Consider the following 72,089-nt stretch of genomic DNA (forward strand, 5'->3'; position numbering starts at 1 on the left):
GGATCAATTTCCTGCAGGTGGGGAATTTTATGAGGTTCATTCAAGGTGCACACCTAGAACTCGTGCCCTGGCTGACTCTCTCTCCCCAGCTCCTGTCCATGTCTGCTGGGGGTCAGTCTCACTAGGCTGTTCCTCTAGGCATTCACCAGGTCTCCAGCTTCCTGTTGCTCCCTTGTTTCCAGTCTGTGTAGAGAGGAGTCAGTTAGGCTGGGGGTGGGGGATGGGGGAATAAAAAGACTGATCCGGAATAAACTGAAAAGTTTACTCTGTGCAGCACTGAAATAAAAAAGCTCATTCAGAAAGTTAATGATTTATTTTATAGTTTCATTATCAGGGTCACATTACTCAATAGCATTTCAAACATGTCATTTGTACAAACTATGGTAATTAAAATTTATAACATACTTCATCAGCAGCATATGAATCTTTTAGCCGGCACTCTGCTGTCATATAAACAGTGTAATTTCAGCTGCAATTCACCCTTTATTGGCTCTCATTTGTGATTTAACAGCCATCAATGACTGTGCTATAAAGAATAAATTAACCATCCGTAAACCTTACGATGACAGGGACAGTCAAATAGACTTAAACGCCTTCCGTCCAGCTTTTGGAGCCAAAAGAGAGCAGGTAAAGGCCAGGTAGACACCAGTCTCTCTGCTCAGAGGACTTTAATGCTCCCCTGCTCTTCTCACTGGAATGTCTCCCCACTGTTCCTGAGGTCCCTAGAACTCTAGGTCACTCTCAGCAGTATCAGCCTCTCTGCTCCTAGAGTTTGGCCGCAGAGGGACAAACAATCTTCATAGACTCACTTGGGATGTCTGAGCTCAGGGAGGGATATTTGACAAACAGTATTTGCCAGCGATTATCAAGTAGGAGGGTCTGGAAATGTCTGGGGGCACTTTCAGTTGATTTAAAAACAAGGTGGGGGATCTACTGGCCTCCAGTATTTGGGACCAGAGATGCTAACTCCTGTAATGAGAGGCATCTGTCCTCTCCCAAAGGCCTCTAGGGCCCCACTGAGCAACACTGGCAGTCTCACAGTCTCCTGCAATGAGGAAGGAGAGGCAGGGCCTTGCTGTGCAGTGGACTGAAGCCAGAAGGAGAACCTAGGACGAGCAAGCTGAGGAGTGGTTGGCTCACAGGGAGTGACCGTTGGGATGGTTTGGGAACTCTTGCTTCCCTGAGGGGACTTCTTGGAGAACGTGCTCAGGGCGCCTGCTGGGCCCCATGCTGACACTGTACACAGCTCATAAATGAAGTGGATTGGATTTGTTACTGAGATGTCTCCAAGGAGCCTGGGTCATGCAGGCCAGTAAAATTGGCCTCATAAATTCCTCCTGACATGCAGGATTACTCCAGCCCGCTGAGGTCACCTTCCTGCCCTGATTTATCGCCAGCCGATGGGTTAATAATACTGTTTACAGAGTGTTCCCTTCTTGTTCCTCCTCTTGCCCTCCCCTTCTTGGAGCACATACTGATCCAAATCTCCTGCTGGAAGAAAGTGGTGGCTGGAATAGAAGAGGAGGAGGAATATTTGGGTGGGGTGTTGAATTCTATGCCATTTTAAAGCAATATTTTACACACACACACACACACACATACACACACATTTCTCTTTCTGAGAAATTACTTGCAGTCATTCCTGTCCAGGGACTTTGTGGAGTTTTAGCTGAAGAAAGGTGGTTTGGGACCAGTAGTGATTTTCCCACCATCACACCTGTGCTTGTGACATTAGATAAATGACTGTTCTCCTCTGGCCAAGTTGTGGACTGTTCTCACACATGTATGTACTTATCAATACTAGTCTCCGCTTAGAAATTTGATCAGCCTTAGAGCTGATATGGAAAAGATGGTGGAGATCAGGGCTGTGCTTCCTGTCTAATGACCAGAGGGTGTAGGTGGTAGAAATGTGGGAAAAATCTTACGTGGATTTTTAATGTCCCTCCAAAACCTGAAACTATCTGTGCCCACTTTCTACCATTTACTAGCTTCTGAGTGTTACATTCTGTGTTCACTTGCTGTGATTTGAATGATCAAAAAATGTAATGGAGGATGATGTGTGCTTTGATGGTAGATGTGATGTTGTGACATATATCTGAAGAGTGTGAACCTGTACCTCCAAATAAAATATTTTTATATACTATGTTGTAAACTGTTGATAATCAATAAAAAATGATACAATTAAAAAGTTAGGTAAAGGTTGCTTTTAAGATGTTTTCCTACAAACCACAAGTAAGTTGGAAATGGAATGAGTCTGAGTCACTATCTTCCTTTAGCAATATTTCTGGGATTAATCTTCTAGAGAGAACTTTTGTGAGGTGTACTCAAGACCAAGTACTCACCATGACACGATTAATAAACAAATGAAATCAGGGGCCCTGAAGCATCAGAAATCAGCACTTCAAAGAATGACTTTTATCAAGAGTGACTGTCAGTGAGAAGACAGTGACAGAGTTCTAGGTAGGACATGCTATTAATAAATTAGCAAATAATTATTGAGCAATTTGTGAGTTTCAAGTCTTGAGTCTTGTCCCTCAAGGCACTTAGAGTCTACTGAATAATCAAAATGAGTGACTACTCACCTGATTTTGGTGGTTATGGAGATAATTGGGGTGGGAGAGCAGATTTCAATTGGGGAAGTTTTGGACATGGTTTCAGGGCTGGGTATTTGATTATTCAATCATCAAACACTTCTGAAGTTCTACTTCTCATGAGGTACCTGCTCCAGGCTGTTTGAAAACTTTTCTAAGCTGTTGCTTCATAACCCTTTTCCATTCAAATGACCTTCTTCTTCTCTCTCTCTCTCCCCACCCCCAATCTCTTCCCTTAGCCAGGATCTGCTCATGGGACCTGAGAGCTTTCAGAAGATAGAATTGCTTTTAGAGAACATGGGCCTGTTTCCATTATTTGAAGGTAGAGGAAAGCTGAGTCCATGCAGTCATGAAGGATGCAGCTGTTATTGGCCAAAACCAGTCACGGAGAGAGCAAAATCTTGTTGCACCAGAGCCTGTTGCTTTGCTTCCTGGGAGCTCTACCTGCCTGTGTTCAAAGGGCTTTGAGTAGTTGTCTCTGGACACTTGCAGGGAACAGAGGATAAAGGAAGCAGGGAATGGAGAGACTGGGGCTTTACCATGTGGAGAGAGAGAGTCAGATGGGTGGTGTTTGGTGGTACCAGAGCACAGGGACCAGGGAATTGGTCCACTTTCCTCCTCTCTTACAGTAAGGCTACACAAAAGAGCCAAGAGAACAAATGAATCCTCACATGGTGTGATTGGTCCTTTCACAAATGCTGTCTGGTTTCTTGTCATAGTATCTGATGAGTGAGAATTTTTAGCTTTTTTTTTTTAAAAAAAAATATATATCAGTGGGGAGATCCCTTTAGAGAACTGAAGCTGTGTGCACATGACTGAGGGGTACTCAGAATCCCTAAACTGTTAAGGGGTGCATGATCTAAAAAGGAGTCTGACTAACCACATGCACAAAAGCAAAGAAAGCACACTGTTATATGAAAGGTTTTTAAGAGAATTGGTATGCATTGAGAAAGAGAGAGAAGAAAGAATTCCAAGTTATTGTTTCCCAGTAAGATTGCAAAGTTAACTTTCCTTTGTATGCAAACAGTTTGGCCCAAAGCAGGGCAGCTGAAGCCAAAGAGCTCAATGCAAGTCTAAGATAACTTCTGGTGGGAAACAACAAGAAAAAGGCTTAAGCAAGTTCCAGAAAGTTAGGACAGAAGGAAAGACCCAAAATTCAAAATGCATCACATAATTCACCACAAGGTCAAGACAATGGCTGCCATTGTCTCTGCCAAGAACCAGGAGCAGCCTCCCCAAGTGTCTTTCATCCTTGTGTCTCAGCAAAGTGTCTTCTCCCCTTGTCTCCCATCCTTACTTTGTTCCACTGTCAATACCTCCACTTCATTCTTTCCCAGAGACCTCCCCATTCAGGAAGTCTGGTTAATGGACTGCTGGGAGTGGTAGTCCAAGGTGCTTGAGATCTGGGCCTAGAGATGTGGAGGGTGTTCATTCAGGACACCATTCACTCATTCAGGATTTGCTCATCACCGTTCTTCTGACAAAGCAATGGGTCAAGGTCACATACAAGTAAGTGATTTGGACCAAGACCTACTCACTCTAAAGCCCCTACTTTTCAAAATCCTTTCGGGTAGCTTCTTTTGAAGAAGGTGACTCTATAACTTGGACCTGGGTGTCTTCCCATTCCACTCTGCTGCTTCCCTCTTGACCCCTTGGATGTCCATTACACATAAGCACTTGTCTTCCCAGAACATTCACTCATGCTGAGGAATTAAAAGGTGTGGGGCTTCCGGGGGTTACGGAGAAGAGCAAAGACTTCCAAGGTGGAGATAGATACATACTTGCAATATATTTGAACTGGAAACAAAGATGGGTATGTTCCTGGCATCAGGCTGCCTAAATCCAGCATCATTTCTGGGCACCATGGTATGGTGACTGAGGAGGAACTACCTCCCGGAAGCTTTGTCAAGAGGGCTGCGGCTGGCTGTGCAGTTCTACAGCCTGGCCTGTTATGCCCATTGATATTTCCAGCCCATTTTCTCTCCTCTGTGTTTGCCCATGTAGCACAATGTTTCTCTCATACCTATAGGCCCATTGCAATCTTTGCACCGACAGGGATAGTTATAAAGTGTATTTTATTAAAATCAAAGACAAATGCAAGACCCAGGGAAAGGGCTTGTTTGGGTCTTGCTGCAGAGGGCGCCCCAGGGTGGCCAGAGCTCACTCTTCCATCTGTGAACAACACAGCCCTGGAGGAGGAGGGGAGACCGAGGGAGGTGGCCAGCAGGCCAGGTACGTGTCAAAAGTGGCAGCCTTGCCCCTGAGGTCCTGCCCCTCTGATGTGGGCACCATCTGCCCTCTTCTGCAGGACCACCTGGAGGTGATGTAAACCTTCCCCGGAAAGCAAGCAGTCTTACTTCAAGAAAGGCAGGAATTATTGGTCTCAGTTCCAGATCCCCGCCTGCCTCTCACTAACACCCCATGACCTCCCACCTTGCTCCCTTGAAGCCTTTCCACTTGTCAGGTGAGGGTTGGCATGTTATGGCCCAGAAAGGACTCTGAACTGAAAGCAGTATCATGACATAGAAGAGCCTTATTGTTTTCGGAGATGGGGTATCCTATGGCTCTTGGTCTGAATCTGAGAAAATCTTAAAGTTACACATCAGGTAATGATTCAGTGTTAGGGGCTAAACTGTCTTCCTCCCAAATGCATACATTGAGGTCCTAACCTCCAGTGCCTCAAACTGTCACTGTATTTGTGAATTGGTGTTTGATGGGTGGGCCCTAGTCCCATATAATGGCATCCTTTAAAGAAAGAGATGAGAACACACAGTGGGAAGACTTGGGGGATGAGAGTCATCTGCAAGCCCAGGAGAAAGGCTTTAGAAGAGACAGCCCTGGGCCTCCCCGGTGGCGCAGCGGTTGAGCGCTGGGTTGTGAACCTGCCCGCAGCCTCTGTGGCGCCGGTTCGATCCCCGGCTGCTCCCTGGCCACCGGAGGAGGGTCCCACAATCTGCGCAGACCTTTCCTGCCGCCCGCTGCTCCCCTCAGCAGTGTACTTCGGTCCTTCTGCCTGCTCTGCTCCCCGCTCTGGCTCTGGTGAATTCTCTCACCCTCCCGCGCTTCTGACTGTACCCAGTGCTTGTATAAACAAAACAAACAAACAAATAAATAAATAAATGAACATGCCTCTATAAAATTAAAAAAAAAAAAAGTCAAATAGAAGAGACAGCCCGGCCAGCACTTCGGTTTTGGGCTTCTAAACTCCAGATCTATAAGAAAATGATTTTTTTTCCACTGGCTATCTAAGCTACCCAGTCTGTGGCTCTTTGTAGTACGACAGCCTAGCAAAGTCATAAATATAACAAAGAGATTTAACATTCACCTTATTTAGAGACACTTTGAGGGATTTCAGAGAAGTGCGAAAACGAACTGACCAAACAGATGATCCCACCCGGCTGTGGCCACTGACAGGCCTATGGTGTGCACATCACCTGGGGACAAGTTTGGGGAAGACTCATGGATTTTGTTACGTTTTCTGAGTACTGTGGGAGGGAGCCTCATTTACGATCTTTTATTCAACCTTCCCATTAAGCTGTAATCCCATTATAGTTTCCAGTTGATGAGGAAAGTGTACCCCAGAGCTCAGGAGACTTGATTGCAGCCACACCACTGATTTCGGCAGGACCAGGCATTCGGGCCATTGTGTGGCTTCAAGGCTTTGCTTGGGGCCAGCCCAGCAAACAGAACTGCAGACAGGCACCCAGCTGCAAAGGTGACCTGCTGGAAGAGCAATTTGAAAAAAATAAAGAAGGTAGGCACAAGGAAGAATTTCAAAGCCTTTCCCTAATCAGGACAAATGGCCGCGAGCCCGACGTTTGCACAGGGAGCCTGCTACATCCCAAAACGCAGCTCTTGCCACAAGCCAATGCCTCACTGGTTCTGAAATTTATGCTGGAATTTAGACAGAGAACACAAATCATCGTAATCTCCCGATGAAAGATCACTGTCTCTGCAAATGCATTACCTGCTTGGAAAGCGACATGTTAAAAAATACTGATAATATATGGGCACAGAGAGAGCGATTTCCATGCCTGGGCTCCTCCAGCTAAAATACGCACACCTGCACAAGAGGCGGCAGATGACAAAGTGAGTCACCCGGGCCCAGGAGCAGCTTCTGTGTCAGCTCTGAAACTCCGAACAAAAGATACTGCTAACTATCTAGCAGCACCCCCTTCCCTAACATAGGGGGTCTTGGATGGAGGGTGGGGGCATTTGATCTCCTCCTTTTGACCCCTGCTTTGGAATGCCCTTGGGGTTTCCAGCAGGAGGGAAGGAAGGGGAGGAGGACTTAAGCCAACTGAGCGAGACTTACTGCTGCAAGATGCTCAAAATATGAGGTAGAGAAACCATCCATTATTGTCTTTCCCTTTCATGCACTTGGACTTGCAACCCTTCCCAAGGCGCTCCTCTAGCTGCCCTCTGCACGCCCCTTTCACACAGAGGTAAGAGCGGGGGTTCTTTGTCTGTAGGAGCACAGACTTTGCGGTAAAGTCATCTCCTCACCTCTGTCTTTCCTCCGAGGGTCGATGCATACAACAGGTTGGGGGAGAGAGTGGGCCTGGAGCCAGACAGACCAGCTTTCTCTGGCTTCATGACTAATTGGCAGTATGACCTTGGGCAGGTTTCTTTGTTTTCAGCTTTAGCCCTTACAGGTCCCGACCCTCCCACTCCCAGCCCCCGGTCACTCAGTGTGACGGCTCAAGGTTACATCTCTGTCTGCTCCGCATGCGCCTCTCTTCTACTGCAGTGCATTTTGAGTGCCAAGGCCAGTTTCCTACATGCCTCTGCTCGGGAGAGAAGCAATTCGGAGTCTAATGGGCCTGTGGCACAGGTGCATCCCTCTTGCTGTTATGATTACTGGATAAACAAAGCAAAAAGAACCCAAACCCAAGTACATTGTCCTAAAGGGGGAAATAATGCTTCAAAATGGCCAGAGTGTTTACCCACCTAATGAAAGGGAAACAGTGACATTGCGCTGAGCCTCGCCCCAGGTCCCGGCAGCGTGGGCACCTCTGTCAGCCCCGCAGCAGCTCCCAGGGTCAGCCCTCTTTTCCAGAGGGTGTTCTTTAGAAAAGGAAGGACCTCTTCTCTGTCATTTCTCTTTTTGTCTTGACAGAAATGAGTAAGAACCCAAGAGTCCAGTTTGTAAGTGTCTGTGTTGATGGTAGGGCGGGCATTGCTGTCAGAGACAGGCCTGTTTGCAGGACCCGGTTGGGGCTTTCTAGGGTGAGAGTTTGGAACGTGGGCTGCTGCGGGGTGAGTGGTGGGGTGATCTTCTCAAGTACAGCTCTGCCCCAGTGAAGCTGTGCTGCCTGCCCCTCTTCCTTTCTTGCTTCTCATTCACCATCATTCTCCAAAACAGTTTTGGCTCCAAAAGACGAAAGCATTTGGAGCATAAAACTAAATATCCTTTGTGTGATGGTCTCCTTGCCATGAGATAAGAAGATACAGAGTTAAGGAATATGGGTCTTGCTCTCTTAGTTATTCAAATGGGTACCTGGGTGAGAAGTCATTGCCAACCTCTCTGGATTAGTGTTTATGTTTTTCGGAGGTGGTCCCTTTAGGTCTGATCTTTTCCTTCTGTGGAATGAAACAGGCACGTGGATGCTACATTTCTTCCTTGGGTCTGCTGTTGCTTATAGGAAATAGAGAAAGAGAAGGAAACAATGAAGACAGCAAATGAAGGGTGTGGGGGAAGGGCAGGGTTAAAGGTGTGAGCAGGTTCAGATAACACATATGCAAATTTAGCATTTATTTGTTCATCTAAAAAGTATTCCTTCGGGGTGCATTATGTGTCAGGCATAATAGAGAAATATTTGTAAAAACAGATAACATCCCTTGCTCCTGGGGAGCCCACATCAAGGGTCACAAAAATCCATGTAATGTTTACAGCTGTAGAAATGCCAGAAATGTTGAAGGCATATAATATATAGTAGCATTTGATCAAATCAGGGCAATCACAAGGCTTTCCTGAGGAAGTGATAGTTGAGAGGGGATCTGAGACTGAATAGGCAGTTACCAGGTAGAGTGAAGAAGGAAGAGCATCTTACTTGGCCAGGGTCTTGTGTGTAAGGGCTGAGACTTGAGATCATATTTGTAACAGATATAAACTACAAGTGTTAGAATGAAGAGTATGTGAAGGATTCTTACAGCTCATTTAAAAGAGCACAAAAAATCATAAAAATGGCTAAAAGACATGACAAGGTTTTTCACAAGGAAGGAAATGTATTTGGCTAATAGAGTGATCAGCCACTGCAGATACCAGTTTTTACATCACTTGATTGGCAGTGATTATAAGACTGACGATACCAAGTGTTGCACAGGATCTGGAGTCACAGGATTTCTTTCACATCTCTGCTGCAAGAGTGAACCAGTGCAATTATTTTGACAATCAGCTTGGGATTACTTCTTAAAGTCAAACACTTATATACCCTGGAATATCCAGCAATGGGCATGTACAAGAGTGTTCGTAGCGGTGTGATTCATTGAGTAAACATAATGTGATAGGTGATCAACAGGAAATTGGATAAATAAATTGTGATTGTGTCCACACCATGGAATATTAATCAAAGCAGATAAACCACCACAGCATGAAATGGTGTGGATGAACCATGGTAATATAATATTACATAGAAGAGACAAATTTCAAGATAATACATGTAGTATAACTTTATTATTATGCAATAAAAAACCTAACCTTTATTTTTAGGAAAAAATTATATTTATATATAACATGTAGGTAATATAAAGCTCTCTCTGTCAACAACGAGGAACACAAAATTTTGGACGATGGTAACTTAGGGTTGGTAATTGGGAGGAAGAGACATGTGATGACCAATTGGTTAGCTGTAAATTATTGAGATACTTGATTTTGTTTTGGTCAAAAATGGGATTGTGAATGCTTATTACATTATAAAAAACTACTCAATGAGATAAATGAATTAAATGAATAAATAAATAAGCCAACGTCACATTTGTCCGGTAATTGTAGTGCATCATTAAATAAAGCTTATGATTGATGTAATTCTGTTTCTCTGACATTAGAACAGTGCCATTCATTTGGAGATGGGATTGTTTATTCCAGAGACTAAAAGAAAGTCACATGCAGAGAGGGATGCAGAGAGAGACGAGGTGTGTGATATAAGATGGGATTGGCTGGATCTCAGACATCTTATTAATGACTACGGATTTAATAACATGGTATGATGACATGATGATACTTCTCAAAAGACTCATTCTGACTGTACTGTGGATATTTTATTAGTGGTGGTAAGGTGGGGAAGACTGGTTGGGAGGCTGTATCTGTACTCTAGATGAGAGATGATGGTAGCTTGGATTAAGATGAGATGATGAGAGGAGTAGATGAATGTGAAGAATAGTAATAAAATTTATATTGTGGGCTTGACTAGGAGGTATAAGGGAGAGAAAAGTGTGAATGATGACACTGTTTTATTTGTTAAGTAGATGGGTGGTGGATTATTTACTGAGAACAGTTAGGAAGAAAGTGAGCTTGGCTTTGAAATGTTGAGTTTGGGATCCTTTTAAGACAACCGGAAGGCCAGTCAGGTAAACATCTCCATAATGCATGGGATCTGAGTTAGTTTAGGATGTGCAAGGAAGTTGTAGATGTTGCTGAGATAGCTTAGAAAGAAACAGTAAAGTGAAAAGAAAAGAACCATTATAAAAACTAAACCAAACTGAACAACCTCAGTAATTAACTAAATAAAACAAGCCACACACATCCCATGATAAGAGTATGTTATGAATCAAGCATTATGATTAACCCAAGTTAAAAAAAAATAACAGTCTGGCATTCGGAGGGATGTTGACCTTTCCAGAAGGGAAAGAGAGCCAGCATGCCTGGGATGGAAAGGGGTGTGGGTGCTGGGAAGTGATGCGGGCTGGAAAGGGAGATGGGGCGAAGTCATTCCCAGCCCATGGAGCACATTCAGGATTTGGTCTTTATTTTGGAAATATTAAGAGCCTTATAGCTTGAAAAATTTTAATTAAAAATTTTAATAGTTTATTTTTACTCGTTCAACTTTATTAAGGTATAATGTAATTACATGCAATAAAATGTACCCATTTTAAGTGTATACTTTGATGAGGTTTGACAACTCCACAAACCCCTGAAAGCATCATCAAGATATAGAAATTTTCATCACCTCCAAATATCTCTTGCTCCATCTGGAGTCAACAAATGCCCATCCCCTTTACTTCTCCTAAGTAACCTCTGATCTACTTTCTGCTACTAAAGACTAATTTTGCTCATTCTAGAATTCATATAAATGGAATGGTGGAGTATGTACTCTTTTGTGTATGTGTTTTTTCATGTATCAAAATGTTTTTTAGATTCATCCACATTATTGCTGTATTCCATTGTCTGGATATGCCAGACTGAGCAAACCATTCCCCTATTTATGAACATTTTAATTTTCTCCAGCTTTTGTCATTTTGCAAAGAGTTGCTATAATATTCATGTGCAAGTCCTTGAGTGGACAAAGGTTTTCATTTATCTTGGATAAATACTTTGGACTGAAATTTCTGGGTGCTGGGTGAATGCAAACTTCATGAGATACTGCAAAAAGTTTGCGAAGCTGGTAGCATCATTTCATCCTGACCAGCAATACACGAGATTCCCAGCTGCCACAAACCTTTGTCAATTCTTGATATTGTCAACTTTTTAACTTTAGCTTTCCTACTTGGTGTGCGTGCTAACTTTCGGTGGTTTTAATTCATATTGCTCTGATCACCAATAATGTTGTATCTTCTATGAAGTGTCTGCTCAACCATTCAGTACATTATTTCATTGAAGTTTTTCTTTTTTACTGAGTTACAGTAAAAAACCCCTATACTTTTCATATTCAAATATATTTCTGTGTCAAAAATTAATTGACCATATATGGGTGGATCCACTTCTGTGCTCTCTATTCTGTGGCATTCATTTATACGTGTATCAATATTATAGACCACACTGTTTAGATTATTGTGGCTTTATATAAATCTTGAAATCAGGGAGTGCAAATCTTCCAAATTATTTAATTTTTGAAAAATCATTTTGGTTATTCCATGTCCTTTGAATTTTCATACATTTTTAAATTAAGCTGTCAATTTCTATAAGAAAAGCAAGGTTGAAATTTGTCTGGAATTGCTTTGCACCTCTAGATCAATTGGGAAAAATTTCATGTCTTAACAACATTGAATTTTCTAATACATGATCATTACATATTTCTTTTTTTTTTTTTTAAAGATTTATTTATTTATACAGGCACTGGGTGCAGTCAGAAGCGCAGGAGGGTGACAAGATTCACCAGAGACAGAGTGGGGAACAGAACAGGCAGACTGACGAAATACACTGCTGAAGGAAGCTGTGGATGCGACAGGAGAGGTCTGCAAGCCATGTGGGACCCTCGCCGGCGGCTGGGGATTGAACTGGTGCTGCAGAGGCTGCAGGCAGCTTCGCAGCCCAGCGCTCAACCACTGCGCCACCAGGGGAGGCCCCATCATTACATATTTCTACCTTGATTTAGGCCCTTAATTTATTTCAGCCAAGTGTGATAAATTTTATATATAGGGCTTCACAAATTTTGTTAAATTTATCCCTAAATATTTCATATTTTGATGTAATTATAAATGGTATTTTTAATATTTCACTTTCTTGCTATCATAAAATGTGATTTTGGCACCTTGATCTCATATCCTGTGATTTTGCTAAATTAACATTATTATTTAATAATTTGAAAAATTTCAAACATTTATTTGAATTTCAACATTTCAAATGGGTTGCCAAATCACTGACATAGAGTTGTTCAGACAATTTTCTTATTATTCTTTATTGTCTGTAGAATCTGCAGTGACAGATTACGTGTATTATTTGTGTCTTTCAAATTTACCCATATTCCTCTTTCACTGGTTTTTAATCAATTAGATTATGATGCACTTTTATGCTGTTTTCTTTGTATTTAGATGCTTTGGATTCATGGAGCTGCTTGGAGTCCAGTTTTGGGGGAAAAAAAATCAGACCATTATGTCTTCAAATGTTTTTTCTACCCTCCACATGCCTCTGGGATGCTAAGTATGGAGTCACTGTCTGACATTGTTCACCAGGTCCTGATGAACAGACTGGTTCACCCAGTCTTTTGTCTCCCCTCTTTTTATCCTTTAGTTTGGATATTTCAATTGCTATCCCTAAAAGTTGACTGATACTTTCTTCTTCTGTGTCTAAGTCTCTAGTGACATTTTAAATTATTCATATTTTTTATTTCTATGAGTTACATTTTATTCTTTTAAACATTGAGTTCATGTTTTCCTTTAAAATGTTGTGCATATTTACACAGCTATTTAAAAATCTTTGTCAGGTTGTTCCAACACCTTTTTTTTTTTTTTTAAAGATTTATTTATACAAGCACTGGGTACAGTCAGAAGCACGGGAGGGTGAGAGAATTCAACAGAGCCAGAGCGGGGAAGAGAACAGACAGACCGATGAAATACACTGCTGAAGGAAGCAGCGGGCACGGCAAGAGAGGTCTGCACACCATGTGGGACACTTGCCCAGCAGCTAAGGATTGAACCAGTGCTGCAGAGGCTGTGGCAGCTTCGCAGCCCAGAGCTCAACCGCTGCGCCACCAGGGGAGGTCCCTGTTCCAACACCTCTTACTTCTAGAGATGTTTCTATGGTCTGATTTTTCTACAGAATATTCTTCTCAGGAAATAATTTTTTGAGTGGACACTGGACATTTAGAATATATCACATGCCTGGATTTTGTTGTTTTTGTTCTTTTTTAAAAGATGTATTTATTTATGCATACAAGAACTGAAGTGTAGGCCAGAGGTTTGGGGGTGAGACGATTCACCAGAGACAGAGTGGGGAGCAGAACAGGCAGATCTTACTGAGATACACTGCTGAGGGGAGCAGCAGGTGAGACAGGAGAGGTCTGTTGAGCCATGTGGATTAGCTCCCTGGCCAGGGATCGAACTCATGTTGCAGTGGCTGGTGATAGCTTAATAGTGCTGAGATTTTAAACCCTGTGCCACCAGGGAGACCCTGTTGTTTTCATTTTTAGAGAGGTGAATTTTGTTTTGGCTTACAGTTAAATTCCTTGGGGATCAGATCAATCCATTAAGGCTTATTTTTAACTTTGTAAGGCTAGTTTCAGGGTAGCCTTTAGTCTGAATTTAGTGTATTTTTGGTTGCTTGGTGTGACCTCTTTGGACTGTCTACTTTGCCCTGAGTTCTGGTCGCCTGGAACTTGCACATAGCTTAGCTATTGGTGGACTCTGGGAATTGTTAGTACTCTGACAGGTATTTTGCCTCATGGAACCTCAGCTTAGAAGCCAGCAAAGACTCAAACTGTCCCTTCCTCTGTAGCTACTTCTTCTGTGAAATCTCTACCCTGAGTGCTGGGGCTCCCAGCACCTTAGTGCTCCCCACTTTGATCTCTCATTTATCACCTTGGTGAAACCACTGTAATGCAATTCAGAAGGGGGTTTCCATCCCCCTTCACGGACTCCCTACTTGGCCCCTGTGTCCTTTCCCCCCACCTCTCATGCTCACTCTGTCTCTCTCCCTCTCCTTTGCAGCCCCCATTTCTCTTTGGTTCTCCCCTGCTAACCCTCAGAGGTGGTGTGGACTGGTGACCCTGCAGCTCAGGCTCCTCAGCCTTCCTGGTGCCTGCTGCTCCCAGTAATGCAACTCAGAAGGCACTCCTGGCAAAAGTTGGGGAGATTGTATGTTTATGTAACTTTTTCCCCTCCCCTCAGGGATCATAGTCATATGTTGCCTATTTTCACATCTTTTAAGTTAGTTTTGAATGCAATGTCTACAATTTCCTAGTTGTTTGATGGGTGGGCACATCTGGCTCCAGTTAATGAAACATGGTTAGAAGCAGGAGTGAAGTTTTTAGAATTCTGAGATTAGGAAGTAGCACCTGCATCTCTGAAGGAGACTGAGCAATAACTGGATAGAAAGACAGAGACTTAAAAGAACTTTCTGTACTGGAAATCAAGGAAGGAAAGTCGTTTGAGAGGCATGTACAATTATGAGAAAAATTACTGAGGGGGTCAGATGAAACTTACGTGAAATTTTATTTTATCAGTTCAAATAGCTATTGAATTCAGTAGCCTGGAAACCACTGGTGGTTTATAGAGATCTGTTTCCAAGGAGCAGATTGGAAATGAGGTTGTAGTGCACTGAGGAATGTGTGGTAGTTGACTTTATTGGTCAAAGCAATACTAGCTGTTGCAACAAATAAATATCAAGATGTCAGTGACTTCATAAAATAGGAATTAATGTATTGCTCTCCTAACAGTTGTGTCCCTGACTGCCCCTGGCCACTGGACAGCTTTCTCTCATGATATGATCCAGCGAAGCAGCCTTCTTTCGTTTACTGTCGCATCATCCCTGGTACGGCTACATCATTGCAGTTGTCAGCCACTCACTGGTCAAGGGGGAACCTTCTTAAAACCTCTGCCTAGAAGTTACACAAACTCTTGCTCCTGTTTTCACTGGTACAACTAATAACATGTCCATTCCTGGATGCAAGGGAGGCTGTGAATGGCTTATCTACCTAGGAAGCCACCAACTCTCTGCCATTGGAAGAGGGTTACGACATTTGTTGGGCAACACTCACCTCTGCCACAATAGAGATAATACTTTGGAGGAGCTTGCTTTGAATGGCAGGAGATGGATTGGTTGAAAGCTGATTGGAGGTGAAAGGTTGAAGGCATTTCTCTTTTTTATCTGAAATACCGGTGCATGTTTTCAAGCTATGGGAAATGATCCAATTCAAGAGAGAGATTAAATACACAAGAGAGGAAGGGATAAATAGAATGAATATGAAAAAAAGGACAAGGTGGGAGATTATGATATGCAAAATCCAAATAACAAGAGAGGCCTCAGGCAGGATGGTCAGAAATCCTGTTGTATCAGAAAGGAAAGGGGAAAGTCCGGACATATGCAGGTTTTGTGCTTACTAGTAGAGACACAGGGAGTTCCTCTCTGCTGGTGTCTATTTTTTTCCCTAGGAAATCAGAAGCAAATTAAGGGGGAGGCATGAGAAATTTAAGGAAAGTGAAGATTTGAAGCCATTGTTGCCTGGCTCAGTACTTATTATATAGGAGGGATTGTATAAATGTTTTTTGAGTCTTTTGCTATAGGCATTGCCTTTTCCAGGGTTTTCAGGGCAGCATCTGGGGGTTGTTGTGAATACAAGGACTCTTTTTTCTCTGCCTCTGAGCTGGCCCCCAAAGTCTTGTGAGTTCAGGTGCCACTGGAATTCACTAGAAGCTGAGTCCATCCTCTGCCAACCTGAAGGAGCTTGGTCACCGAATTCTTAAAGACTCTTGTTACAGAAATCCTCCGACCTGGAGCCCATGGAAACATTTCCACCTGCTGCTCTCAGCTGCAGAAGTCCCAGCTCATGGGGAGGCAAGGAGGGGTATGTTTTGAAGGGGGTGTATCTGGTAGGTAGGCGGGGATCTCCAAGCCCACGCATTGACGCCTTTGCCTTCTCTCTTCTTCAATTTCTGGTGCCTCCAGAGTAGAGAAAACCAGACCTCAGAGTTAACAGACACCTGCTTCCTGCTGCCTGTATTTAGGATTAGGTGGTGAATCTGAAATGAATGAAATAAAAGGATGGCACTCTGCCAAAAAATAATGAGTTTAGAGAACAAGCATGCAGGGGCCCTCAGAAGGTGGCGTCTCCATCCCCCTTCACGGACTCATCCCTACTTCACCCCGTGTCCTTTCCCCCCCACCTCTCATGCTCACTGTCTCTCTCCCTCTCCTTTGCAGCCCCCATTTCTCTTCGGTTCTCCCCTGCTGACCCTCAGAGGTGGTGTGGGCTGGCGACCCTGCAGCCCAGGCTCCGTAGCCTTCCTGGTGCCTGCTGCTCCCTGTTATTTTCATTTCCCTGTAATTCAAGGGGACAGGTGAGATGTGCTTCAAAACACTGTAATCATATTTTAAATGGAAATGAAATGTGTGAATTAAATGTAAATTACAGTAGAATGGAAGGACAATCACTATTAGTTAAGGTCTGACACCTATTTTTGCAGACCTTTCCCAAACGCCACAACTTGTTTCCCCACACGTGTGATGAGAGGTTGTAATTATGTGGCAGCTGCTTCTGCAGTGGGTTGAGGCTGGTTACCGGATCATTTGTGCCAGGGGGTCTGGGTGTGAGGTTGCGTATGTATTTTAAATAGATATAGACTGCTGTTGGTACTAAAAAATTACCCAGAAGAAATGATATTTTTATACAAGGGCCGTGAAAAGAAAGCTTTCTTTTTTTTGTTTTTTGTTTTTTGTTTTCCCCTTGGAAAGGTGAGGCAGTAATGTAAAGGGACACTTTTATATAGTCAATTTATTTACGAATTCTCCATTTGCTTTTATATTGGAAAAATATGTGCTGTGCCAATGGGTTGCAATTTTGTCCTCAATCTCTGCCTGCCTCCCTCCCACCTAGCACTGAGTGCCCTGGTGGTTCCCTGGGGAGCCCGCCGACCTCCTATATAGCCACTCCTGGAGCATTTTTCAAGACAGTACTAACCCTTTGCTATAATTCCTTGGATGATGAAGGCAATAATTTTATTATCTATCTACTCCATGCCATGACAAACAGCAAAAAAGATTTAAAAAGAAAATCATTTAATTCCAATCAGTCCAGTCTCTTGTTTTATGTGGACAAAATGACTGGTTGATTGAGTGTGTTTTAAAACTTTCAAAGCCATTTCTGTTGCATGTTGCAGCACTTTTATGGATAAAGGCAAATCTGGGTAAAACAGATGAGTTTAGAAGTATGGAAGATCAGTAAACTCATTAAAACGGGATCTATTTACATGCCTATTCTTGATTCCACTCCTGTTTTAACTAAATTCCTCTGTCTCCACTGGAGAGTCAGCAGATAATATATGTTGAATAATCATATGTGTCATTGAATTTTACAAATCTTGCATTTTGAGGCAACAAAGATGCAAGCACAGTTGATATTTAGTTCTTAGGGACACTTGCAATTAAGGTGAAATGTCTAGCTTGAGATTTGCAAAGGCTCTGCCTTGAAGAGTCTCTGGAATCTAGTCAACCCACACTTTGCCTCTGAATAGCTCTTCACCCATCATTGCAAGCATTGCCAAGCCTCCAGAACAACTCAGACCTAAGCTCACATCACTGTCTAAGCCCTTGTTCTAAGACCACCGTCTGAGTTCTCATTCTAAATGCAGCTGCTACCGCACCTCCTGATGTCCTGGTGAGAACCTGCAGGGGTCCCTGCTGTAGCCACCAGGAACAGCTCCCCACTCCCAACACACCAGGTACTTTTCTCTGTACTCATGAGTATATGTGAATATGTGCTTCCCACCCTGGGAGGTAACTCCACTTTTCTGTCTGGAAACCCTGCTTACCTGGGAAGGTTTTTCTTAGACTTCTTAGCCTTTCCAACCCCCTGCAGGCCAAACTAAGGACTTGATGTCCGTGTCCCGGGCATTTGGTGCTCCCTACTCTGAATCACTATTGACTTAACACATATCTACCTCTAGGCTGATTACACCCACACTGGGATGCCCCGCGCAGACTGTCTCCAGCATAGCCGGAAGAGGCCTTCTAGGTGGCAGCTGTTCTCTTTGGAAGGTTGAGGCGCTAACATAAGGAAACATGAATATATACCAATTTTTAAATTCCCTAACACTTTTCCTTTCTTGCTGGCATCACCCATCTTCATTTTTAAATAAAACATACAACCACTATATATAACACATGTAAGCCACATCGAGTGTCTTCCTTTTGATTGCATTGTATCTACCATCACCTCGTTTATGTTCATGTGGAAATAAAATGAGCTGGCTGCATGTATTCTAAATGCAAATATGAGCATGGCACTTGCTCCCCTGTCTTCTGACTCGGTGATGGAAAGGTTGTTTACAATGGCAAGGGGGGAAGGAATATTTACATGACCTTACAATGATGGTGTGATATTGTGATTTCTAATAAGAAATCATATTTAATCTTTTTCCTGTTTCTGGCACAGAGCTCCTAAAACCTTTTTCATTTGTGTATTGTTATGTTAATGAGGTAGATTTTGGACCACAGCTAAAAATGGGGGCTGGCTGCCAGGGGAACCAACCTTGTATTTGGAGGGTTGGATTTTATTCCCATTCCCTGACTTCTGGGGAGGGGAGAGAGGCTGGAAATAGAGTTAAAGCACCAATGACCAATGATTTAATCAATTACACCCATATAATGAAGATTTCAGAAAAGCCCAAAGGACTGGGGTCTGAGTTTCTGAGTTGTTGAATGTGTGAAGATTTGGAGAGAGTGGTGTGCTTAGAGAGAGGATGAACACTATGCCTCTCTCCACAAACATTGCCTTTGCCTTCCATTTGACTCTTTTTGAGTTGTATCCTTTTATAGTGGACAGGTAATCTAGTATGTAAAATGTTTCTCTGCTTTCTGTGAGTTGCTCTGGCAAAGTAATCAAGCCAAAGATGTTGAGGGTCTATAGAACCACCAATCTATACCTGATTGGTCAGAAGCACAGGTGACAACCTGGACTTGTTATTGGCATGGAAGTGTGGGTAGGGGACAATCTTGTGGGGCTAACCCTTAGCCTGTGGCATCTGATTCTCCAGGTAGATATTGAGTCAAATTTAGGACACCTTGTTGGTGTCTGGTAATTGCTTAGGAAAAACCCAAATGTAATTGATAGAATTGTTATGTTTATAAGAAAAGGGTCAGTGTTTCTGGAAGTCCTTTCCTTCTTATTTCTATTCTCTAAAATAGAGAAGGCATTAGAATCCCTATTATATAAATCAAACTGATTCAGAAGGCTCACACAAATAGGAGAAACCAAGGCAATGAGAAATGACATGATGTGGGGGGAGTCACAGAGCTAACCAGCTGCCCTGGAGCTCGTGAAGTTCCTGTAGATTGCAGTATGTCTAACACGGCTCAAAGAGGCAAAGTTGTTTTGGCTTAAACAGATTTGGTGAGTGGCCCATTAGAACTTTCATTTCTATGATCTATTTTTAGGAAGACTGGACATTTCTGCAGAAGACAGTAATTCTGATTGAGATTTCCTTGTGGTACAGGGTGAGGTGTGGTGAGTTGAGAGCGGCCCTGGCTTCTGACCATACCTATGCCCTAATACCCTTCAGCTTCCATATCACATGCTAGAAAATGAGTTCCAAATGTCCTCACTTGAACTAGAAGTCAAGAAGTTACAACAGATCCCCAGAAAAACAGATCCCCAGTCTTTTTAGTACCAAGATCAGCTCTTTTTATTAATACAACTAGACAGCCTTTGCAAACCTGGGATTTATGCTGGTAAACCTTGGTCTCCTGAGGGCCCAGCTCAATTTGTGCAGAAATTCCACCAACGGTGGAGAGTTGATTTAGTGTCAGAGAAGGGTGTTTGAAACAAGTGCGTTTTCCTTTACGAGTCTTTTAACATCAGGAGAGAAATACAGCTGATTGCAATTGATTTGTATACATGGCTCTTTGTGCAAAGTGTCACAGCATGTTTTATAGGAAGATGGAAACAAAGGAGAAGGGAGCGAAATCGCTTTCCAGGAAGACGCAGGACAGAGAGCACCAGACCGTGCATCTTACAGAACAACGTATGACACACCAGGTACACAGGCTTGGATCCCTGCTCAGTCCCTTACTTGCTGTGTGACCTTTGCAAGTTGTTTGTCATCTCTAAGCTTCAGTTTGAACTTCTGTGGAAGGGGAGCAACTAGAGTAGCTACCTCATAAGCTGTGGGAAGTTTAAATCAATCAGTGCATCTGACAGGCTGAGCACTATGTCTGAGAGACTGAGTGCTCAACAGTGAATGTCAAAAAAGAGAAAGCGCCTGAGGTCTGGACTGTTGTAGACTTAAGAAGCAGGGCCCCAGGGACATCTTCAGGAGATCAGCTGTTAAACATATATATATTTTTTAATTTGAGGTAACATTGGTTTATAGCACTGCCTAAGATTTAGGAGAATAGTTTCACACCTCAGATGTATGTTTCCACACCCATCCCAAGGAACCCACAGTACTCGCCAGAGTTCATTGACTCTCTCCCTCCTCAAGTCTGCCATCAGATTTCTGGGGTTTGTTTTGGTTTAGTTTTGTCAGTTCTTTTGTTTCTCTATATTCACATGAAAGTGAAATCAGCTGTTAAATTCTCATTCTTCTGAAACCGTCTATAATAAAGTTGTGAAATAGGGCTCTGAGCTTACTATCCACCTGAACCCTCATTCCAGGTAGTTTTGTTTTTCTCTACTTTATCTCTTTCCCTAAAGCTGACTTCCAAGAAAGGGTCTATTAGGTGTTGATTGTACTAAATCATAACATTCTAATGACATCTATCTGTCTATCTATCTATCTATCTATCTATCTATCTATCTATCTATCTATCTATCTATCTATCCATCCATCCATCTATCATTCATTTAGGTGGTAAGGAAGATTACTCAGACTCAGGACTGCTATAGGAGTCAAGACTATCACAATAGGTAAGCGAGATCAGTCTCCACACCAAATACAGCAAGGACCGATGAAGATTTGTAGCCGAGTAACAGACTTAGGGGTAGGGGTGTTGGAGGAAAGAAAAGCAAGTAAGTAAGTAAGAAGGAGATTTCAAGGGTAGGGAGATTCTTGCTAAAGCAACTTAAACGGATTCTTGCTGAAGGTAGAGCAGGGTGACGAAATATTGAAGGGGGGGGTGAGGAATTTGATTTTATTTGAGGGTGATTGGATGTCAAGAAGGGGAACTCTAAGCTGATTTAGCAGGATCCTTGCTAAAACTGAACTTAGCAGAAGAAGACATGGTCCAAGGACAAGGACAAATCAAGACGTCTAGTGACTGTTTGGAACGTGTTCCACAAGGCGAGTCCTGGAGCTCGTTATAGTTTAAACCATGCTTTTGTCCATATTTCTTCATTTAATCATCCCAGCAGCTCTCTTAGTTATATAAGGCAGGCATTATTTGTTCCTATTTTAAAATGAAATAAAGGCATAGAAAATTCAAAATTCTTCTTTTTGTTTCATAAATATAATTTGAGGCATATATAAATGAAAATTGCACATCAAAAATTGCACAATTAATAAAGTAAGGATCTGGGCTGGATTGTGTGCTTTCTGATAACAAGTTTGGGTGTATTTTCAAAGAAAGAACTCTAAGGCAAAGAAAAGACTAATTGTGGAATTTCAGTATATGTCAGCAAATCAAGGACTGAGTGTACTTTGGGAGACCATCTCTGCTTGAACATTCTATAGAAGCCGGGCTGTCTATGGGGGAAGGCCATCCCTGCCTAAGACTGAGTAAAAATATCAACTTTGTTCTAAGCTTTCTGAGTGTGTCTATATATTCTTTCCCTGTCTCCTCAGTAAGATGCCTGTTAGTTATTTGCTGCACAACAAGTTACCCCCAAATGTAGCAACTTAAAACACATTATTTAATAGTTTCTGTGGGTCAGGAATCCAAGCATTACTTAGCTGGACCCTCTGCTTCTTGAGTTCTCACAGGCTGCTATCATGGTGTTAACTGGGACTCCAGTCATCTTAAAGCTCAACTAGTGGTGGATCTGCTTACAAGCTCAGCAAGTGCTGTCTGCAGCACTCAGCTTCTCAGTGTGAACAAGGCAGACATTGTGAGGTTAACCTCTGTGGTGACATGCCATCATGTTTGCTGTATTCCAGTCATTGGACGTGAGTCACTAGGTCCTGTCCACACTGCAGGGGAGGAGTTTACAGAACATGCATAACAGAAGGCGGGGATCACTGGGCTCATCTTGGACATCTGCTGACCACAGTGCCTTTGTAGGGAAGCCTTCCGGGCTAGCGCCAATCTTTAACAGCTTCATTTTCCCATTTCTATTTTGAACTTGCTACTTAGCTCTTCAAATTTTGTCTGGCCTTTGTGCAGGTGTTACCCTGAGTCAAATTCCTGGCCAAGAGATTGTCAAAGGGAGCAAGCTGAATTAAATCTAGCAGCGTGTCACCAACATCCAAAGCTTGACTGGAATGAATGTGAATGAGCACATTCAGGTCTTTGATCCTTTTCCTTTCCTTTACTCAAATGGTTGTGATGACATGCGGAAGTGCAAGATAAACTTTTCCAGAAGAGCAGCAGGGAATCTCTTGTCCTTATGCCACTGCCCCCTGCAAAGTTAGACCAGGGTGGGGGTCCAGGAGCATGGCACTGCTGCCAGCTCTTCCGTCCCAGGTGGCAGTGACTGTAGACAGAGGAGACACACCCTGTCCCCAGGGGCAGCAGATTCTCCCATGGGGGAGCTCCAGGCTGCCCTGAAACAGGAGCCTGTTGTTTCCCAGGAATGTTGGGTCCCCTGTGCACAGAACCACGTCATCTCTTTGGCAAGTTCATTTTACCTCATTCATTTAATCACTCCTCTCAGCTGTTTGCTTTATGAGGAGTTAGTTTCATGAGTGCTACCAAGCCCATGTGCTAGCTTAGTGCACTTGAACTTTGGTTGATGTCAATTTTTTCTCAATGTACTGGGCACTGCAGAGAACAGATATGACCCAGTGTTACCTCCCAAAGTTGAGTCACAGCACAGCTTGCCCAGCATGCATCAGGATGTTTATTAAGCCTTTTTATTCATGCCACTCCCTGATTTAGAAGGTACTGGTGATTCCCTTTCTGTCTGAAGTAAATGCCAAATTTGCTGGTGTGGATACAAGTGCTTCACAGCCAGGCCCATGTCTGCCTGCCTGGACTCCAGCTGCCTGTCAGGACTTCCTGTCTGGACCACACAGCAGCTGGAGGCCTACTCCGCTTGCAGGCTAGGCTTCTTTGGAATGTCTTCCCTTTGGAATGAGAGCCCTCCCTCCCTGACCCCCTCTGCCCATCTTTTCCTGGCAGTGTCCTGCCCATCTTTGGAGCATGAATGTCAGCTCTCCGGCATTTTTGCTGACACTCTCACCGTAGGTTGGAATCGTGGGTCTAGAGCAGCGGCCAACAGCACCCTTTGGCATTTCTCAGGGTTGGACATGCGAGCCTGACTTCCAAGTGCCGGCACCCATGCTTTTTCTATTGGGTTTCTCTGTCTGCTCCTCTGGCCATTCTCAGAGTGGACTGCGGAAGTCGGGGCTATGTCCTGTAGCAGCACTCTGGCAACAACTGATGGGGGTTGCAGACAAGCCCCCCAGCTCATCTGCCTCTTCAGAAGGACATTCCTGAGGTGTGTTTTCTGCTGTCCACATTCCTGGGGGGACTCTGGGGAGCCGGAGAAGTGAGCTCTGCTCCCTGTCATGGCCCCTTCCTGTCCCTTTCTCACTTCTCTTCCTCTTGGTGTTTTCTCCCCTAACCCCTCTAGTCCTGTATTTGTGCTTGAATATTTGCTTTGGAATCAGCTTCTGGGAGAATCCAACTAAGTCACAGCCACTCATCCGCAATTGTGTTCTTTCTACACATTCACGACAGTCCACATGACAGTGTATTTATGTCTTGCCCTTGTACCCCCCTCCATTGTGACCTCCTTGAGGGCAGAAACTGAGCCAGTTTCCTCTTTGTGTCCCCCATACTTAGTGTACTTAGTGCAGGGCCTGGTACACAGCAGTTGCTTATATTTTTGTTGAGTTGATTCTCTTGTACCCATTTCCTGTTTTTAATTTTTATTTTCAAGGAGCTTGCAGTCTCTTTTTTGCACCAGAGAATAGAGGCCGTTTTGGCACCATTGCCCACTGTAGTTCTGCCTTTTCATGTCCCTTTGTGGAAAGAACCTTGCCCACAGCCTCGTGTAGCCAGGCAACGAGAGCAGCCCTGTGCTGGCTGTGCTTTAAAGGACTGCCAGGTTGCATTTTGCATTTGTGTGGTTGCATGGGTCCCAATTTGGCACAGCATCTGACCTCCTTTATCCTGACTCTTGCTACAAATGAGAAATTGGAAGGAGAGTAATGAAATACTGAAAATAAAATCCCATCCTGCAAAGTGTAAAAGTCCCAGGGAGAAAGGGAGGACATAGCTGCTGTGCCATTAGGGGCTAAATTAGATGTCTGCTGAGCTACTCTCACTTCTGCTCATGGGTCAGTCTGGGACTTGGTGTGGGATTTCTCTCCCTGCCTGGGAGAAGAGCGTAAGCAAGGCAGGAAGGGGTGGACACTGACTCACGGCTGGGTAAGTTTCTCCGCAGAGAGTCTTTACCATGGTCTTGTTCTGTGATGATGTTGTTGAGTTTTTGTCTGTAATTACTTTACTTTATTTTCAGGGTAAGAGAGGAAAAGGGACCAGGAAGAAGTAGTTCACCAGGCAGTGTAACAGACTCCTTTGTGTCAAGTACATCTTCGCAAAGGGAAACCCTCCCCACAGTGCAGAGAGTGTTTCAGGGCTGCTTACTGAGCTCCGCAATTGAGAAACAGGTCTATGCATTGTCAGAAGTTGCCCTCCATTTGGTTCCTGGGAGGTCAACAACTTTCATCTACTCAAAGCAGATCTCTGGTCCAGAGGAGGCTTTTCCCAGCAGCAGGTCCATGGTGACATGTTATGGCCTTGATCACAATGAACGAAACACAGAAGGGTGTTGAGGGTGGTAAAGTGTCCAGGGTCTTTTCTGAAGGATTGTGCTTTGTTCTAAGATTTTTTTTTTCTTACTTTATTTATTAGAATTAATATGTCTTCTTTCGCAAAATGAAAACATATGGTAGGTGTTTTGTTTAATGTCCTTACTTGGCCAAATAAAAAGTTGGTAACCTTTTCTTCCTGATGCCCCCCCCTTGAGATATATAGTATATATAGTATATTGTGTGTATATATATAGTATATATAGTATATTGTATATACATACTATATTTATAGTATATATAGATATAGTATCTATAGCTCATTGAAGTAATAGTGATTTATGACATTAATGTAGGTTTCAGGTGTAGACTTACATGTTACCCTCTCTATATACTACATTATGCTCAGCACCAAAAATCTAGTTTCAATTCATCACCATGTAATTGACCCCTCTTATTAGATTTCTACACCCTCCTGTCCCCCTTCCCTTCTAGTAATCGTTATTTTATTCTTATGGTTTAAGAGTTTTGTCTTGTTTTGTTTGTTCATGTGTTTTATTTCTTTATCTATCACTTATGAGTGAGATCATATGGTACTTGTCTTTCCCCGTCTGAATTATTTCACTAAGAATAATTTCCTCTAGGTCCATCCACATTGTGTAAATGGCAGATTTTTATTTCCTTTTTTTAAATAGCTGAATAGTATTCCATTGTGAATATGTCACAAATGACTGTGAGCTGATTTATAGGGACTGCTTAAGTACCAGGTGACTCTTCACCTGGTATTTGACTTTCTGAGAAATGCGCTTTGCCACACACATACCTGGTTTTCCTTGTCTGCAAGACTGGAACAGAGACCAGGTTTCTAGCTTTTCACAGGCCAACTGAGGAAAATGACTAGAAAAAGCACATCCTTTGGAAATTTGTGATAGACTGAAAAATGGCTCCCACAGACCTCTACTTCCTAATCCTTGGACCTGTGGGAATTGCCTTAGGTGGAATTTGCAGATGTGATTAAGATAAGAATCTTGGGTGGGAAGATCTTCCTGGACTATCCAGGTTGACATAAATGAAATCACATATCTCCTTTCACAGGGAATTACAGGTAGAGCAGAAAGAGATTTGAAGACACTGGCTTAGATCAGAGTGGTGTGGTCTCAAATCAAGGAATCCAGGGACTCCCTGAAGCTGGATGAAGTGGTGGTGGGCTTCCCTCTGAACTTTTGGAAGGAGTACAGCCTCCTGACCCCTGATTTTGGGCTCAGATTTAGACTTCTGACCTCTAGAAATATGAAAGGATATGTTTCTGTTTTCAAGCACCAAATTTGTGGCACAAATTTGTCACACAACAGTTACAAGAAACTAATACTGTGGTCAGACTATATAGAGGCATTAATCCTGTGCTTCTTTCTCTCCCTGATCATGCCTCATGCTTAGCTAGGCCAAACCATAGCTGCCCACCCCTACAGAGTGCTCCGTTTTAGCACTTTCTGCTATTTAAGGACAAATCTTCTGAGTCTTCTCCATGTCCTGTTGATCAGGAGGACGGGAACACTTAACTGTGGCTCTTCCTCAACTTTGTCTCTGGAAGCATCAAACTGTCTCGTTGACAAAACAGAGAAAGAGACATTCTTTCTAAGACATGAATTAAGATTGAGGAAGTCATAGTTTTTAACCAACTAGGCTGAGAACTGGGGGTCTGTGCCCTATGCCTCCTCTAAACAGTGCTGTGATAGCAAACCTGGCTTTTTTGGACTCAGTTTCCTTTTGAGTAAAAGTTTGTTACCCACTTTGCTTTTCAAACTGGTAAGTTGAATTGTATCCCCCAAATTCTGACATCCTAACCCCCAGCACCTCAGAATGGTACTTTTTTTGGAAATTGGGTCATTGCAAATGTAATTAGTCATAATGAAGTCTTTAGGGTGGGCCCTAATCCATTATTATTGGTATGCTTATAAAAAGGGAAATTTGGAAGACACACACATACAAACACACATACACACACACAGAGCGAGAGCGAGAGAGAGCGAGAGAGAGAGAGAGAGAGAGAGAGAGAGAGAGAGAGAGGACATCACCTGAACAGAAAGGTAGAGGCTGGGGTGAGGCCACTACAGTGCAAGGAGCACCACATGTGGCCAGCAAGTCACCAGCGTTTGTGAGTGGCATGTGACAGATTCTCCCTCATGGCCTTCAGAAGGAACCAACTGTGCGGACATCTTGATCTTGGACTTTTGACTTCCAGAACTGGGAAACAATGCGTTTCTGTTGTTTGAGTCACCCAGTGTGTAGGACTGAGCGAATGAATACAGTAACTCTAGCCTTGTGCTCTGTGTCTTGTCTGCTCCTTACAGTGAGGTGGGGGTTGGGGAGAGAGAGAGAGAGAGAGAGAGAGAGAGAGAGAGAGAGAGAGAGAGAAGGAAGGGCAGTAGTAGCTTTAGAAGTGCAGCATGATGCCTGAGCTGGAATCCTTTCACACCCAGCAATTTGTCTGGTGCCTGTGATAAGGGGATCCGTGGTGTCTCAGAGCCGCCTCCTAGTCCTAATCTCCCCCAGGGGTCCGACCTTTCCCTCCAGATAGGGTCAGGGAAAGAAAGTAAAGTTTCAATCACGCCTGCCTTTCAAGTTGCCCTCTCTCCCCTCCGCGTGGGTCCCCCTCCCCCCTTGTTTCCAAGTGCCCAGCCTTGTCAGAAGAGAGGGGACCATCTGGTTAGTCCTTGTTTACTGCACACCCTGCCAGTTTGAGCTTATTAATCATATTTACCCAAGTATCTTAATTACTCCCTGTCTAGCAACTTGCTTTGCACTCAGCTGTTGACCCCTCTTTTTTTATTCCTTTCTATCATTAATCATGGGAGCAGCGTGGGTACAGGAATTCCTGCGGCTTGGATTTCACTGGCACCGTTACCACTCCCAGAGAGGAGCGACTGGAGTTCACGGCTGGTTCCTGACAAACTTCCTAATTAATCTGCTGAAGATCAGAGGTGGACTAATCGGAGCTGAAGACTGTGTGCTGGGACCATACCTCCACCCTTACAGTGCGTGCGTGCATGTGTGTGTGCGTGTGTGTGATGTGCGTGTGCACGAGCGCATGAATGCTGAGCTTGGCAGGAGAGAGATGGCCTCAGCCAGCCACTCAGCACAATAGCATTCCTGCTGCTGCCACCTACCTTCCCTGTTTAGGGAGAAAGAATTTTCTTCTCTTGCTTAGAAGTTTAAAAGAGTCAACCACCTCTCCTGCCCCTAGAATGCAGGGTGGAATAAAATATGTTCTAGACTTTCCTGGGAACCAGATCTTGTAATCTGGGCTCCTGCAGGCAAACTTGTCTCATGGTGGAGTGGATTGTATCTTCCCTGTGGAAGCAACGGTACTTGGCCTTGGCGGAGCAAAAGAAACTCCAGGGCTAGGGGTGACCCAAGAGGGTCAGAGGAGCTATTGAGGAGGAAACAGCCCACTCTTTCGCCTCGCCTGCTGTGTCCAGGCTCACACCTTTGCACAAAGCAGAAGGCAGCTGAGCAAGACAGGGAGATAATTGCTAGTCGGTCCTACCCTGTGCCCTTTCGGCAGCCTGCTCACCAATCCTCTTGGACCTCAGGCTTGCCTCATGGCCCAAATGCCCTTCTTTTTTTTCCTGCAGAAGTCAGGGTGTATAGAACACAGAACCTGCCTTCTTTCTGCTGGGCCTGCATCTCCAGGCCAAGAGACACCATTAAGGAGTATAATTTGTTGATCCAGGCTCTCCTTGCGTTTCAGTGCAGAGTGGCATCGTTTTCTTTATGACCTCGTAAAGTCACAGCCGAGAGGCCGATTTGGAAAACAAACTGCCTCAGGTTGACAGATAATTAGATACAGGGGACATATTATATGCCTTTGCATATAAATGTGCTCCGAGGCGTGTTGGTTCATCTGAAGTTGAGGTTAAAGGCGCGCCAGGTATTCCTGACACATCAGGATATATATTTTCATACAGTCTCAGGCGCTGTGTTGGTTTTATAGTCCTTTCATCCTGGTGCTGACTGATGATGGGGTGTGGGTGCACACTGCTTACCCAGGAGCCTCTGGGCGTTTGGTTTTGACCCTCCCCACCCCCACGGCTTCTCCTCCTCTCTGGGAAAGGGGCTGTTCTCTGGGCTTAGCTTCTGCAGGGAATGACTAATGGTCTGAGTGGGAGGAGCCAGGATCCATTTTTTTGTTTGCTTGTTTGTTTCTGCTTTTCCCCCTTTTTATGGATTCTGAAAGGCCCAATTAATGGCAATTATAACTTAGGGCACTTTCCAGACTGGGACAAGCCTGGGTGGGATTCCACATTCAGGGCAAGGAATGAGAAAGAAGTAGATGTTTTCCAGAAGGTTCTGTGGAATGTGGGGGTTGCTGGTGGACAGCTGCAGCTGCCTGCTACTGGCTGGTTGGCTATGTCATGAATGTTGGCCTCACAGGGAGGCTCCCCCTTTTCTGGATCCATGCTGGGGAGCAGAGGTGAACCTGGGGCAAACCACGAAGGAGGGTGAGGCTTCTCTTTTCCCTTCTGCTTCTGAACACTCTGGGCTGGGGAAATGTCTCTTTGAACACAAAGTTTCAGTTAAATTCATCCACACTAAAATGTAAAGAGCTTAATTTAAAGCCCTTTGGGAGTAATTTCAATTTAAAAGTGGCATTATAGCTAGTGGCTAAAAGAATGGCTTAGCGGTTAGTCATCTTCCGTTTGGGCAAGTCACTTAATCTGTTTGAGTCTGTTTCTTCATCTTAAAATAGGAACAAAAAGTAGTACTCACCTTATAACATTGGGGAGATTAACTTAGGTAAAACAGGTAGGGGACTGCTTCTCTTGGAGTGTTTGGTAAATGCTAACTAATTTAAATAATGATGATTAACAAAGCTAATCATAAACAGAAGTGATTAGACAAGAGAATGCCTCATCCTTAAGGAAGAGGCAGGCTGGCAGGGAGCTATTTGAGGCAGTGACTCTTCTCAGTGGCTGCCATGCTGTAGTTGGCAGGTGGCAGCTGGAACAGTGGACTGGAAGGCGCCTGACTGCTGGGAGGTCTGGTTCTCACTCTGCCACTGATCAGCTGTGTAATAGTGGGCATTTCACTCACTCTTGCCCAGACTTAGTTTCCTGGTCCGTAAAATGAGGGCCCGCTTAAGAGTTGCCACTGGCCCATGGTCTGTGGAGGCCTCTCTTCCCAGTGCCAGGACTGCTGTGCTGGACCTGCCAACTCTCCAACCAAATCCAGGCAGAGGGGCTTGTGAAAAAGACTGTGGGAGGGCCTCTCCAGTGGTGCAGCAGTTGAGCGCTGGGCTGCGACGCTGCCTGCAGCCTCTGCCACACTGGTTAGATCCCCGGCCCCCGGGAGGGTCCCACGTGGCGCACAGACCTCTCTTGCCATGCCCACTGCTCCCCTCAGCAGTGTCTTTCATCGGTCTGCCTGTTCTGCTCCCCGCTCTGGCTCTGGTGAATTCTCTTACCCTCCCACGCTTCTGACTGTACCCAGTGCTTGTATAAATAAATAAATAAAATCTTAAAAAAAAAAAGATTGTAGGAGATGGTGGAACAATTTTCAGCTTAAACGACCCTTTTCCCTAAAACATTCTATGGATTCTATGGCAGTGAGAACAGAGGCAGGGAGGGATGGGGAGGGGGAGAGAGAGAGAGAGAGAGAGAGAGAGAAAGAGAGAGAGAGAGATAATAAACCCCATAGGCCAACCCTGAGCCCTGTTGAAGGAGATGATATAAATAGAGTTGCTGTCACTTTGATGAATGAAATCCTCCCTTAATTAGGATTCATCGATTTGAGGGTTGTCCAAGCACATAGTCCTTTCTCCCTTTCCAGAAAGTTGTAGCCAAGGGAAGAAGCATGAAAGGCATTGCTTTCTGTGTCTCACCTGATGGCTGGTTTCTCTACCAGGTTTAATTAATTATTCCAGAATATGGTAACCCCATTTTTTCCCCAACATGTACCATTCTTTTTCCAGCTGCATCTTGGCAGTGGGCTATGGAGGAGTTTTCTGGAGAAAGGACAATTTTGAACCCACCTACTGGTGGTTCGTTGACTTGAAGGGAAAGGGAAAGGCAGAAGGTTGAATGGTAGAGCTTTTATGTCCATTCCTGGGCCTGAGAGGCAGTGACACCTGAGAGACACCATCAGTGACTGCTGAAAATTAACTTGGAAGCTCCCACGCAGCTTTGAGTTGACCCAATGTCAAACGTACACTGAAATCGTATCTCAGAAGTAGCGCAGAGTGAGGGCCCTTGTCTCACTGCGTGGACAGCCTTCGCTCTGGAATTTGTGTTCTGCATCTCTTCCTGGACTGATGGGCAGGAAGCCAGCCTTGTCCTTCACTTTCCTCCCTTTTTTAGCCCAAATCACGATTAGTCCAAGGAATCTGAGCTTCCAGCTGCCTGCTCTGGTTTCCATTTCCAAAATGATGATGATATATCAGTCACAAGATGGGAAGTCTGAATCTAGATTGAGTAGCCGCAGTTCTGCATTTTATAACACAGGATTCCTGAGTGGTAATCATTTCGAGGAGCAAGGCGTGATAAAGCCATGATGAGCTTTTTCTTTTCTTCTTTTAATTTCATATATTTTTACAACATTTTTCATTTTTGCAGAATGTATACATTTTCATCTTGGTTATAGTCCCCATACAACTCCTACTCCCCTTGCTTTGATCCTACTCCCTCCTACCCCCCTCCCTCGCAGCCCCCATAGTGTGTCTCTGGTTTATAGTTGCTTGTTGATTTTGATTTTTGCTTTATTGTAATTAGTCTTTTTCCTGGTCCCTTATTTAGGTTTTCTAAATTCCTGCTATGAGTGAGACCATCTGGTATTTTTCTTTTTCTTTCTGGCTTATTTCGCTGAGCATGATCCCTTCCAACTCCATCCATGTTGCTGCAAATTGCATGAGTTTATCTTTTTTGATTGCTGAGTAATATTCCATTGTGTATATGTACCACATCTTCTTGATCCAGTCATCTATTTTTGGGCATTTGGGTTGTTTCCAAAGCTTAACTATTGTAAATAGTGCTGCTATAAACATAGGAGTACAGGTGCCTTTTGAATTAATGTTTCTGTGTCCTTTGGGTAAATACCTAGGAGTCGAATTGCTGGATCATATGGAAGCTCCATCTTTACCGGGTTGAGGAATCTCCATACAGCTTTCCATAGTGGTTGGACCAGTCTGCGCAGATTTATAGCCAACTAATCTTTGATGTGCTTTTACTTAATCAGTGCAATCAAAGTTTCCTTCATGCGAAGTTAAATAAGAAATGAGCTGATAGTCAAGCTACTCCTAGGAGTCAGGGGGTGACTTGTATTAGAACCCCTATTCCTGACTCAAGGAATATTGAACAAAATTGGCAAAGTGATTCATCTTTCTTCCTTAGCAAACAAGGGTTCCATTACTCATCAAATGAATGTGTGCCTCAGGGCATGGCAGACTTTGGGGTAGTAGGTTTTGATTGGGCTTCCTTATAATTTAGCTTCCAGAGAGAGTTGCATTATAAACAGATGGAGCAGGGTCTGTAAGAGAAGTCTCTCAGACTCAATTGTTCATATCAAGGTTGTAGCTGAAAATCCTGCCATGCCCTCCTGAATGAATGTGGTTCTCACGTTGATACTCAAGGTCCTACATGCAAGATTATGCACACATACCAACACCAATATTGAAAATGGCTTTCTGAAATTGCCCCAAAGTCAATTCTGGACAACTTAGCAGCAGAATTGAATAAGGAACGTTTCCTTGGTTTGGGGAAGAAGGATGAACTCATCAACATCCAGTGGTGTCTAGAGTGTGTCCAGAATTGTGGACCCATCAGCTCTTGCCTTCATGAGGAATTTGTTGTGTTTCCACCCTGGCTCTTAGATTCATGTTGCCCTGGCAACTAAGGGTCAATATCTTCCTGATCTTCTGGCCACGGGATAGAGTGCCTCTGTCCCCACCCCTCGGTGATGTGTCTAGTGTGGTCCTAGGAGTGAGGCCCCCAGTCCTGGAGAACTTGTCCTTCACTCTTTGTTTCCATGCCCAGGGTATCTGGAGGCTGGAGGTAAAATTTTCTTAGGTTGAGCCAGAAGGGTTAAGGTAGAGAGAGGGAGAGAGGGAAGGATTGAGGAGGAGGAGCAAGTAGGAGGAGGAGAGGAAGCAGATAGAGCAGCCAGGGAGCAAGAAAACACAGGAAATAAAGATTGGAAATAAATAGGAGAGATTATAAAGGGATGGGGGAGAGAAGGGGAAGGAGCAAAGAAGAGAAACAAAGAAGGAATTCCCAAAGAGGAAGCAGGCACTCGGGCAGGAGGGAAAGAAACCAGGAGGTGCCAGGGGCAAAAATGAGAAGGGAAGCAGGAGAGGAGAGAGGAGAGGCTGGCAGGAGGAGATGCAAGAAGAGGAAGCAGAGGAAGGCTCTGGGTGGGGGAGGAAGCAGAGAGGGAAAGTGCTGTGCTGTGTGGATTATTGTGTGTTTGTCATCTGGAATGGTATAAGCTGTAGGTACAGCATCTCCTGCCCATGATTTATGGTCCCTGTCAGGCAGGGAGCGCGCTTTGTCTGCTGTAGCGTGGAGGATGAATGCATTGCTGTCATCCCAGCCCGGCCAGCCTTTCTCTCTCTCTGCTCTGAACGCTCGCTCCCCATTTCACGCCAGTGAACATAAACAATCTTTTGTAAACCTGACAGTCACACTTGCTTCTTTGGAAACATAAAGCAGAAATGTATGACTCGGCTTTCATTACCCAATTTCCTACGCTATATAAAAACACTCAGGAAAGACATGTAAGTGGTCACGAAACCTGGGAAATTGGAAGTGTCCTGGAGGAAAAAAAAAAACACAACAAGGTGGAGGAAGAGGGGGGCCACTGGGGGTGGGGTGGAGCTGCTGAGGAGAGGGGATGATGTGCCTAACCCCACCACATCCTTCCCAGAAAATGCTGTCTGATAAACTGGGCCATCCAGACACATAATTATATTACATTTCTGAATAATAGACATTTCCTGCCTGAAGTGTTGCTTTTTTTCTCCTTTTAACCCAGAGTGCAGTAATGAAACCGTCTTGAGATCAAAGCAGGCTGATAATGTTGCTTTGTTTTGTCTCCTTTTTTCTGTTTTACATTTTTCTCCACTACTAGCCAAACTCCAAGTCAAAGTCTAACTTCTTTTTAAAGAGCTATTAGGGAGCAGATTGGGAGGATTTCTCAGTTTAGGGTCTCAGCTGGGAAAGTATCTATAGTGGAGAATGAGTATCTCCCTGACACCTGGGTCTTGCCAGGGCCAGACAGTGCAGGATGCAGGGCAGGGTGTGAGCTCCCAGGCAGATTGACAGCTGGTCTAGAGGCCCCTGACACCTTCCCAGGCTTCCTCTAGGGCAGAATGACTGCTGCTTGTCCTGCCTTGGCGATATCACATGCAGACTGGCATCCAGCAGAGGGGCGGGGTGCTTAGAGGAGCTGGGGTTGCTTCCATTGAGCTGGGTTCTGTTCTGGCAACCTGGGCCAACAGGTACCAGTGAGCTCGCTTCAGCCACACTTCGGGCCTGTGAAGTTCCTGGCATCGTGGGTCTGGGAGCTGAGAGCTAGTTGTTAATTACTGCAATTTTTTTCCCCCCAAATTCATTCAGATCATAATCTTTCAGAGGCATATAGTAAGTTGCTTTGGTTTGTCTGTGTGTTAGTTTTTGAACACAGGGGCGTCCACCTGGGAGTTGAGTGTGGGTGGCATTGCTGCTGAGCAACAACAAATGCCCATCCCCTCTTGTTTATTAGCCCAGAGACTGAGAGGTCACTCTGTTTCCATGAATCCCAGCTTCTCTAGACAGACAGACACCCTATCCATCTATTTACACATCATGCACACGCGCACACATACACACACACACACAGTTGCAAGATTCAAGAACTGGTATGTTAGAATGCAAAAAGAGTTTTTGAATACCTACTATGTGCCCTCAAAATGTACCCTCAAAATGTGTGTGCACCCTCAAAATGATTTTGTTGAACTAAAAAGTTTCCAATATGCTGGTGCTTACACAAAGGCCTAGTGCTCAGCCAGAGACCTGCTTTAGACACACAGTTGGAGGCTCCTTCTCTGCCTTTTCTCTCACGTCATTTACACCCAAGTGTTGACCATTCTTTCAGGCCGTCCTTTCATTGAGCTCCATATTACTTCAGATTTTTTAGAATCCATGGGGAGTGGTCTATCCCCCCTAAATATTCAGAACTTAACTGTTTGTTCTACTTTTGTGGTAATAATCATTTGTTGTCTTGCGCCAGTTCTCATACTGCCATCAATCTGTCATGCGTAGTATCTCAAGGGTTTGAGATGTTGATGTCTCATTCCTCTGGTATCCCTGCAGAAGTCAATGTGGGGACTTGCTGTATAATATACCCAAGACTTTGGAAGACAAAAATTCCAAGCCTTTTTCAGTTTCCTGATTGCCCCAACATATAAAGGCATGTTTGTGTCGATTTCAGCCTTTTCCCCTAACAACATGTTCTAAAGAGTTATGTTTAATTTACAAAGAAATTGCAATATAAACATCTTTTTAACTCACCCAATGGCCATTTATTTTCCACAATGAAATGTAGTCTTCACTATTCCTAAAGAATTCCAATGTGCATAGTATTTTGTTTTTAAATAAATTAGTGTGTGTGTGTGTCTGAACTGGGGTGTAGGCCAGAGATGCAGGGGGCTAGAAGATTCACCAGAGACAGAGTGGTGAGCAGAAAAGGCAGATCTACTGAAATACTCCCATATGCATAGTATCAAGTGTGAGAAAACAGCATGGAGATTTGGGTGCTGGTGGGCAGTAAAGCTCACACACCAGATGAATTGCTCCTTTCTGCTGCCAAGCCCTCAGCATCCATGCTTTTCATTTGTGCCTCCATAAAATTTCAATTTTCTTCTGGTTTTGGGAGTGCGGGAGTTCACAAGTAGAGATCACTAAGGAAAAATCAACCAAGCATCTGTGCTATTAGTGCCAAAATCTGTTGATTATTTGAAAACCAAGTGCACCCAGTGTCTCATGAATCCACTCCCACTCAAGGGCCCCCAGGTTTTCCTACCTGTAATCTGAGGAAGGAACGTAGTGTAGTGAAAAGACATAGACTTTGGTTTCAGACTTAGTTTCACATCCCGGCTCACCATTTGACTAGCAATATCATCTATGGCAAATAATGTCTTTGAAGTTCAGTTTTCTCAGCTGTAAAATGGGCAATGTATTAATCCACACAGAGGGGTTCTTGTGAGATTAATTCTGCAATGACTAATACATAGTTGGTACTTAAGCACTGTTAAATCCTTTTCTTTCTCCCCCATACTATTCCACCATCTACTACAAATACATCTCCCAATGTCATGGCTCCTAAAAAACTCGATGCTGGTTTACTCAGGGAGGAAATAAACCAGCGGCCGCTGAGCTCTCTTAACCACGATCTATCGACTCTGATACAGACTTGGATTTCTTCAGTGTTCCAGAGGAGCCCTTCCTCTGTTATTGTTAGGCGTGTGCATTGGACAAACAAAGCAAGCACAACGAGATGAATTTAATACCTGCCAGGAGGCAGAACAAATGTCGTTGATCTTGCTGATACTAAATAAAAAGCAGAAAAGTGGATCTAGTTTGGTCCTATGGCAATTTATACTCCTCCTGCTCACTAGGTAATTTTCATTAGGATGGGCATTCTGTTGCCTGCTGGGGAGAAAAGCACCTACCTACTCATATAAGCTGCTTGTGCCACATCATCAGGAGAGAGTCTCAGAAGGGGGGGACTTCTTACATACTCAGGGATTGGAGTAGGAAAAAGCAAAGAGGGAGAAGTTGAGAACACAGTTGACTTCATGTTAGAAGAGTCCAATATATGGAAATCACAGCTGCCCTCTAATTTTTAACCACCCCTCCAAAAAAAAAAAAAAAACCTGATAAAATTAAGGGAAATTATTCATGAGGCAGCAGAAGCATTTCCTCTTTTTAATGATACTTAGAAGTAGCCAGCTTCCTGAATGGACATTCAGAATAATTTACACTAAACTGAATAGATCTTCCCACTTTATTGGAGAATTTGTGAAGTCAGAAAGATGACATTGGAATGTGCTATTCTATGGCTATAACATGATGAATATCATTCCCATTTACCAAAAGTAGAAGGCATTTGCTTTGCTGTACTTTTAGACAGTGATAACACCAATATATTTAAACCAGTTGGCAGACTGGGTCTTCTTTAAGATCTTGTCTGGGGGCATGGGAATGAGGTTAGTGTCAGTATCGCAACCAGTTTTGGTTACCAAGCCTTGGAATCTGACAGTGGTATGGAAGAGTACCCTACTGGTTCAGTGTTTGGGATAGGAAGACCCGGATCAACAAACTAGGTGAGCTGAGCTTCATATTCTCATCAAGGCAATTGCTGAAACTGCTGGTTGGTGTGAACAAAGCCACCACAACTCTTGGTCTTCGGTTCTAATCTTGTTTGAAATATTGAGGTGTCTCATCTCGATTATTTCTTGCTGTGTATTTATTGCTTACTGTCATGAAGTTTGGTGGTTACCATTTCATGGTTTCTGTGAAACAGGAATTTGGAATCGCTGATAGGTGTGGTTCTGGTTCAGGGTCTCTTCTGCAGTCACAGTGAAGACATGGCTGAGGTCACAGGCATCTGAAGGCTTGACTGGGTCTGGAGGATTCCTTTCCAAGTTGAGTCAATTTCCCACATGGTCTTAAATCCTCTCTGACTGTCATCTGGAGGTCCCAGTTGTTTGCCACATGAACCTCTCTAGAGTCTGCTTGAGTTTACTTACCACATGGCATCTGACAGCTCCAAGAGCAGATGATCCCAGATAGCAGCCAGGAGGCCACAATGCCCTTTTTGACTTACTTCTGAGCATCACACACTATCATTTCTGCCACATTCTGTTTGTTAAAGGTGAGTTTCTCTGTCCAGCCTACTCTCAAGTGAAGGAAAATTAAGGTTGACTACTTGAAGGGACATATATAAAGATTTTAAAACCCATATTTTAAAATTTTTATTTCTATGTGTTCATTCAAAAATTATAGTTATTTTTTTTCATTCCCAGACATTTCCATGTTTTTACCATAAAATTACCAAAATTTGATATTGAAATTGAGAATATAAAATATAAATACCTTTACTGGGCCTCCCCAGTGGCGTAGTGGTTGAGCGCTGGTTTGCAAAGCTGCACGCACCCTCTGCAGCACAGGTTCGATCCCCGGCTGCTGGGAGAGGGTCCCACATGGTACGCAGACCTCTCCTGTCTTGCCCGCTGCTCCCCTCAGCAGTGTACTTCAGTCCTTCTGCCTGTTCTTCTCCCTGCTCTGGCTCTGGTGAATTCTCTCACCCCTCCCCTGCTTCTGACTCTACCCAGTGCTTGTATAAATAAATGAATAAATCTTAAAAAAAAAAACCTTTACAGATATGTATTTAATATGCAAAACCATATGATAAAAATGATTTGTCTTGAATACTTTATGATTCTTTTTCATGGGTTACAGTAAGTCCCTCCCACTACTTTATAGATTTTCTTTATTGTCCCATGGATACCAATTTGTATTCAAACTTATGGTCATTTATTTGGGAAACACTTAAAATATTTGCATTGTGAACTCAAAAAGATTGTTCAGTGGAAGTTTTTGAATTGTAAATAATGGGGATGAAATAGAATCCATAACAGAACCTCGTCTTTCTTTTTTGCTTTGGTTATCTCCAGCTCCAAATGCAGTGCAGACTGAGTTAACAAAGTGCTACCAAACTGACTTTGACCAGCAGACCAGCATTTCAGTGAGCAGCAACATGAGGCTTGTTCATTTAACAGATGCCTATAAATATGTTTTGACCATTTAGAGCAAAGTTTCCATGCTAATACGAAGGCTATCAGCAGGCCACGGAGTAAGGACAGCTTCTAAGCACATGAGGTTTGCCCTATCTAAAGCATTCCCAAGTCCTCAGTTAGATTTGTTTGTCTAATCATCCATTCATTTGACAAACATTTATTAACCCGGTACGTGTGCCAGGCAATAGATGGTAAAGCAATAGATGGTAAAGTTTCTAAATGGGTGGGAAGAAGTATCGGGATGAGGATGCTGGGTCAGTTATTTCTCTTGGCAAAGAATTAAGCACCGGACTGGTGTTCAGGGGACACCAGAGACCAGTGTCTAATAAAAGAGAAAACCAGGACACTTCTAAGACCTTCACATAGAAGCCAGAACTGAGACCAGGATGGGGTGGGGAACAGTGGCCAGGAATAAGATACATCCAATTATCAGAACTAAGGTCAAATTAGTAGCACACTAAACTCAAAGTTGAGTTCCTGAACTTCTTCAATCTCTCTTGTTTAAGGTGGGGTGGAGCTTGAAGCAGTCAGGGGCCTCTAAGCAGCATCAAGTTTCCTGAATGTGGGGCAAGGAGAGCTGTTAAGACTGGCAGCTCAGCTCAGCCCCGCTGGACCTCGAACATGCCAGTGGCTTCCATGTGGTAGGTAGGGATTTTCCAGAATATTTGTAAAGGAGGAGGGAGAGCAAGGAAGGAAATGTGATGAGCTGGTGAAGCACTTGGATCCATCAAGGATGGCTGACATCTGCCTCATAAGACCCTGTTGCTTCGTCACCTCTGAACACAATGAAATCACCTGGCTTGCCTCCTCAGACAGGGGCAGAACTAGATGCCTCAGGGAGAGTCAGGAAAGGGGTGCCCTGTGTTGGCAGATCAGGTTGGTAGACACAGTCCCCAAAGGTTTAGGGAGCTTTCCACCTTTTTCTCAGGCAGAGGCAGCCTCCTTCTCCTCAGGGGGTTCATTTCAATGTTAATGAGACTAAGAGGTGGGCAAAGTTGTTTTCTTCTAAAAATTCCATTTCACCCTTCCTTGCTCTCAGGGCATACCTCTCTGATTTAGATACACTGTGTTTAATTAAAGCTGTGTTTGTTTTTTCTTCCTCCTTTGCTCTCTCCACTTCTTTGCCAAATCCCTCTCCCTTCCTTCCCTCCAGCAGGCAGTTTCTCTCAGCTTGTCTCCCTAGCCTCATGGGTTCTAGGGAAACCTTTTTAGGTAAGCAGGTAGGGCTTTTCATTGCCCCTTGGCTGGAAGGAAAGTTTTGCATTGAGAACCTTCTGGTAACACTAGATGGTGAGTTAGGTATATGTGTGCTTCACTGGAGGGAAACCTGAGAGCCCAGGTAGGAATATATAGGATTGTCTGAAGGTTATCAAAGGATGGGAGAATTCGGGGACAGGAAATGGAGGTTGAGGGGCAGTTCTTTGGTTTCTGGAAGTACTTTTCCCCCATAGACAGGAATTCAGAGCAAGTTCCTTTAACAGTGAGCCTCTCTACTGCAATTAAAGTAGGATTTAATCAACAAAATGAAGAATATGGGATTTATACCTCATAGACGTGTAGTAGCTCCCGTTTATGTGCTAGGTACTGTGGGAGCTCTTCCTCATACCCAATGGTAGTTTTACTGAAGCTTTATACTTTTTATCTGTTTTACATGTGAAGAAATTACAACTCAGAGAGGTTAAGTTTCTTATCTCAAATCACACAGCTTATGAACTGTGGAACTGAAATTTGAATCCATATTTGTTCAACCCATATTTTCCCACTATATCCAGAAAGGACCTCAAAGTCATTTCGTCCTGAGTAATGCAGGTTGTTCTGATTTTCCGGACGCCCACAACAGCCACCTAGGGGGATGGGATGGGGCTACTGTCTGTGAGGCCTTGTCACTTTGGAGATGGCACATTAGAAGAGCTCTGCAGTCACTCGTGGCAAGTAGCTACTGTGTCATAGAACACAGTCCTTGTTTTGGGCAGTTCTGAAAACATAAATATTGGTCAGTTACAGATTTCTCCCCTTGGAGCAGAGCTGTCTGATTTTTCTCCATCCAGATGGAAGAGTTAGGGAAACACACTCATATGTCTGCTTCTGCCTACCATGTTGCCCCTGTAGAAAGCATCACAGGACTGCAAAACTAGCATAGATGAGCTTTCAGGGAGAGGATTTGGGTCCATGTTGAATTATGGCACTAAATGCAGAGAGCAATTCAGAGGGGATTATAAACAATGGTTCATGAAAACACACCCATTCTTGTGCATTTCTATTTAGATAAGGATTGACTAAGTTTTTGTAATCAGTAAAAGGCAAGCTCAGCCCTAGGGAAACCACCCACGTGTGAGAGGTATGATTTCAATGATCCTCTTTCTCCCGTTGAGCTTGCTTCTCTCCTTCAGCTTCCACCACAGGGATCCACACCCCTGTCCAGGGGAGCTCAATTCTGTCATGTTCGACCACACAAGAACATGGAGTTTCTCCTTTATGGCTGTTGGGCTGAGTAGAAACACCCATTGTGGACAGTGGCCTCCTCTGCTACTAGGCCCATGTTGAGTTCTTGGTAATTTGGTATCTTTGCTAGTTTTTAGAAGAAGGGGCCATGTGTGTAGAATTCCGTAGCCAGGGATAAGTTAAAAGGTATTGTGGCTCTTGTGGATGTACAATTATCTACTAACTCTCTGGCTGTTTGTTTCCCTTACCTTGGGCACTATGACAATTTCATGATCACCTGTTGAGAGAGTGAACCCTGGAATCTGAGACCAACCCCCATTCTTGGAAATGAACAAAATAGGAAATGAGGCTAGTAATCCTCAGATTCAGCTATTGGTTTTGCTTGAACTTGCCCTCGATTACAGGGGTTCTTTTTGTTTCCTTTGATTCTGGATTCTTCCTTGATGGTCTTGGTGCTTTTAAAGAATAATGTCTTGTGTCTTAGACAGATGGTTTAGGTTTCCCCCGAACTTATGTCAAACTCTCCTTCAGCAGGAAGTTGAATTCTCATCATTGATGAAAGCAAGAGAACTCCACCAAAAGAAAAGTGTCAGTTGGACAAGTGCTAGTGCATTTTAGATGGCACTATGGCATGTGTGTCACATGAGTGATGGGGGAAATGTACCTTTCTTCTGTTAGATTGCTAGACCTTCCTGCAGAGGAAAGCAACAAGAAAATAGATTCCTTACTGCAGCTTTTATGTCTACTGTCTTCTTCTAATGTGGGGCTATCTCAAGAGAAAGCAACTTATAGCCATTAATTTGGCCAGAAATTAAGCCAGCATACATCTCAGAATTATAAGAGCCAGGACTCAATATTATACCTTAGTCGCATGACTGTGGAATCAGCTTTGGAAGGGCCCATGTAACAGTCTACCAGCCTTGTCCTTACCTCCTTCTACACTTGACCTCAGTCACAATGACCTCCTCACTCTTCCTCAACACAACATATACAAGCCCAGCCCCAGGCTTTTCTTACTGTTCCCTTTCTTTGGGAGGCTCATCATGCCTATAGTCACAAGGCTCATTGCCTGTTTCCTTCATGTCTTTTCTTCAAATGTCATTGTCCTGTGGGGCTGTGCTGACCACTCTCTCCCGCGGATCTCAGTCTACAGTTCTCTATGCCTTCACCCTGTTCTAGTTTTCTTCACAACACTTATCATTGCAAGTCACTAGCAAATATCTTTATTTGCATGTCCTTTCTGCTAGGATGTAAATTCAAATATGGATAGGGACTTTGTTTTGTTCATTATTGTGTAGAGCATAGAACAACTCACGGCACACCGGAAATGAAAAATGAAAGTTGAATGAGTGGCTCAATGAAAGATACATCTAGTTTCAAATTCTACCTGTCCAAAGGCATCTTGGGCAGATTCCAGCTTCTATGCAAACATCTTTTGGAACGGTGAGCTTAATAACCTCTATTACAGGTGAATTCTGATTGTTCTAATCCCTGTATGAAAGTGTGGCATGGCAGAAAGAGCACCAAGCTTTTTCCCAAAAAGATGTCCAATAAGCCTAGATATCTGTCTTAGTCCTGCTATCCAGTTCCTGTGGGATGCTGGACAGTTCATCTCATCTCTCTGGCCTCAATTTTCTCTTCTGAAAAATACAAGTCTATATAGACATGTTAGAAAGAGGGTCCTGTGATCAGAATAAAAGCCTGAAGAAATGAAGGAACCACATAGAAGTAAAGTGCTAATGTTGATGGCCTAAATATTAAGTCATAGTGTCTTAACTGATAAGTGTGTATATAAGTACATAGGCGTAGATAAGTCATCTCTAACTGAACTGAAAGCTCCACTTGAACAGGGGCCTCCTCACCTGTTTCTTTCCTATGAATCCACAGAACCTGTATGGAGAACTAGATCAGTTCAAATGGTTGACACATGACTTAAAGGAAGCATAGGAATAAGTGCATTTATGTAAAGCCTTCCTCAAAGGAGCTCTCAGCATTGCAGATAATGGACTTTTTATCCTCAGAGCACCTTGGTGAGGCAGGGACAAGACAGGGGTGGCCAGATGCATGCCATAAATAATGTCAGGAATAGCATGAAGCAAAACTAGCCTATAAGTCTGAGTCCCTGGAGGAGCTGGGATGGGCCCAAGGTCACCCAGAGTGTTGACCTTGTTCTTCTGAGCACCTGGCTCCCAGGGCCTGATGGCATGACTGTGGGTCTGGCTTGGGACTTTTTCATGCACATCCCAAGGCATAGTCTATGGAATAGCAGAAGTGTCTTAGTACCTGATGGCTTAGTAAGCTCCAGAAATACGGGGTTTCACAGAGTTTAACAGCCTTCTTTACTAGAGGATTCTGAGCACTTCACAATCTACTTTGTATTGTTAATCTCCTAGTGGGGTCTTCAGTGTAGCATTTCTTAAATTTACTTGTCCATGGAAACTTCCTTCCCTGGAATCTCAGAGGACTGTTGAAATACTAGTTTATTAATATTTGGTACCAGGACCTGTGGCATCTAGGTTTGGGGAAAATCTGGATAAGCCCCTGGGGATGTGGGTGACTGCGTAAGGAGGACTCCTGTTGGTGCTGAGATATCAAGCGGGGAAAGCATGAGACAAGAGGAGGAATGGTCACTTTTGTTCCCGAGAAGAGGGGAAGTAGAGGAGGGGAAGAATGGAGATGTTAAATAGGCCAGGAAAAGAACAAAGACTGAGGCTGGTGGAGTCAAGTCAATGAGCTCCAGGGTTTGAGAGACCAAGTGACATTTTACAGGGGTGCCTACTGCCTGGTTTGAAGTTGTTGGAGCTACAATGTAAGCCTATTTTTTAGGGAAGTCTAGTAGAATCATATATGCTTTGTAGATTGGTGTATATGTGTGACTGAGTTGAGAAAGAATTCATTCTACCCTTGAATTTGGTGGGGAGGGAGCAGACAGGATTAGCAGAAGCAGGAATGTAGAGGCAGAGATGACCATGAGAGATGAGCTTTTGGGTGTTCACATAACTTTCCGGGAGGGTTATGAGTGGCTTGGGCTACCCTCCCTAGGATCTCAATTGCACCTCAAGTTGAAATGTTTGTGCAATAGTTTGGCTGACTTTGAACGCTGCCCTCTGACATGTTATATGAGGGTCCCAATTACTGACTCCATTTGTATCCCAGGGGCGCAGGCATCTGGAGGCACAGAGAACCCATGTGTTCAGATTATGATCCCATTTCCTGTTTTCAGTCTGCTCTCCAAATTTAACATGCTTAATTCTTCCCACATGTCACATATGACTAGACTTGTTACCATTTTGGTCACCCTTGTCCGTATGCCCTCCAGAGATTCAGTGCGCCTCTTGGGGCTAACACGACACAGCAGGTGTGGTCTGCCTGTCACCCAATACAGTAGGGCCTTTGCTTTCTGAGATCTGGATCATCTGCTTCTACTAAGGAAGTCTAAATTCGATCCAGCATGGTTTTTATTGAGCAGTCACACTGCGTTCTTGGCTCCATTAAACTTGTGGTCCACTAAGATCCTTGTCAGGTAATAAATATGTTTACCCATTTTGGCAACAGCTGTTCTGATAGTATGGTGTTCCTGCCATGGGGGTGAAAACAGCCGCGTTTCATGTTGTGTGATGAGTACAGTTTCGATCATGCCGCAGTGGGGGAGGAAGTCCTCAAACACATGCACACGTGCAGAGGCATCGCTCCCTCCCATGTGCCATTTTAAGGAGTGCCTGGGTGTAGCAATGCGATAATTAGCAGCGTCAGTCACAAACGACTTTTCCCTTTTCTTCTCGCATCACGCAGCTTGTTTGTCAACGCTGGCTGATGCGCTTGTGATGGGCGCTATGTAAACACATAGGTAGACAGAGAGCAAGCCTGGCAGACGGTGATGTAGAGCGGGTACTGAGACCCCCATTGCAAACATCCTGAAGAGTAATGACAGTCACCGTGCGTAAACACAGTTCACCTTAAATCGCTTGTGAGAGCTGCCGTGGGTGAGAAGGAGGGGTGGCGAGGGGAGAGCATGAAGCAGAGGGTGTTGTTGAGACGTCTCCAGCAATAGTAGCCGAGTTTCCGCCTTATCAGAGCTGTGTTAAAATCTCCTTAAGAATGTGGTTCTGGAGGGGCCAGCCCTCCACCCCAGCCTCCCAAGGAATCATTTGTCCTTATCCAATGGCCTTGTGGACATTGATGCTGAAGTGGGGAGTGGAGAAAGAAGGTGCTTCCTTTTCTACTACCCACTAGTTGTGTGACCTTGCAAAAAACAACCTTCGTAAGTTTCTTCATCTTCAAATGGATTTTCCACAGTGGATTTAGGGGAGAATGGAAAGGGAGAACCAATGTCTGCAGGAACTATAGCTTCAGAAACTGGCACAGTCATTTCCCCTCTTAGTCAGGATCCTGTTTGGAGAGAGGGACCAGCCACTCACTCATTTAGCATTGTGTGGACCTCTTGAGCATCAGACCTTGTGGTCTGACCGTGTGCTGTCAAAGCAGAAGGTTTTTAGAGCAGGATATTGACATGATCTAGGCAATACCTGTAGGAGGGTCAGTCAGGTTACTGTCTGATGAGAATGGGAGTCCTCTCAAGACTCTCTCCCTGCTTTCTGGGCTGCTTGGAATAATTAAGAAATCATTTCTTAATTCAAAGACACAGAGCATGGATGATAAGACCAAAACTTGATCTCACATAAAGCTACAGATTTCTAGAGCAGTGATTAATCATTTAACGCAATCTTTCATTCAGCAAACATTTAGGAAAAGCCTGAATGTATCAGGCACAGTGCTAGGCACTGGGAACCCCAAATGAATAGTGACATTCCTTGTTCTACCCAGTTTCCAAGTCTCAACTTCAAGGAGCCCCTCTTCAAGAAGCCTTTCTCATATATCCTCTGACAGTAGTCTCTCCCTTGTCTCAAGCGAACTCTTAAGTTTCTTCCTACTTTCTCAAGTAGTACTGAACCATAAATAGACATAATCCCATGTGGTGAGTGGTACTGGAGCTCTGCATAGAGTGTCATGTGAGGAGAGAGAAGTAGTCAAAGAAGACTTCCTGGAGGAGGTAAAATCTGTGCAGGGCCTCCAAAGGGAGGATTGGAGACAAGTAGCAAAGGGCATGGGGACATTACATGCCATTGGCATTGTTAGGGCAAAACATGGGAGGCAGGGAATAGGGCCGGTGATGGTGATGGTAGGAGATATGGCTGGGTGAGTGGTACAGGTGGCTATTGGATCAGGAGGAACTATATGCTCCACTAAGGAATTTGAACTTTATCTATAAATAATGACAAGTCACTGATTTCCCTCAGGCAGGGGATGACATGGTCAAATTTGCATTTTCCATAAATGAGAGAGCAAATGCCAGCATTGTTTGGGCATCGTTTTAAGTATTTTGCAAATAATGCTCACAATGACCTTATAAGGTAGATGTTATGATCATCCCCATTTTACAGATGAGGAAACTGAGACTTGGAGATTAAATGAGTTGTTTAGGGCCATGCAGGTCATAAGCAGGCAGAGTTAGGATACAAGAGAAACCTGGCTCCTGAGTCGTGCTCTTATCCTGTCTACTCCCCTGCACTCTGGGGACACGAGCGAGTTGCTTCATGTGGCAAGATGGGAAGTTGAGAGGCCCATCTGGAGGTTGCTGTGGAAGTCCTGGTGGGAGATACTGTGGTCTTTGACTCACAGTGAGGAAAGGGGGTGTGTCCCAGAAATGTTAGGGGTAAACTCATGGGGTGCTGGGGACTGCCAAGGGAGGGAGAGGGGCTAGCTTGGAGGTTGGCAAACATTTTCTGTAAAGCCCCAGATGGTAAATATTTTAGGCTCCGGGTGTCATATGGTCTCTGTTGCAGCTACTCAACAGCCTTTCCATGATAGACCTTGTCTATAGATAATATGTAAATGAATGAACATGGCTGTGTTCCAATAAAACTTTATTGCTAGACACTGACATTTGAAGCCATTAGAATTCTCACGTCGCAAAAATATACACTACAAAAATACTATTTTTCTTTTGATTTTTTCAATCGTTTAAAAACGCAAAAGCCATCGTGAGCTCTAGGTCTAGACAAAGATAGGCAGTGGGCCAGATTTGGGCTGTGGGCTGTAGTTTGCTGACCTCTGGACTCATTCCTGGGAAGGGGGATGTGCATGGTGGGGAGGAAGGGATCCAGGACATTTGAGGAAAATGCAAAGCAGAGGACAATGAAGGCCACACTGCTCCTTTGTGAGCCAGTGGCCCCTGCCCTGTGTCCTCCAGCCTGGTACACATGCTGCGATGGGAGTAATTCAGAACTAACATAGGACGCTCGACCCCCTTAGACCTGAGCTGCTGCTAATAAAAGAACATTCGCAAGGACAGTGTTAACAAGCAGTGTTCTTCGCCTCTTCCAGCCCCCACCCCTCCCGCCCCAGGCCTGGTGGTAATGAAAACACGTTTACATAAACACAGAGGTCATGGTCGCACAGCCGCCCTCATGGTAAAGTGTTTCCGAATACTAATAGTTTTCATTTAATGCAAGATCCAGGTTGTATGGGAGAGCTTAAGGTGACCCGAAATACCACTTTAAATTGTACAACTTTATAAATAAAAAATCATTCTGCAGGCTAAATTACTCCAGTGTTCTTCATCCTTGTTGGAGATGGGGAAATGCAAAATTGGAAATTGTATCTGAACGCCGACCTTATGGTACCGGTGGGCATGGTTAAATGTCACGTCCTCAAGAAAGACCTTGGAAAAGGGTCACCCCCTGGGACAGCTCCCCTGTTTCTCCCCTCTCTGCCCCCCATCACCGCCAGGCACCCCTGCCCCCATCCCTACTCTGGGAAATCTCACTAGGCATGTATGTTCATTATGAGGGGGTTACTTGGGCAATGGGTTGTGGCTGCCATTCTTGAGCACCAGCTACATGCCTGGTACCTGGTCAAGCCCTCCATGCTGTATTGAAGCTTGTTTGATGCTGATGACAACATAAGCAAAATAATGGGGTCTTACAGGATGTTCAATCCAATCATGAAAGACTTTTTAAAATTAGAATATTGTGCATATCATCACATTTCATGTGGACTCTCAGACTAGAAGTTATTAAAGAGGGGGGAAGCACAATCCCTCTGGCAGAGCAGCCCTGAGGCATCCTATTGTTTAACAATATGAACGTGACCTTGACAATATAAAGTAGGAAGCTGAGGCTCAGAGAAGTTAAATGACTGTCTTGACAGCACACAGCTCTGATTAGAGACAATTACTTTCATGCCAGTTCTCTCTTCACTCTCCAAGGCTGTTTCCTGTTAGACTTTCTAGATATGGCTTCAGCTCTGGGGGTAGAACTCCTATGTCAGTAGTCAGCCTTTGACCTCCAATAACGGCACTTTGGTGCACTGGAATTCACCTGGGATTATATGACAGCAACTTGGGTTTGAGTCTCCATTGCCACTTATAAGCTATGTGACCTCAAACAAATAGCTCCCCATCCTTCATGCTGTCTTTCTCATGTGAAAAATAGGAATAATAATCAGATTTGTCACGAGGATCTTGCAAAAGAAATGTCTGCAGGCATTTTTGTGAGAGGGTAATTTAAGAATGTGCTTGTGGCCATCCCAGGCAGGCCGAGGCGGCTGTTCTATGGGGTCCTTGTGCCGGTGCCTGTGCCAAACAGAACCATGGGATATGCAACCAGCCTGACTGCATGCTCAGCAGCTAAGGATAGGCTTTTTGGGGTTGGCAAAAATATACTGCTGCATTTCAATCCTTGCTCGGTGCCCATTTTTCTAGCTCCAACCACGTCTCCCATCTGCCATCCATCCAGACAACCAAGAAGGAGAAAAGGACTTTTCTTTACTCCTCTGGTTCCTGGGCAGCATTCAAAAGTTATGGGCTCTTGCTCCCCCCAAGAAAGAAACATTATCCTTAGTCTTCAAGGGTGAGGATTCCTGCATGTAACAGGATTGAATAATGCCTTTTTTCTAGCTTTCATACTGGAATTTAAGAGGACCCCAGAGCGGTTGAGTTTATTAGGACCCATAAGAACCATACTATAACTGGGACCCCTGCAGCCATAAACCTCTACCTTGAAGTTTGCAACAAATCCTGAAATGGTGAACTAGGACGAGCTCTTGTCTCTGTCAGCAGAAAAAATAAAATAAAATAAAGGGAGAAATGCAAACTCAAGCAGAAAAAGAGAGCTGAGAAAGGAAGACAGAAAGAATGAGAGACCTATGACAACAGTGCTGTTAATGATAGTAAAAATAATAAGATGGCATGAAAAGCAGGTGGTGTGCTGAAATTTCCCCAGACAAGCCTGGAGAAAACACCTATGTTACAGGATGGGGTCTGGCGCACACGAGGAGTGGGGAAGGGGTGATGAGAGAGGAACACTCACACATGCATGCACACATTGCATACAAGCACATGGTGCACCCACAAAATATACACAGGGACACAAACATGCACACACAACAAATATTGCACACAATGTGCTCAAGAATGCACATGTGCACCACATGACACACAGACATGACACACAAAAGCACACAACACACATGCACACACATGTACTCACAATTGTACACATGTACAACTGTACATGGATACACACATGCATGCCCACAGTTTACTCAAGACATAGTTGATCACAACACACATTAAGCAAACATGTACACATGTATGCATTTACATGTGCAGAGTTATACATGCACATGTATACACACATATATCTGCATTCATAGTGTGCACTCACACACATATACAGGTACACAATGACACAGGTACACATGTGTGCGCACATATGTGCACACAGGTATACAAACACAGCCACAGAGGAGATAAGAAGCTGCTTAGAAGAAAACAAATCCAGGTAAACAGCAAAAGATATCCTGGGGCCTTCTGGGCCTTTGTCACTGATAACAGAGCCACTTGGAGTGCGGTACGTGGTGGACGTATGGATATTTTCTCCTCTGTCCTTTGGAGATACTCAGATGGCTTAGCATGACTCTCTGCTGAATACCCTGAGTTACTTTAAGGCTGAACAAAGGCCTTGGGCTTTGCCCTTGGCAGCAAAGAGCAGAACAAATTAGAAGATATTTGGCCATTGTGGCAATGCACACTCAGCAGCAGCAATTGTGTTAGAACTGAGCCTAAAGCAGTTTGAGGACCAGCATCTTGTCCTTGTGGCAAGAATATTCCTGCTGTAAATAGTTAGGAGGCAAACACACACACACACACACACACACACACACACACTGAGCTGGCTTCTCTGTGCATCGTGCTTGCTCTGGTCCCCAAGCCTGCTTCACCACATGGCAAACTCTCTTAGTTGCTAATACAAAAATCATTTTACTCTCTGTCCTTGTAAAGAGAACCCCATTTTATGTGGGGTGACAATGTGTCCACTCTAAATCTCAGGATCTTTGGCAGTTATTTGAAGTAATTTTGGTGAATGAGAAAAATACCTATTTGTTGTGGGATTCTGGAAAAACTTTGACTTCCTGATAACAGGGGTAAGAAAGGCCAGAGTCATCCTTTTCCTTCTGTTCTCGAATGTGGTCATGATGTCTGGAGAGGCAACAGCCATCTTGTGACCATGAAGTCAGAGGTCAGAAGCCAACACCCTGAAGATTATAAGGCAGACATTCAGAAAACCAATCCAGCACCTCCCACTTCAGGACTTGTGTTATGTGAGAAAAATAAACACTTCTTTGTTTGAGTCACTGAGTTGAATTTTTTGTGCTTACAGCCAAACTCAATCATGACTGGTACATTCAGGTGGAAAGCACTTGGCACTTTTTTGTTTTTTTAACTTCCAACCTTCCTGCTGCCCCTTTCTAGCTCCTGAAGCCTCGCTGCCAAGGTATTAAATAACACCAACATTCCTGATGGTATAAAACTGAATGTCATGGGCTGGGCTGAGCTGGGACATGACTGAATCATGAAGAGCCCAGGCAGACCCTGAGCACTCCAGCTCCGTCCTGGCCCACCTTCGTGCCAAGACCCCTCTCCTTGGCTGGCCTCTCCCTCTCCCTGGGACCTTAGCTCTCTGCCCTATGCTTTGTGCTTGCTGTTTGGACGCCATCTCTGATGTAGAACGGGTTAAACTTTTTATTGATTTATTTTTCTTTTTGTGAGTGTGTAGGGAGGAAGAAGAGGGAAAATAAATTATACATCTCCCAAGATACGATCTGTAGTTAATTCTTAATTAGGACTGACAGATGCTTCCCCCATAATCCTATTCCCAACATGTTCTGTTTGCTTTGTTTGGTGCTGGAAGATATATTGTGACACAGTAATGACCTTTCTAAGCTTGTCCTGGAAGTGTTATTGGCATTCTAATGATTTATTGCATGTTCCAGTTGATTACAGGGCCATTTGTCAACATTTTATTTCTCTCTCCATAAACCTGTCTCCTGCGTCACAGACATTCACTGGCATGAAATTTAAACAAATACAGTATATAGCTCTTATTCAACTTCTGTTTTCACTTGGAACCTCTGGAGCAAACCCATTCTGACCAAGAGAGGGTTTTTTATGACCGATGCTGCTGTCGTTTGCACAGAGCAATGAGTTAGTCTCTCTGTGTGTGAGCCTGGCGCTGATTTTCTCTTTATTGATTTGCAATTCCTTGTGTTGGGTTTTTTTTTTTTTTTTAAAGTCAAGTCGGTCAGATCTTTCCCAATTCCTTATGTGAACTCTGCCTCTGGGTTTCCAAACTGTCATTCTGTGCCTGTTGGCGTGCAAGGAAAGGCTTGGCTGGAAAAGAAGGTGTTGTCCTGTCTTAACCAGTCAGTCCAGTGGATTTACCTCTTAACTACTTGCAACCACAGACTCACTGCACAAGTGACAGGACTGAGCAAGTCCAGGGGACATTAAGAGAGAATGAGTCACCCCATCACAGCACAAAGGCTTGAGCGGTTCTCAACTCTCTGGGTGACCTAGGGCCCACCCCATCTCCTCTAGGACTTCAGACTTATAGGCTGGCTTTGCTTCATGCTGTTGTTGACACTATTTATGGCATGCATCTGGTCACCCCTGTCCTGTACCTGCCTCACTGAGGTGCTCCGAGGATAAATAAGTCCATTATCTGCAGTGCTGAGAGCTCCTTTGAGGAAGGCTTTACATAAATGCACACTTATTCTTGTGCTTCTATTTAGTCAGTTATCAACCTCTTGAGCTGGTCCAGAAGACCCCAAGGGTCACTTGGAAGAAATGGAAGGTGGTTCTCCCTTTCAGATTCCATTTGAGAGGATATGAATATTCACCTGGGTGCTTTCACACTCACACACAGCGACAGGCGCATGCACACTCCTAATGGAAAGCACTTTAAAGTTTAAGATTCAGTCTAAAATATTAGGGCTTAATTTTCCTCAGATTCCTGCAGCCTGGTCTGAAACAGGACTTCTCTTAAGCCAGAGAGCTGTTGGCTGAGCTGTGCATTTTGCTGTTCTCTCAACATGTGCTTCCCACAGGCATCTCAAAATCACTTAGTTGATAACCAAACTCATAATTAGTTTATATGTTTTAGTTCTGTGAATGTTACCTCCTCTTGAATTATATTCCTCACTGAATGGCACACACATCTGCCTGGTGGCCCTGTAAGAAACCTGAGAGGCATCCTTGCCTCCATCCTTTCTTTTGTCTTCCTCAAATCCCGTTGGATTCTGTGTCCTGCAAATTTATTGGATCTACCCACTCCCCCCATCTCATCTGCTCTTGTGTTCTTATCATCCCTCTCCTGCATTATGACAATGCACTCATCAGCTGTGGACGGTGGTTGCAACGACAACCAGTCTTGTTGTGTCACACAGCTGGAACATCTACTGGAAGGATCATGGTGATACAATGTAGGCAGGAAGCTGGAGGACCAGGACTAGAAAATAGTGAGGCGTGAAGGGATCTCTGTGATCAAGCAGTTGAATCCCCGGTCAAGGTCACTGTCTCAGTGATCTCATTCTGGGAATAAATTATCCCCAGTTCAGGATTTGAATGACAGCATTTACTTTGCGGATGAGTCTGTAATTGGGGCATAACTCGGAAGGGAGAGCTTATTTCTTCTCCACCTGGCGTCAGCTGGGATGGAAGCTTGGGGCCCAGGATCATCTGAGGACCCTCTCATGGGCGATGCCTGAGGGTGGCTGTCAGCTGGAACCTTAGCTGGACTGTTGGCCAGAGCACAACACATGGTCCCTCCATGTGGCCAGGCTCCCATGTTACATGGTGGCTGGGTTCCAAGGGCAAACTTCTCAAGAGAGAATGAGCCAGATGGAAGCCATTTCACTCTTTATGCTATAGCCTCTGAAATCTTGCAGTGTTACTTCCACTGCTTCTATTCTGGAGAGGGAATAGACTCCGCCTCCTGGTGGGGAGTGGCAAGGTTCTGGAAGACATGTGGGATCGGAAATATTGCTGAGGCCATTTTTGGAACATACAATCTGCCACAGTCTGTGAAAAGTCTGTTGTTTAGTTACCCTCTCAAAATGCAAAGTTCCTAGAAGGGAGCGTCAGATTGGCTGTGCATTTATTATGAACAGGCCTGCTCCTGGCTACTCCAGGAGGTGAGATGGGGGGAATTGTTTCCTTCTACAACTACACAAAATGGTGGGGAGTTTCTCCCAAAAGGGATATCAGGGTGCTAACAGGAAGATGGGGAAGAGCAATTGAAGGGAAATATTAAATGTCAGGCACCCAAAAAACAATGAACAACTTTTATAGCCTGTCCACGGCTCTTCTACCTTCCCTTAGTTCTTCATGACCTTGGTATCATTGTGATCTAATATTCGATTGTGATCACGTGACCCTCATGCTTAAAATCCCTGGATGGCTCCCATAATTTTAGAATCAGCCCAAACTCTTCAGCCTGGCACAATAGGCACTATGGACTTGCCCTTGCCAGTCTTCTGGGTGTCCTCTGGCTCCTGCCCAAGCCACATGCAAAATTTGTTCTACCATGCTGCTTTTTGACTCTTTCTCATATTCCTAATGTCCTCTGAGTTTTCATTCTTGCAAATCTGTAGATCCTTCTGTAACAATAGTTGTTCTTTTCCACCTTTGTATACCAGGCAAGGTTTCATTTACTTCATCTTCTCTGGAGTTAATCTCTCCCGGCTGAGGCTGAGTTGTGGCCCCCTTCCAGGTCCCCATAGGACTCAGCTCTACAGTCATTCTACCTTTATTTTCTGGTCCATTTCCATGGTTAGATGATAGGGCCCTTGAGGACAGAGGCTGTGTTTTGGTTGTTTCTGTATCCCCCAGAACTCAGAATATCGCTGGCCACATAGTAGTTGCTCAGTTAATATCCACTGAATTAGCTGTTCAGATTCCATCTTCTAATACGACTGTCTAAAAGTGGGTGTCGTGTTGGGAAGGCACTTTTACAGCTGAATATTGGGAAGTCAGATGAGAATTGTTCACCACCACAAAGTACTATTGATGGTGCACAGTAGTGCTGAGGGCAATTAGTTAGCTTCACTGACATAGCTGGGCCACATATATGTTGATCCTGGAGAGCATTGGGCTAGTTGTAACTTAACCGGGATGAGGTAGAGAGGTATTTGTGCACATAGCATAATCCTTGACCAAAGCTGTTTGGTTCCACAGCATCCGAAGAGAAATGAACATTTGAAAATAACAGAGAAAAACAAGTCCATGTCCCTGGGAAGAAATATAGTTTATATTTCCATGTTTTTTTCCACAGTATATAATAATTGCTCTCTCCCATAATTGGATAAAATGGGAAGAAAAGCAAGGGACATTAAAATGGATACAGAGAATGGAGATAAGGTTGGTAAGCAAAGGGCAGAAAACCAATTTTGTTCCTTTTATATGTAGATCCAAAGTGGGATTAGATGTAGGGATCATCACGTTGAGGGGAGATCCAGAGGGGGGAGATAAACAGGGCTTTTGTTCTCTTTTGGGGGGCTAATTTCTCCACTGTTGTTGGAACCCTAGTGTTAAAGCACCGTCTCATCAGAGATGCCTTACGTGGGCCATGCTACAGTCTCATGGACACCTGCCTCCAGCTTGGTGAAGGTGGCAGTGCCTACTCCCCCAGGGGTGAAAGTAGAAATCAGTTCCTGGCTAAAGAGGACAGATGGGGTGAGGAGAGGGGCATCCCAGAGAGACTTAGAGGCTGAAGAGCTCCCAACCCCATTGTGAGCTGCATGTAACGTATGGCTTAATTTCCTCTCAAATTAGACACTTGATAAAAAAAGTTATTATATCTGTCAAATTGCCAGGGCATTTTATGGGTGTGATAAACTAAGAACCACTGCTTTACAAACCTTGATGGGATGTTTCAGTACCTGGAAAACAATTTTATGGCCGCCCAGGCTACTAACAAATTGCAAATACTGATTAAGCCATAAAGTTACAACAACATTAAAATATAATGAGAGGTTATTGCACGCGGGAAGGCTCTTAAGCAACAGCCACAGCTGCACTCAGCTGGCGAGTAGGCCTGATGCTTTCTCTGGCAGAGTGAGGTGTTTCAGATGCAGTGGTCCTTCAGGGCCAGGCCTGGGCTCTCAAGGGTCCTGGGTGACACATCCTTGAGGCAGAGCAGATAATGAGGAGGCTTTGGTTGTGTTGGACATTGTTCCGAGTGGCCAACTTCTTGGGAGCCTAGGACTTAAGACCAGGCAGGGAAGGTAAGCACTGAGTTGGTACCATATGCTGTGGTTATGTGATGCCCTCTGGGAAGTTCCCTCCTTGACCCTTACTCTCTGCTCTTCATGGAGGTTCTGCTCACAGTCAGTTCCCTGCTGTACGTACCAGGCTAACCTACTGGTCAGTGTGCAGCATTCATCAAGGGTAGATGCCTGGTGCAGCGCAAGGTAAATAAGACCTAACTTCTGCCTCCTAAGAGCTGTAGTGTAGTGAGGGACTTGGGACATATGCGTGAGAAGATAAAAATACAGAGCAGAATTTACGAAGAGCCGGCCAAGTCATTACTGAAGAGCTGCAGCAAGGGAGGAAGGGAAGTTGGCACTTTTGCTGGTTCTTTTTGCCTCTCTACTCTTTAGTCAAGCTAAGATTTTCTTGTGCTCCCCAGGCTGTCACCAAAGGAAGCAACAATCCTCGTCTAGATCACTGGTCCATTCCTTCTGCTATAAGAGGATGTCAGTCGAAGTCCTGGCCTCATGTGTCCTGGAGAGGTTCTGGGCCCTCCTCAGTCCTGGAGTACCTCACCTGGCCCAGAAAGCCTGAATTTCCTTCCAGCCCTGCCCTCCAGGGCTGAGGTCATTTGTGTGGTTCCTTCACTCTCGGCCCTTACCTCTGGTCTTCGCTGCTTTCAGTAGTGGTAGGTTGATATATTTATTTTTAACCAGGGATGTTCTATACTAAGAAAAGTCCAGGGGCTTAATAGTGGCAAGTAGATGCCCCAAATTTTATCCATGTATGTGATTGTGAACCCTGAGTCACCCAGGGATGGGAAGTGAAATGAAACACTTTTAGGAAACTTGGTAATGATTATGTAAGAACAGTAGCTGTCTGGTGTGGAGGTCAGAGGTTACTCTGGAGTCAGGGAGATGGGGTATGAATCCTACTCTCGGCTTTATCAGCCCAATATCCTGGGGCAGGTAATGAGGCAATTTTATGCTTTAGTTTTCTCTGTTTTATTTATATACTTACATATTATACTTATTGCTTGTATATTCATCCTCATTTAAATACTACCCAAAATTGTTGAGAGGAGGGTTAAGTTGATGAATGTGTGCAAAGTCCTTAGAATGGACCTGGCATAGGGGAAACCCTCAGTGGATGTTGCTATTGCCACTTATTGAGCTTCGCTGTGTATCAGATTCCTCACCCTATGCGTGTTATCTCTAATATTTATAATAAACATCAAAATAAATATTAGCAGCTCCATTTTATAAGTGCAGAAACTGAATGAGACTCAGGGAGGAAAAGTCTCTTGATTACAGCTAGTGAGTGGTGCAGCTAGCCACAGTGGTAGGTGATAATTAAGAATACATTCTGGGAGCTTTCAGGAGCTAAGCCTTTGGCAGATGTCTGGGGATATGGGAAGAAACCTCTTTGTCCTTACAACCACTCTGTGTACTGTGACACTGGTCACATGATGCAAACCTGTGCTCTGTGGACCCACCCTCAGGTCTAGGAATGGCTCCGCCCCGCAGCTTTGGGTCTGAAATGGTCAAAGCCACTGGAATGCCATTTTAGGAAAGACTGTTCGCTGGCTCTCCCCAGGCATTTTACAATGAATAATGACTCTGTTGTAAAGGGGCTTAGAATGGAAGCAGCCTCAGGCGATGCTCAGCACATCTTTTTGTATTTATATGAGAAGTTGGGCAGGTTTGGAGGACAGTGACACCCCTGGAATAAACTGCATATTTTACTCTTGCTGGGTGTGGTGTGGTAAACATGCAACAAATATAGCAGTAATACTCAGAGGTGCCTTATTCATTTGCTCCTACTCACTCATAACTTATTCCTATGAAATAGCATCACTCAACTGGACTCTAGAGATCAGTAGTTGAGTAAGGGGGCATGTGCCCTCAAGACTGTTGAGAGTAATGGACTGCTAATGCCATCACCTATGCAGTGCTTCAAAGACCTTTACAAAGGTAGATAAGGTACAAGGGACACTTGGAGAAAAGATGACCCCCAAGTCTGCTCGGGGAGTTCTGAGATTGAACTGCCTAACCAGAGACAAGAGGACAATCACATTCAGCTTCCTTCCTCTTAAGAAGACTGCTCCTTTGGTCTTGGTTGTGACAGTATTAATGTTGATGACTAAAATCTATGTAGAAAAAAGGCACAGTGGCCCCATCGGGCAGCAGTCATTGTTAGACCCATTAGATAAATTAAGAGACTATGACGCAGAGCTGATGCAGTTTGCCCGATCTTACTGAGATAGTCTTAGTTCGCAGCCTAGCAGAATGCGGCCCCTGTATGTGCAGGGACCTTTAGTGGGTTAAGTTTCTCCTCACTGGCCAGTTGACACCACCAAGAAGAGTACCTGATACCTGGTGGTCACTGATTAAATGTCTCATTGAATGAGTGAATAAAACTCAGATTCTTTTTACTTCCATATATATGTGCCTTCCACTGTACCACTCGCTCCTGATAAAGTATCTTGGCTTAGAAAGAGCTTCTGTGGGAGAAAAAATGACTTTCTTCCACTTCCTTATCAAGGTACAGGATTTTTGTGACCTCTGTTGGTATAAAACACATTCATCTGGACCCTCTTCAAGATACCTGGGGACCAGAAGCACTGTGGGGGTGTGCAGGTGAGCTGGCTGAGGTGGGGCACGTAAGCCGGCAAAAGGTCTTTTGCACAGTGGCTGACAGAACTGGGAACAATCTTCTAGCCACACCAGCTCAGCAGACAGGGCCCCATGGTAGCCCAGCTGGAACCAGACAAAAACAAAATAGCCTTCTCGGTGCCAACCAGAGTAGAAATAAGATGTGTCAGCAAGACAAAACCTCTCCTTGAGGCTCTTCCACAGTACCTATTAGAAGTGAAGTCCAGAGGCTGCGGGTGGCAGTGGGGAGCCTGTGGTTAAGAAAAGGGGAATATTAGCGCTGACACACTGGGCTGTAATGGAAAGTGTCACCTCTTTCAATTCCTTTGAAATAGGCACCTGTGGTACGTGGCTTCAGATTGCTGCTTTGTTCTTAGCTGGGTCTTTCCTCCTCCCAGGCACCTGGGGAGAGGAAAGAGATGGGGGTTATAGAGGAGAAACAAGGATGGAACCTGCACCTTTATGCAGCCATATTCTAGAACCTGGGCTGTGCCTCTTTGCATGCAGGACCCAGTGACACTGTCACTGTCTCTGGGTGAGATGCCCTCACACTTGCTTCATTTTCTTGGCCACTGCAAATAGCTCCAAATGTGTCTACTTCCTACCAGTGGAGCTGGTAAATATCTGGTCTAGCCCAGAGGTGCCTGCTGGGCAGTCATGGTAAAGACCCCCTGCAAGTCAGCTGTTGTGTATCTGACAGGTGACTACCAGCCATTTTAGTCTTTTATCAATTTCTGGAGCACCAGTCACTGTGTGAGTGTCTCAGCTGCCACATCTTTCCAAGGTGGCCAGGTCTTGGGAGATGAAGGGAAGTATAATTTGGAGATACCACAAATCAAAGTAAGAATGGGGTGTGTTGGCAACCACATCTCTTAGAGGTACCTCTGAGCACTCACCCCCTGCAGGCGTGTCAGAGAAGAGTGTGGACTCACCGGCTTTCTCATGCCTGTACTGTATCATCAGTGGGTCCTGGGAACCAGAATGTTCATCTCCAGATTGCCTTGGGCATTGCATTGCTATACAGATCACTGCCTTTTGCTCCAACACTATATTCTTTGCGACTAGGTCGTCTAACCTGTGTCCTTGGGTGCCATACAAAGCAAAGATCCTCTCTGCATCCCCTGTGGGTTGGTACAGGGATGTGTGATAAGAGAATACACAGGAGCAGTAAGCTGCTTATTTTATATACTAGGCCTTACTTGATCACAAGCCTTTTGTTGAGCTTTCCTTACACACTTGCCTATCTTTAGTTACAAGATCACCTCTACCTGCTGATTTCCTAATTTTACATGACTGAGTTTCTCTGAATTTGGTGTATTGTGTTTCTGCTTTGTCCACATTTTTTTGCTCAAAGTCAAGATCTTTTGATTGATAAAACATTGTAGCATTAAATATGTTTCAGGTATGCAGCATTGTATATTAGTATCTCTGTAGACCACGTTATGTTCATCACTGAAAGTCTCGTTCTAGCCTTCACCAACAGGTACGTCATTTGACCCAGCTGACCCACCCTTCTCCCCTTCCCTCTCGTAACCACTAGCTTGGTCTTATAGTCTAAAAGTTTATTTTTATTTTATTTCGTTCACTTGATTATTTTGTTTCTTTATGTACCATGTATGAACGAAACGATGTGCTACTTGTCTTTCTCTGGCTTATTCCACTTAGCATAATGCTCTCTAGCTCCATCCATGGCAGGATTCATCATTTTTATGAAATGATGTCTTCTTTATCCAATCATCTGTCTGTGGTACTCCGGTCGTTTACAACCCTTGGCTATAGGGAACAATTCTGGGAAAGATATCTCTTAAAAGTAGTGTTTTTAGGGCCTCCCTGGTGGCCTGGGGGTTAAGTCTTAGTGCTATCATGACTAAAGCCTGAGTTGGATCCCCAGCCCAGGAGCTAACCCACATGGCAGAGCAGACCTCTTGCCTGCTCCCCTCAGCAGTGTACTTCGGTCAGTCTGCCTGTTCTGCTCCTCACTCTGTCTCTGGTGAATGAGGATTTCCCCCCCATACCTCTGGCCTCCACCCCAGTTCTTATATGCATAAATAAAAAAAATAAATCTTCTAAAAACAGAAATAGTGTTTTTATATTCTTTGGGTAAATACCCAGAAGCGGAGTAACTGGATTATATGGAATTTCTATTTTTATTTCTTTGAGAATTCCCCACACAGCTTTTCATAATTTCCCCAAGATTGTCATCTCCCATTGTCCCTCCTTCCCCTCCCACTTAAGGCATTTCCAGAATCAGCTGGTCCCTCACCAAGTAGATTTGGGAAATGGCGGCAGCATGTTTTCACCATGACCCTCACTTTCTCCAACATCACAGCAAACTCTCAGTGCCTGTTTTGTTTGGGTCTGTGATTGCTTCTAGCTCTCCTATAGTTCTTGGGAGCCAGGTAGCACCCCATCCACAGGATTCCACTTCCATTGCCTTTGTTTCCTCAGTCCCAAGAATGGAATTTTTTTTTAAAAGATTTATTTATTTATGCATACAAGAACTGGGGTACAGGACAGAGGTGTAGGGGGTGGTGAGAGGATTCACCAGAGACATAGTTGGACTGACTGAATTACACTGCTTAGGGGAGCAGCAAGAGAGTCAGGAGAGGTCTGCTGTGCCATGTGGGTATCTCCCTGGCAGGGGATCAAACTTGTGCTGCAGTGGCTGCGGGTAATTACATAGTGCTGTGTCTTAACCCCTGTGCCACCAGGGAGGCCCCAAGAGTGGAATTCTTATTTCTCTTATCCAACATGTCTTTTGGGTTTGTCTGGGAGTGGAAAGCACCAATCATCTGAGCAAAGAATTTGGCGGTGGGTTGGGGGAAAGGAGTGCCTGGATTCCTTTATTGTATCCTGTATCCACTTAACTATTGACACTGGAGGGCTAAGAGCTCTGTACAGCATAATAATAAGAAAGTATTTTATATACCATTAAAAAATAATGTAACTTTTTTTTTTAAAGATTTTTTTATTTATTTATACAAGCACTGGGAACAGTCAGAAGTGCGGGAGGGTGAGAGAATTCACCATTGCCAGAGCGGGGAGCAGAGCAGGCAGAAGGACAGAAGTACACTGCTGAGGGGAGCAGCGGGCAGCAGGAGAGGTCTGCGTGCCATGTGGGATCCTCACCCTGTGGCTGGGGAATGAACCAGCGCTGCAGAGGCTGCAGGTAGCCTCGCAGCCCAGCACTCAACCGCTGTGCCACCAGGGGAGGCCCAAGACTGATTGCTTTTTTAAGTATGTCAAGATGCATTTAATCTTGACATGGCATGATGCAAACATATTTCTGGGGGCTAGCGATATTGGAAGCTTACCCTGACATTGTGCAGGCACTTGTGGGCCTGCTGCACTTTGTGTTGTTTGTCCAAAGACTCTTTGGGTTAGGACACAATCCCTTTCTTGAAGAGTTTGGTTCTTAATCACAAAGATAGAGAATGAAGATGTTTAGACACCCTTGCAGAATGGACAGGGATGTGTGCACAATTGTGTAGCTATTGCTAAGAATCACAGAAACATTGCATGGTCTGAGGCTGGCAGCCAGGGGGTTTGGGTTTGAGTACCCTTCTCTGTTGCTGATTGCTCATATGACCATAGGTAAGTTTTCCATCTTCTGGCTGGTTTTGATTTTCTCCATTGTAATATTAAAGGGTTTGTCTAAATGACCTCCAGGGGCTTCTGCAGCCTTTACCTTACCTCTCTGCTGCATGACTTGCTCACACGTTCTCCATTTTCCTGTGGGGGGTTTCCTAACCGCCTCCATTCTTGTCCCCTAACCCATATGCCATCTTCTTATCCCCAGCATGGTCTTTCTAAATATATAAGCTTTATCATGTCACTCTCACCTGAAGCCTTTATACTGATGGGATAAAGACAGAACTTGTTATGGAGCTAAATAAGGGCAAGAGATATAAATAGCATAATTATAAAGTATGATTTCACCAGTTTCATATGGAACATGTTCCACACAAAACCAAGATTCCCATTCCATTTAAGTTCCAGTGAAACATTTACAGAAACTGAACTTACAATCGTAACTTTCCTAAGGCAGAAAGTTCTTGCCTACAGTCTCTGACCACAATTCATAAATGCACTGAAATTTTATTTTATTTTATTTTATTTATTTATTTTTAAAGATTTATTTATTTTTATAAAAGAACCAGGGTACAGGCCAGATGGGCCGGAGGGTGAGAGGATTCACCAGAGACAGAGCAGGGAACAGAACAGGCAGGCAGACTGAAATCACTGCTGAGGGGAGCAGCGGGCAAGACAGGAGAGGTCTGCTTCGCCATGTGGGATTCTCCACGCTGGCGGAGATTGAACCTGTACTGCAGAGGCTGCAGACAGCTTCACAGTGCGGCGCTCAACCGCCTGTGCCACCAGGGAAGCCCTGCACTAAAATTTTAATCTTGCTAATAGAATAATACTTGCCAAACACTTTCCAAATTTGAGATTTAAAGAAAAACAAAAACAAATAACCCAACCACTCCAAAATTTGAAACAGTTTTAAAAAATAATAATAATAACTGGTAGTTCAGAAATTAAAAGAAAATAGGAATTACGGATTATTTAAAATTATTAAGTCTGAAACCCTGTATGGAATGTGGCAAGATCTGTTTTTAAAGGATGATTCACATCCTTAAATGATTTTAATAATGAGGAAAAATGAAAAGGAAATGTGGTCATAATTATGTTTAAGAATCAAAGAGATGAAAATAAAGAAAACCAAGGGAAGCAAGAATTAGCAAAGTCAAAAACAGAAACAAGTGAATTAGAGAGGAAATAAGAGTAGTTTTATTAAAAGTACAATTAAACATTCATAAGAATGATTAAAAAAAATAAGATGGCCCAGAGTCAGAACATATTGGAGGTGAGAAAGATGGCCTGCACTCATTTTCTGTGGCTGGTGTAACAAATGACTACAAACTTGTAACACATGATCAGAAGCTTGGTAGCTTAAAACAGCACAGATTTGTTCTCTTACAGATCTGGAGGCCAGAAGTCTGAAATTGGTCTCACTGAACTCTGGTCAAGGTCAGCCTTCTCTTGTGGTGGCTCTGTGGGGCATCTGTTTCTCTGGCTGGTCTAGAACCAGGAGTCTACTCCTCCCCACCCCCCACCCCTCCATGTCCTGTGGCCTCATCCTTGCATCACTCCAAACATCTTGCTTTTGTCATCCCATCTCCTACTTCCTCCTTTGACCTTTCTGCCTCCCCTTTATAAGGATTTTTGTAATTGTATATAGGATCCACCTGGATAATCCAGGCTACTCTCCATTTCAAGATCCTTGACTTAACCACCTCTATATGCCCTTTTGGCCATATAAAGTAATGTTCTCAGTTTCTGGGGATTAGGACGTGGATATCTTTTGGGAGAACATTCATCCAACCACACTGCATAATCACAAATATTTTTAAATTGAATGTTAAAGATGTTAAGGAAATATATGCCATATGATTCCAATAAATCTGAATATCTAGATGTTGTAGTTGTCACCATCCTGGGAAATTGAAAATGTCTAAAATAGGCTCAGGAATGTGTTAAAAAAATTAAACAACAAATCACTCCTTCTCTTAGAAGTTCACCCAAAAGTCACGAGGTCTAGATAGTTTTGTGGTCAAGTTCTATCACGACTATAATGAAAAGATAAAAGGTAATACCTAGAGCACATAAATTCTTTCAGAGTATAAATAATAGGAAAATTTTCAACTTCATATTTTAAATTTGATGATGAAACTTGACAAAGTCAACTTACAGAACAATCTCATTTGACTAAAGATGAAAAATTCCTGAGAAAAATATTAACAAATCAAATATAGCAACATACTAAAGGAAAACACATAATAACATGGGAGGGTTTATCTTAAAAATGATATAGAAGCCTGTTTCAACATTATGAACTTTATTAATATAATTTTAAAATTGTGATGTAATTTGTACCAGAATAGGTTAATAGAGAAATGTAGATATGATCAATAGGGTCTAACTGCATTTTATAAACTGCATGTTATAAAATGCAATATCCAGACCTGAAGGCAGTAATTTAGAAAGCTTCAGTACATTAGGAACAGAAAGACATTTCTTAACACACAAAAATACCAGAAACCAACACTACTCATCACAGTAAATAGTAAAAGAGCTGAAGTGGATAGATCAAGGCTTCTTTCCAATACATGTCATTTAGAATTATCGTTGAGGTCTAACCAAAGGAATACCACAAGAAAACCAAATAAGTGATGAAAGAAATAAGTGATGGAAATGAAGAGCCAAAAGTGTTCATTATGATTTACAGAATTATTGTAAACCTAGAAAATCTAAATTAATCAAATGAGAATCTACTGGATAAGAGAATTCAATAAATTCACTGATATAACACAAAAATCAATAGTTCCTTGTATTAACAATAACCAATTGGCGTCTAATAATGGGAAAAGAAAATGTGATTGAAGGAGCTAAGAAAATACTTCAAAAAATGAGAAACATACAATGTTCTTGCTGGAAATATTAATTCTTATAGATATATCTTTTATTCCAGATAATCTATAAATTTATGAAATAACCCATTCAAAATCTCAGGGGTATATTTTTGAACTTTAAAAACTGATTCTAAGTTTCATCTTGAGAGTAAATTTATAAAAAACAATCAATAAATATTGGAAAAGAGGAGAATAAAGATGATAGTATTTGTTTTGCCATTTATCAAATATATCATGAAGTTATAGCAATTAAATGATATTTTATTGGCACAGAAATTGGTAATTCATTAATTGATAGAACTTAATACCAGCAGCATTTGGATTTAACACCATAGTAAAACATACGACAATGTTCTTAAATGTTAGTGTGGTAGCAGATCTTTCCAGAGTTCTTCTGGAGAATTATATCAATGCTGGAAACCTTTAAAAATTGACAGATTTGATTACACAATAATTATATACTTTTCCACATCAAGAGACATCATTAACAAAGTTAATAGATAAGCCACAAACTGGAAAAAAATGTATTATATATGCTAGGCAGAGACTTAACAATCATAATATATAAAGCACTTCTACACATCACTAAAAAATGGTAAATAGCAGCAACATTATACTAATTGATAGTTTTCATAGAAAAATAATACAAATTTCCAATAAATGTAAGAAAATATCTTCCATTAATGAACATAAACTCATATTAAATCTATGAGAGTCCACTTTTCACAACCCAGCAACAATGTTATCATTTATGTTTGGAGTTTGTGTGGAAATGTAGGCTCTTGGTGGGGGTATAAATGGGTTGTGCAATCATCTGGAAAGACAACTTATCCATGTGTATCAAATTTAACATGGTCATTCCCTTTGACCTAGCAATTGAACATCTATATATTTATTCTTTGGAAATAATCTCAGGTTTGCAAAGATCCATATGCATTGTTAACTGATATATTACTATTTATAATAGCAAATAAATAAACCTAAAGGTCTATCAGTTAAGGATTTATTTTAATGCATTGTGACTGATTCACACCTTGATGGATTAGCATCAAGGATTAGCAGGCCTGCATCTAACATTTTCAGGGATGAAGGCAAGAATATAGAGAGCTACATCTCTTAATGTATAAAAAGTTCATATTAAATGAACTGTTAAAAATATTCTGTCTACTTTGATAAATATACCTTCAAACATGGGTAAAGCTATAATATAATTTTATTTGGCTGAAAGTGGGCAAATATAAAGATGATCAAATTTAATTTATTTCATGCAAGTCTTGGGTAAGTGACATTAAAACCAAGACATTCGGAATTTATAGTCTGTGTCTATTCAATAAAATTCTGTTTTGGTCCTTATTTCAGGAAATATCTAATTGTATTGTTATAATTGATACTTATGCACAATTTGTGTTTTACTGATAATGTCAAAACAAACTTTCTAAAATCATTCTCTTATTTCATTTTTTTAAAATTTCAATTTGGGGGACTTTTGCTCTGCTTAGGGCCGAAGTAGTATTCAAGGTTGGGGCATAGTTACATTAAAGTTACTTAGATTTATTACTAAACCATAAGTTCCTTCAAGACAGGTTCCATGTTGATCTACCATTATTTTCCCAGAGCCTGATATATAACAGGTACTGAAAATTAATTTTTCAATGAACATGTAAGAGATAGAGGAAGGAAATGAACACGAACACTTAACATGAACAGACTCAAAGAACACTAAAGTGGTGGAGGTAGAAAGGCTGGTTTCACACGTTGGAGACGGGTGGGGCATGGAAGAAAATTCTAGAGACTGGACATTTGAAGAGTTTTGTGCTTGTAGGACTCAAACATCCTATATGTGAAATCTGTGGAGAGTTTCCCAAACAGTGAGGCTGAAGCAAACATCAGTGGGATGACTATAAGGATGGAGGGACCCGAAATCTAGAGATTTCCTACTAGCAGGTAGCTAGACTTTCCTGAGCTTCCCCACTCTGGGCTACTCCATGTGTTACCCCCCTTCCCACAATGTAATCTCATTTACGCTAAGCACTCACTTGCAGTTGGTTGGCCACGGGTATGATTCAACGCGCTTTATGGAATAGGAAATGAGGCAAACAAAGAGTCAGAGACCTAAGATATAATGAATTTAGGTTGCATCTGGGTAGTCTTAGATTTCTCGCCTCCCAGGGAGGTAAAGGCAACACACGAAGCTTGCTACCGACCACCTCCTTTCCTGACCTGAGTCATCTCAGTTGGCTTCCTTGGCTGAGCGGAGCCTTCAAGAACATGAAAAAGCAGGAGAGTTAATGTCTCGACAAAGACCTGCAGTGGGCCGCCCCTTGCTGCTTTCCCAGTGACAAGGTGCATCCTTCAGCTCGCATCCACCAAGCATTTGGCTTTGAACACGATGGAGCTTGCAGAGGGCTTGGAGATCCCCGAGGGTGGCAGGTGCTAGATATTAACATAACATCAACTTTTGTCAAGCAGAACATTCACTCATGCTGCTGATGCAGAGCTCCCCAAAGTTTAGAAATATGCAAAACTGGCTTACCGGCATCTTTACACCTGGCCGAACCTCTTAATGGCATCCTCCCCCCTCGCTCTGCCCAGCAGCAGGCCGCCTTGCACAGCTGGAGCGTTCTCACTCTCTTCTCTCCTCCCTTTGCCTCTTCTCCTGTCAGTTCCTTCCTCCCAGGCTCTCGGGCAGCAAGTCATTTTTCTGGAGTTGTCATTTACTGCTCCGCCTAACTGCTACATCTGAGCGTGGCCGAACTAATGATGCAGCAATTAAGAGTGATTAGGGTTATTGATAATAAAGAGACTTCATAAACTTGATTAAATACATTCATTAATGAACATGTTGTGGGTGTTTGTGTGTGTGTGTGTTGGGGGGCACATAATGCAGCTGGGAAAAATAAGGAAAAAAAGTCACTCTCTAAATGTCCCAGTGTGGATCTGAAGATGACCAGGAGGCCGATGTATTTGGCAGGAAATCAGGGGTCCCTGAGGGCTTGGACTTTGAAGAAATTGCAGCAAAATTGCTGTCTAGAACATACCATTCATTTCTATAATTGTAGGTGGGAGTGGGATACAGATGACCAGATGCTGGAACAGAAGAACCTCAGAGTCATCTGAATTGGTGCCACCTGGAGATATGTTTTGGGCCTTACCTTTCTTGGGGTGAGCGACATTCTTATTAACACAAACAAAGCTCTTTCCCTGCCATTCTTCCCTCTGCCAGGGTGGCTGCAATGATTCTGCTCCTTTGATCATCTCTTTGCTTGCTGGGGAATGATAGCACTGAGCTGATTACAGCTTCCTCTGTCTCTTTCCTTTGGTAAGACTTTGGAGTTGTGGGGAGACAGAGGATAGGGTCCTTGTCTCCCATGCCACATGTAGAAACTGTGGGAAAACTGCACAGCTCACTTCCTTTAAAGGTGTAGTAAAATCGCATTAACTCTGACCTCCACTCAGAGTTACGGGCGCCAAGCTGTTATAGAGCAGTCCCAATATTAAATGGGTTCCTGGCTGTGGGTCCTCACCCGCGCGCTTTAAAGGGACTTATGAATACTCTACTACAGACACACACAAAAGGTTAATAAAAGGTTTATTTATAAGAGAAAAGGAAATAAGGAAAATGTACAACTCAGGGAGAAAATAGGGAAATAAAGTCTTTAATGCGTCCTACCCGATCCGACGACCTGGAAACCCAAAGTCACTCTCAGAGCTGGCCTGACGCAAGCTGGCGGAGAGCCAAAAATGGGGGATCCCCAAAGCCCACCGTGTGTGCCTTTTGTATCCACCTGGCTGCTTAACCCCACCCTCAGGTCCCAGCCACCTTCCCTTTGGTGGTGATGGGATTTGGAGTTCCCAGTGTCTTTGACTTTGGCCTGGGGCGGGGGTGGAGTCCACAAAGCCTGTATGGGATTAGCTTTGGGACATCCTTTTCCCCCTAACAATTGACAATTCAAAGAGGAATGCTTCCAAGGCTACCCTCACTTAGCACATGTAGATTCCAGGTGGTGCAAATAAACTTGCCCTTAAACTACAGGAGAGATTTTTTTTTAAGTAGGAGAAAAAAAAATTCTTTTCAGAGGAACCGCCAATGCACATCCCAAACACCCACTTACCTATAGGTGGTACATTGCTTACAAAGTGCTACTGTCCCAGAGCTGCTTCCACTAAAACCTCCTAGACAAGCAAGTCATGAACTTGGCCGGTTACTGGTACTACCAAGCAATTATATTGAATTTCTCTTTAATCGGTCAGTTTTTTAAAATGAATTGATAGCATTTTCTCATTTGGCTTCAATTAGTTTGAGTTAGCAAGACCATGTTTTATGTCCTCCAACCTCCTGTCTCCACATGGGGAACTCTCTCTGCCTGTTCCCTGACCCTCCAGGAAATACCCTTGGGCCCGTCGTGTACTGAGCTGCCACTGGAAAAATCTAACATCTGGAGGCTCATCGCTCATTCACTCCTGCAATAGAGTCACAGATGAAATGAAATATTGGAGCCATTTTAAAAGATTTACACGCCACTGTGTGAGTGATACCGTGAAGAAAGATTTAACAGGCACTTTAAGTTCGTGAACACCATTGATTTAGCCCTCAACTCCTTTCCGCAGGTTGTTCAGTTGGCCAGGGCTTCTGCCATCTAATCTAAAGCCTGCACTGAGACAGTCTTGGTGTGGACTGCGAGGTCTGGGGCTTACTGGTATTGACAATAATGAAAAAAATACTGGCATGTCAGGATTAAATTTCATCTCATGTTGAATTCCTTTAGCAGTGTTCCTGTCACCTGGTCCCACTCACCACCTGTTAGGGAAGTTCATTTTATTTTGGGGAGAACTCAGCTGGTCAGGAAGGTTTTCTTTACACTGAGATGAAATTACCAGGACCCAAAAGTTGTGGCATGGAACTGCATTGTAGGCAAAAACCAAATGATAATGAGATCTTTGGGCACCTGTACAACTGAACTCCATGAATGAATATCAAAGTTCATCCTGGTTACTACTCCTCTGATGGGGAGGAGATTAGCTGAGATTCTGATTCTAATTTCATCACCAACACTCATTTATTGACTAGTGCAAGGTGCCTTGGGGGATAATTGGCTCTTATTTTAGAGGAACTCAAGGTCTAATTGGAAAGATAAGACACATTCTCATGAATAGTCATCCTAATAGCAATATCAAGTTAACTAGTCAGTGAACTGTAGAGCATTTTGAGAAAATGCAATATGCATCAATAGACTTATATCATATATATATTTGACAAAGAAATTCTGTATCTAGGAATTTAACCTTGGAACATATTGTTAGAAAAATATATGTGAACAGATGTTGATTGATTGCAGCATTATTTATAAAAATAAAATACAGAAATAACCAAAATGTTCAATAATAGGGAATAATTAGATCATTTATGGTTTATGGTTATGTCTATTTCATGGACTATTATACAGTCATTAAAATGAAACTTTAATATATTTTAAAGGCATGGGAAATGCTTGTGATGAAATCTTAAGTTAACACAAATAAAATGTAAGAGAAGTATGAAGGAAAAAGACCAAAGAAAGACTTTGGGAATCATCTGACTCCATGAGGAAAGGAAATATAAGAGTTATAGGAATCCCAGAAGGAGAGGAGAGAGATGTAGGAACAGAGAAAATATTCAAGGAAATAATTGAAGAGAACTTCCCAAACATGAAGGAGCTGAAAATAGACATACAAGAAGCAAGAAGAACACCAAACTTCCATGACAAAAGGAAAAATACAGCAAGACACATACCAGTAAAGCTCCCAAGAATCCAAGACAAGGAAAAAATAATGATGCTGACAAGAGGGAAGAAACAGATTACATTCAAAGGAAAACCAATCAGACTGACATCAGACTTCTCCGAAGAAACACTACAGGCAAGGAGAGAGTGGAGGGACATAGTCAACAGATTCCAAGACAACAAATGCCAACCAAGAATACTCTATCCCGCAAAGCTCTCCTTTTTCTATGAAGAAAGAATAAGGACCTTCCCAGACAAACAGAAACTCTGGAATTTCATTACAACTAAACCCCCACTCCAAAAAATACTACAAGGAGTCCTAAAGCCAGAACCAACAGAGGGATGAATAACAACAAAAGAAGGCCAAAAAAAAAGTTATTAAAAGAATAAATAAATAAAACCAGAGGAAAGACAAACACAATGGCAAACACAGATGCTAACATATCAATATTAACTCTAAATGTAAATGGACTAAACTCTTCAATAAAAAGACAGAGTCGCAGGCTGGATTAAGAAACAAAACCCAACCTTTTGCTGTCTCCAGGAAACACATTTAACTGCAAAAGATAAAAATAGACTCAAAGTTAAAGGATGGAAAACAATCCTACAAGCAAATGGACCAAAAAAAGAAAGCAGGAACGCAATACTTATATCAGATAAAACAGATTTCAAAATCAAAAAGGTAAAAAGAGACCCCAACGGTCACTGCATTATGATCAAGGAGACAATACTTCAAGAAGAAATAACACTCATTAACATATACTCACCAAACGAAGGAGCACCAAAATATATCAGACAAATATTATCATCTTTGAAAACAGACATCAGAGAAAACACATATGTAGTAGGAGACTTCAACACACCACTATCTACAATGGATAGATCAATGAGACAAGAAATAAGTAAAGACACTGAAGCTCTAAATAAGGATCTAGAGCGCTTGGGCTTAACAGACATCTACAGAATACTAAACCCAGAAAAATTTGAGTACACATTTTTATCAAGCGCACACGGATCATTCTCCAGGATCGATCACATACTGGGACACAAGACAAACATCAACAGATATACGAAGATTGAAATCATACCAACCATCTTCTCTGACCATGAAGGCATCAAACTAGAAATAAACCATAAAAAGAAGGCAAGGAACTCTACTACCTCATGGAGATTGAAACCCACACTACTGGAAGACCACTGAACTAATGAGGAGATCAAAGAAGAAATTAAAAAATTCTTTGAGTTG

This window comes from Talpa europaea (assembly GCF_964194135.1).
Source record: "Talpa europaea genome assembly, chromosome: 4".
NCBI lineage: Eukaryota > Metazoa > Chordata > Mammalia > Eulipotyphla > Talpidae > Talpa > Talpa europaea.